This window comes from Myotis myotis, unplaced genomic scaffold (assembly GCF_014108235.1).
Source record: "Myotis myotis isolate mMyoMyo1 unplaced genomic scaffold, mMyoMyo1.p scaffold_m19_p_22, whole genome shotgun sequence".
Classification (NCBI taxonomy): domain Eukaryota; kingdom Metazoa; phylum Chordata; class Mammalia; order Chiroptera; family Vespertilionidae; genus Myotis; species Myotis myotis.
In genome coordinates this window covers 7109401-7180298 of record NW_023416327.1, presented here as the reverse complement: position 1 = coordinate 7180298, position 70898 = coordinate 7109401, and the positions used below count along the sequence as shown (strand labels likewise).

The 70898-nt window shown below is 46.4% G+C and overlaps 3 protein-coding genes and 1 long non-coding RNA gene across 12 annotated transcripts in view; 1 reads left to right on the top strand and 3 right to left on the bottom strand.

Annotated features, from left to right (window-relative positions):
* Positions 1 to 2707, bottom strand: part of LOC118679102 (interleukin 18 receptor accessory protein) — a 26724-nt gene extending 24017 nt beyond the window's left edge. The window contains exons 1-3 of the mRNA XM_036355482.1: positions 2507 to 2707; positions 1722 to 2043; positions 1437 to 1620 (exon numbers count right to left, since the gene is read on the bottom strand). Of these exons, the coding sequence (XP_036211375.1) occupies positions 1437 to 1620; positions 1722 to 2043; positions 2507 to 2576 (576 nt within the window). The 5' untranslated portion in view covers positions 2577 to 2707. The remainder of the gene's footprint in view (positions 1 to 1436; positions 1621 to 1721; positions 2044 to 2506) is intronic.
* Positions 2708 to 6242: 3535 nt separating this feature from the next.
* Positions 6243 to 7472, bottom strand: LOC118679103. Its single transcript, XR_004975122.1, has 3 exons — positions 7232 to 7472; positions 6998 to 7137; positions 6243 to 6674 (listed from the first exon to the last, which is right to left on the bottom strand). It is a non-coding gene; the product is annotated as an uncharacterized LOC118679103 (long non-coding RNA).
* Positions 7473 to 25738: 18266 nt separating this feature from the next.
* Positions 25739 to 32521, top strand: LOC118679143 (endogenous retrovirus group K member 25 Env polyprotein). Its single transcript, XM_036355539.1, has 2 exons — positions 25739 to 25947; positions 30518 to 32521. Exon 2 carries the CDS (start codon positions 30774 to 30776, stop codon positions 32460 to 32462), a length of 1689 nt encoding a protein of 562 aa, XP_036211432.1. The 5' UTR covers positions 25739 to 25947; positions 30518 to 30773; the 3' UTR covers positions 32463 to 32521.
* Positions 32522 to 36789: 4268 nt separating this feature from the next.
* On the bottom strand, positions 36790 to 67435 carry IL18R1 (interleukin 18 receptor 1). Of its 9 annotated transcripts, XM_036355425.1 has the most exons (12): positions 67137 to 67430; positions 66593 to 66738; positions 62839 to 62925; positions 61485 to 61722; positions 58184 to 58349; positions 55878 to 56028; positions 51214 to 51276; positions 48764 to 48884; positions 46344 to 46483; positions 43103 to 43261; positions 39838 to 39996; positions 36790 to 38157 (listed from the first exon to the last, which is right to left on the bottom strand). In XM_036355425.1, the coding sequence occupies exons 3-12, from the start codon at positions 62894 to 62896 to the stop codon at positions 37796 to 37798; spliced, it is 1617 nt and encodes a 538-aa protein (XP_036211318.1). In that variant the 5' UTR covers positions 62897 to 62925; positions 66593 to 66738; positions 67137 to 67430; the 3' UTR covers positions 36790 to 37795. The 9 variants fall into 9 exon arrangements, 8 of the variants coding, with proteins under 8 accessions (XP_036211318.1, XP_036211316.1, XP_036211320.1 ...); XM_036355423.1 differs by lacking the exon at positions 66593 to 66738; XM_036355427.1 differs by lacking the exons at positions 66593 to 66738; positions 67137 to 67430 and adding an exon at positions 66834 to 67037.
* Positions 67436 to 70898: the final 3463 nt, after the last annotated feature.

Below are 70898 nucleotides of genomic sequence, written 5' to 3'. Positions count from 1 at the left end.
AGAGCAGCATCGTTTAACTGCGTTTGGAACAGATGCCTTTCCCACTGACACCTCTGACACATGCAGCCAGAGCCCGGAGAAGGGAATGAGCTTCCTTAGCAACCGCCAGGCAGCCTTGGGGTTTCGCTGACGAGAGCGATGTGTGCAGAAAGTCGGCAGCCGCTCTGGCTCGTGCTCACCTACAGGTGAAAATGGCCTTTCATTGCCGGGTGTGCCCTTCCACCTGAACAGCTGGGGCAAGCCTCTCCCCGGGGCTGGGAGCAGCCCCCTGGGCAGAGCAAGGCCTCCACCCTCCGACTGCAACACTCATCAGCCAGGGGAGTGTCGTTCTTAAGAGAGCTGAAGAGGATGAACAGAACCATGGACTCCTTACTAACCTCATCTCAGAGGCTGTGAAATGAATGTGCCCCAAACTGGGCATTTTTGAAGCCAGCACGCTTTCAGTGTCACTTTAAAATACAAATGTGAAACTTTAGACACATCACTCATCATCCCCGAGTAGTTATTTCTACAAAGGACATAAAGCACCTGGCCACCTGCTGTCCCCAAGGCTCAGAAGAGCCGAGTGGAAAACACTCTCCCCCCAGCAGCACCCCCTCCCCCACGCCTCTGCTGTGGGGTCTGGAAGTGCACGGGACCACTCAGCAAGCAGGCTGCCTGCTGGGCATCAATCAGTGGCAAGTTAAAATGATGTTTTATATTAACAAACGAACATATTTTGAAGTCAAATTTAAAGTTTTACACAATTTTTGACAAAGTACTGGACTTTAAACAATTATCGTCAGTGTAGTGGCATTTAAATTCTATTCCCTGATTCCGCTGTCCAGGGGCCAACTGGCAGAGGGCTTTGGAGGTGATGCTCGGAGCATTGGCATAGATTGTGGCACTCGGTAACCCATAAGCACAAGGAAAATGCCAGGTGTTTGCTATGTGGTTTATAACTCAAACCCATTACAGAACTTACCTTGCCTGGCCATTCCCTTCTCTTAGCACTGCACTCCCGTCTCCTGGTCTCGCCTGTCACTCAGGGCCTCGCAGAGGTGCCCACTCAGGAAAGTGTTCTACGCTCCGATTGACCAGAGACCTTCTCACTTGCTGGGTGCCCCCTCCCTGAGCAATTCTCACTGCTTTCCGAAGGCGCCCCGCCGACCGCTCTGGCGGCTGCCTTGGCGGGCGCTGTAACTACCTCTTACTTCACATGGATGTACCTGACTTTGAGACAACTTCCTGGCACAATCGAAAGGGTGGCTGGAATGGCTGGAGCGGCCGTCCTGTGGCTCCCGGCGAAGACCATGTTAGAAAGTCAGTCTTTTCTGTGGGCACAAGGCCAGCCTTGGGGAAGCTCTGGACCTGAGATCCTCAAACCCACGATTCTACAGACTGATGCTGCCATTAGAAACCACATCTTGCATGAGTTTTGGAAAAGTCACTCTTACCTGGTACCAGGTCATCTCTGGACTCGGGGTGCCACCCTGGCAGCCAAGGCTGGGGCAGTGAATGGCGTCGGTGCTGCCCAGACGGAGGTAGCGCGTCCGCGGCACAGGGCGTGCACAGGAGAGGTCGGCCTGGGGCTGCACTTCCAGGACCATCTTCACGCAGCACGCCTCGTCCCTGCGGCTCCTGGGAGAATCAGGAGCGTCAGCACGGCCCCGTGGACACAGGTTTGACCCAGGACCAGCGGGCTTGGGGATATTTCGGATAAGAATGCGTGTGGGACACACCTCATCCTGGGCCTACAGATATAGGAGCCAGCATGGCTCCTCTCCGCGCTCAGAAAGCGCAGGGCCGTCTTGTCCAGGAGCAGGTGGGACTGGTTGCTGGTAATTTCCTTTAAGGCGCCTCCTTCCCGAGGCTGAAGGTACCACTGGGCATCAGACAGGCCCTCAAGGCCATGGCAGGGCGGGCGCGCAGGGCCTTGGGTGGGTGAGAGCGGGTGTCTGTGGTAGGAACGGGGTTTCCGTGCCTCTGCTAAGTCACAAAATAAGACAAACTCCTCGGCGCTCTCCGCAGAGTACATCCAAAGGAAGTTTTTGATGGAGCAACCTAGAAACCACAATAGACAAGCAACACAGAAACGCATTCAAGGATGAAACTGACTTACATTTACAAAGAATAGTTGTTATTTTCCACTTCACTATCCCCGTTTTGTGGGAAAAGGAAGTTTACATGCTAACGCGCCCCCCGCCCCCGCCCCCCAGGGCACACCAGCCACTTCAGCTTAGCAGTGGGTAATATTTGATTACTATGTAATTGTATTTTGAGCAGTTACACAGCCGAGCCAGTGTATTCCTGCTCCCGCCCAACACCCACCTTAGTAACTGGGTCCCCCATCAATGCTTGGCGTCAGCTGAAAGCTGTTCACCCCAGTAATTTCTCCTTCTACAACCTCTTACTAGTAGGAAGAATGTGCTCTGTGATAGTGTGTCATGCTACTGATATATCAAATTATCTGTCACTTTAAGCTTTGACCATAAGATTCAGTGTTGACTTGAAAAGTGAACCCTACCTGAGATGTTAAACCCTTTGGTCCTCTCTCCTGTGACAAACCAAAGGAAGATCCACCCCCAAGAGAGCATCGTCCGCCCAGGGGCCGGTCCCTCAGGAGGCACTCCGTGGCGCGGGGGTGCACTGGGACTCAGAGTCCACCCCGCAAAGCCTCTTCATCGCTGAAATAAGTGGGAGATAAGAAATTGAAACTGTAATCAAAATGCAAGTCACACAGGAAGCTTCGAAAGGGCAGGTCCTTCCTAGCAAGCGGTCACATGTCCACGTGTGCATGGCATTCAGTGGGGTGTGCAGGCTGCGTGCCACCCCTGAGGCAGGGGGAGCATGGCGAGCTCATAGCACCACGGGGCCTGGCACAGGCAGTGCGCTCTCCTGACCCCATTTCCTCACAGGGTTTCCTCCCCACGTTCGCAGCTAGTGCGCACATTTCTATGAGTAATTTGGAAAGAATTAAATGAAAATTTTCCTGAAAAGAAAATGACACGTTGAGTGAAAATGTTAGACTCCCCACACTTAGGGGAGCTGGTAGAGTGCGAAGTCCGCGCTGTGAGCACATTGCTAGTGTGTGGGAACTGTAGCGCATGCAGGATGCTGGACTTTCTGTGTCGCAAATAAGAGGAAAGCGCTGCTGCTGGAGGGCATTGCTACCAATCCTCTGACTGGAAGACGAGGATAGGTCACCGCAGAGAGTGCAGGAGCCTGGGCTGTGCTCCCAGCGCTTATCCCCTTGCTGGTAGCGTGGTCATTGGAATTTTCAAATCACCTACAAGAGATGAGAGGTCAGGGCACTGGGAGGGCCCTACCATCCAGGCCGCCACAGGATGGTTGTGAAGCAGGAATGCCCTCCTCGCAGTCCTGGAGCCTGGGGCCCGCATCGCGGCGCCAGCATGCCTGGCTCTGGTGAAGGTCTCTCAGCCTGGCCTTGCTGTGACCGCGCTTGGCGGAAGGCTCGGAGCTCTCTCTGGAGTCTCTATTACAAGAACACAAATCCCATTCATGAAGGCTCTATCCTCACTATCTAAACTCCCCCTAAGGCCCCACCTCTAGTACCATCACTAGGGTATTATCTCTGAGGGTTAGGATTTCGACATATAAATTAGGAGGTTGGGGGGAACACAGACATTCAGGTCATAGCAGTGGGTAATAGTTGATTATTATTTAATTTTATGAGTGGAAAAATAAAAGTAATTTTCCTATAGAACAGTTTTCCTGTGCCTCTGAGAGTTCTGACTGTTGTCACTAACATAGAAATAAGCTGTGCATTATTCTTGGGGTTACAGACTAAGGCACTTTAACCCCGGACCTCAGCTAACATTTCTCCGAGAACACTTCAGGTGGGTGTTGGGCGGGAGCAGGAATACACTGGCTCGGCTGTGTAACTGCTCAAAATACAATTACATAATAATCAAATATTACCCACTGCTAAGCTGAAGTGGCTGGTGTGCCCTGGGGGGCGGGGGGTTGCGTTAGCCTGTTCCAGGCAATCCGGGAGGGGACACGTGTTCTCAAGGGCCTGGCAGTGTGGAGAACAATATTAAAGAAAAAATGATTTGACACTGATTAGAACAGCAAGGAAGACTTTGTTCAATATTAGTGCAGCAGAGGGAGCAGCCAAGACTAGTGCAGCGGAGAGAGCAGCCAAGACTAGTGCAGCGGAGAGAGCAGCCAAGACTAGTGCAACGGAGAGAGCAGCCAAGACTAGTGCAACGGAGAGAGCGGCCAAGACTAGTGCAGTGGAGAGAGCTGCCAAGACTAGTGCAACGGAGAGAGCGGCCAAGACTAGTGCAGTGGAGAGAGCGGCCAAGACTAGTGCAACGGAGAGAGCAGCCAAGACTAGTGCAGTGGAGAGAGCGGCCAAGACTAGTGCAATGGAGAGAGCGGCCAAGACTAGTGCAGTGGAGAGAGCGGCCAAGACTAGTGCAGTGGAGAGAGCGGCCAAGACTAGTGCAGTGGACTAGGGCCTGGGGAGAGATTAACTCAACTCAGAGCACAACAAGGACAGGTGAGGGTTTCTAGCCCAGGAGCAGGGCAAGGCCATCAGGGGATGGAAACTTACCAAGAGGAGAGATGAAAGGCTGGGGATTCTGATTAAACTGCCCTAACAGGATTCTTTCTGAAGACAGTTTAAGGACTTAGAAACAAGGGTGGGGAACAGAAACTGGATCAGATATCAAAGGAAAAATAAAGGGGGAAGTAAAAGAAGGAAGTGGGGGATAAACTATATTAAATACTATATGGCCAAGCTGAAAGTTCCCTTAAAAAATCTCCCCACGCATCTTTGATTTTTAGGAAGCTCGCAGCATCAGTCTCTCTCTGTATCCACATCTAACCAGCTATGCAGGTCTTCTGCTCAGCTTTCCTGCACTCACTGGTCCTTCCTGCAACCACTCCCTCCACCCACAACTTTCCCAGGAGCTTTCTTTCCAGGTGTCTCCATCTTTTTTCATAAAGAAATACTTGCCTTTCCTCATCTTATAAAATTCTTCCTTTTCAACCAGTTTCCAACACACACACACACACACACACACACACACACCGTGTCTCCAACATCTTGGGATGCAGAGGAGGAGGGATAACTTTAATATTTATAAATTAGTTATCAATAAGTAATGTTTCTCTAGCAGAAACAATGAGCTTGAGGTGTCTTTGGGGATCCGGTCAGAGCAGAGGAGTCTGGGGCAACAGCATGGGGGAAAGGGGCTCAAGCCAGAGAAGTCTGGAAGCTGCCAGGGAGAAGAGATGGGCTTCCCTGAGGAGCACTGGCCTGGCAGGGTGGGTCAGGGCCAAGAAAAGTTAAACAGAATATACCCCAAAAGGAAGAAAATAAAGAACAGAGCACAGGGACCACCCTGACACTGAGTGCAGGGAGAACTTGAAGGGAAGACTAGATGCCAATGGCAGCAGCTATAGAGGAATCAGACACAAAAAGACTGCAAGTGTCCACTATGTTTGGCCACCATGGGGTCAGATGAGTGCACAGGGAGGGGAGGTGATAAGTGCTGTGCTGTGAGGAGGGAGCAGGGGACAATGTGGGGAGTGGGGACGCGCCACGCCTCCCACAGGCCACACTGTGGGGAGTGGGGGGAGAGGGTGGGTCTGCTCCTCTGCTGGTGAAAGGAGAGTTGTGACAGGAGTCTCCTGTGTGGGGAGGAGCAGGCAGATAGCAGGTGAAACAGAAGTGAGAGTGATATTCATGGACCGATTTCTGAGGGGGCAGGAAGCGAGACAGCCTGGAAATCAGAGAGCCATGGGCTGGGACAGTAGGCAGACAGGCCTATCCAGCCCAGAGCTCAGGCAGGAGGCAGAGCCCTGCTGTGAGATGCTGAAAGAGGGGAGCGCTCAGCTCCCAGGAGCTTCCTGAGGGTGGAGGGCAGGAGAGGGCTGGGCAGGGCTCGAGTCACTGTGCTGTCTGTCCCCGTGGGCTGCTCTTTCTCATAAAGACTGTGGTCAAGGAAGACAGGCTAAAGCAACTGCCTTTCAAGACATGGCCTGCCCCCTCATCTTCCTTTATTTTGCCCACAAAGCCCTGAACAAATAGTCTACCCATCGCCAGCCTCTGGCGGCATTTTTCTAAAAGCAAGCGTGAGGGTGTCACTTCCATGCTGACTTCACTGGCCCTCTGCCTGCGAGGTGAAGAATCCAGTCTCAGCACCCCTGTGAAGCCCTGCATGACCTCATTTGGCTCTCATATCTGACCTGGATTTCCTCAGAGAGACCCTCCTTGGACACCTGCATGATGACATGCCCCCGCCACCCACTGCGCCTGCCTGCCAGTCAAGCTCCTGTTACTCAGGTGACATTCCTTTGTCTCAGTGACCCAGGCTCTCTCATGTACTCTTTGGGCGAGAGCTAATGTCCTTCTGTTTTATTGACAGACAAAATTTACCATGAAATAGTGGTCCCTGCTATTAATGGGTATAATAAGGGGAATTTACGTACAAATGTAGAGTCTCAGAGACACTGTCCCGTTACCACATGCTGTGGCCTCACAGAAAGAGATGAGAGCCCATCAGGGTGACTCACATGTCCGCAGGGTCTCTTCCTCAAAGCATTTTCCTGGTTCTATATGAGCTGCATGTCTTCTGTCAGAGGTTGACCCCTCAGTGGGTCAAGGCTACAACTTCAATGATATTTGGTTGATAAGGAATTAAGAATTTCACTGACCAGAGCTTTGGGTGGGAAAAAACAAAAGAGAAGAAAATGCTGGAGATGTCAGGTATCAAATTGGACAAACATCTTGAGTCTTTATCCACAATATGCTCAAAGCCCTATGAATAGATTTATGTTAGTTAGAATCACCAGTTTTTATAAACTGAAGACTCCAGACATGTAGAGATATAAATTCTGCCAGTTAGATGGCACACATATTATTACAAAACATTTTATGAGAAGGAATTGTGTTAGCAATTCATTTTGAAACTTATTTAAACTCTTTTCGCAGCTTACATTTTCTGGTTAGGAAATCTAGTGAAAAAATGTACTATTGCCTTACCTTTATTTCCTGTTCTGAAGACAAAAAAGAGGAAGGAAGTTCACATCACTTCAATGACTGCCGGCTGTTCTTTCTGAAGAACATATGAGAATACCCATCTTCAAAGATTCTCCTGTTTCTCTTCCTACTCAGACAGGTAACTGGAGAAGATGCAACAACAGTTAACTCTTACAAGTTTGGAAATACACCTGGAGAAAAAAGACAATCTTTATTATCTTGTGAGGGACCACTGACATTGTCAAATCCATGGTCACATAGAGGAAAATCAAATAACTCCCTCTATCAGTCGAAGGAAATGCCCTGAAAATGAAGCAGCTAAGACTCTTTGACACCCCTCGACTAGATGAGGTTTGCGGTTAGGCTCGGTTGAAAACTGAGTAAGCCTATTTCCTTTACAGGAATTTCCTGTAAAGCCTATTAGCACCCAATTTCTCAATTGTGGGTTTTTGTTTGTTTGTTGTTTTTGGTCTTGTACAGCTAACCTCCCAAAGGGTAACCTTGAAGATAAACGCTAAGCTCTCCTTGTGATTAGGACATAACCTGAAATCACCAAGGTTTTTTGGGTACATGTTTATGAAGATAAAGCTTCAAAATATAACACAATTAAGAACACCACGGTCCTTTGATGTGACAACTAAAATCCTTTAAGTCAGACCTTCCAGCACCCAGAGATCATGCTGGTCAGAAGAGCTTCACCTACACAGCATGGGGGCGAGCCAAGGAAACGCCCTCCTCTCATGTTCCAGTAAAGATGAGGCCTCTTTGCAGAGCCCCCGCCATTCGGGGTCACTTCTGCACACAGCTGGAGGGGAGCCTCAAGGACAGCTGGAGACCAAGTTCTCTTTGGGATGAAGGTAACATTCCTGTTTGCCTGAGGTGACTTTGGGAGGCCAGAAGACAGCATCAGCGACTGTGGCTAGAAGCACCTCAAAGCATTTCTGAGCTCGTCATGACCCTGCAGATTCCTAGAGAACACAGGTCTTTCCAGGCTGCTCCCGAGGGAGGCCAGGGAGCAGGTGAAAGGACACTTTGTGCGGGAGGCTCAGCCTCAGTGTCCTGGGAGCAGCACGGAGACCACCTGGGGGCTGGGGAGAGATCAGGTAGGATGGGGGAAAGGGCTGACATAGGGTTCCTATGACAGGTCCCAGTAACTGTTGACTTGAACTGGACTGCAGTGCAATGGGGCATGGGCTATCTTCCTGAAGATTCAGAGACTCTGGCACAGATCTTGAAGCTGAGAGTAAAGGTATTTAGAAAGATGTTTCTGAAGTAAATTTGCTCACTGGAATGGACTTGGAATCGGGTTTGCTGGAGAAGGAGTGCACTGGTCCAGGCATTGTGGACATAGTCTCCAAAAATCTGCTCCTTGTGCCAAGATGTGCAGCCTATTTCTCCTGTCCTCGAATGTAGGCAGACTGTGACTTGCTCTAACCCACTGGTTCTCAACCTTCCTGATGCCGCGACCCTTTAATACAGTTCCTCATGTTGTGGTGACCCCCAACCATAAAATTATTTTCGTTGCTACTTCATAACTGTAATTTTGCTACTGTTATGAATCGTCATGTAAATATCTGATATGCAGCATGTATTTTCATTGTTACAAATTGAACATAATTAAAGCATAGTGATTACTCACAAAAACAATATGTAATTATATATGTGTTTTCCGATGGTCTTAGGCATCCCCTGTGAAAGGGTCATTTGATCCCCAAAGGGGTCGCAACCCACAGGCTGAGAACCGCTGCTCTAACCCATGGAATGCACAGGCCGTGACGCTGTGCCAGCTCTGGACCTAGTTTCCAAAAAGTCTTCTGCTTTCATTTTCTTTCTCTCAGAAGCCAAATATTCTGTAAGCAAGCCCAAGGTAGCTATAAAAAGCAGCTGCAAAAACAGGAAGAGAAGGAGATGGAGAAGGAGAGGGAGAGGGAGAGGGAGAGAGAGAAAAGAGAAACATTGATTGGTTGCCTCTGGTATGTGCCCCAACCAAGGATCAAACCCTCAACCTTTTAGTGTACAGGACAATGCTCCAACCAACTGAGCATACTACAAATGAGGTGCTACCTCACACCTGCCAGCAAACGACAGGTGCTAGTGAGGATGTGGCAAAAGGAAACCCTCGTGCACTGCTGGTGGGAATGCAGACTGGTGCAGCCACTGTGGAGAACAATGTGGAGTTTCCTCAAAAAATTAAATATGGAACTACCATTTGACCCAGTGATCCCACTTCTAAGAATATATCCTAAGAAACCCAAAATACCAATCAGAAAGAATGTATGTACCCCTATGTTCATGGCAGCACAATTTACAATAACTAAGATCTGGAAGCAGCCCTAGTGCCCATTAGTGGATGAGTAGATAATGAAGCTGTGGTACATTTACACCATGGAATACTATGCAGCAGTAAAAAAGAAGGATGTTTTACCCTTTGAGACAGCATGGAGGGACCTGGAGAGTATCATGCTAAGTGAAATAAGTCAGTCAGAGAAAGAAAATTATCACATGATTCACTTAGATGTAGAATCTAATGAACAAAATAGGTTCAGAAACATGGAAGCATGGAAGCGACTGATGAATCGCAGAGGGAAGAGGTGGGAAAGAGATTAACCAAAGAACTTATATGCATGCTAGTGGCCTGGTGCACGAATTCATGCACATTGAAAGGAAATTAATTAGGAGAAATATTTTAATATTGCCATTTGCCCTTGCTCTATAATAGAAGTATCAATCAAATTCACAATTGACAAGGACAGATGGAAACACACATGTGCAATTGGCACCAGTGAGAGCTTTATATGTATCATGCTTTCACGAGTCAACTTAGCCTTTTATAGATATAGAATAAACTTGCTTAATTAGACCTGCTTTCTGATTTAGCTAAACTTTTTTCAGCCCAGTGAAGCACCCCATCTTCTCTTTCAGGCAATTGTCAACAACGCAGCAGTAAATATCAACACAAAGCAGATTATTATTGTAGATCACACAGGGAGAACAAAGGGTAAAATATTTAACTGCAGCAGTGTCTGACTATATTCTGCGTAGTGAGAAAACTTGAAATCATTTTCAAGGTCCATCATTTCTTACTTCTTTTCAGGCGGGTCACGTTTCTAAGCTTTCTAAATCTTTGTTTTCTGGCTAATGAAAAGAAAATAGGATTCCACTGAGTCTCCTATCTACCTACTCCAGGACTTCTGTGAGGATCAAATGAGATGAGATGTGGGAAAACTCTTCACAGACATTTGGTTAAAGTGTGAAATGTTTCCACCTGGCTATAAAGCAAGTTGTGTTCCTGGGATGAAGAAACTCCAAGGAGGCTAGTGGCTAGGGAGAGGAAGGTGGGTGTTGCTACGTGACATCATTACCTGGATGGTTGGACACTTAGCATATTAGCCTTCTATATATATATAGATATGCATAACCCAGGGACATGGACAATAGTGCAGCAAAGGCCTGGAGCGGGGCAGGAGATCTTATGTCTCTGGACCTATTTTGTTTGTCAGTTTATCTTGTTCATTAGATTCTACATATGAGTGAATCATGTGATATTTTACTTTCAATGTGGGGGAAAAGGGGCACATCTGTAATACTTTCAACAATAAAGATAAATTTAAAAACAAGCAAACATATCCTCAGGTGAGGATTTTAAAAAAGAGACCATTCTGTGAATTCATGTCCAATCATTTTATGTGTGTCTATTATTGTATCAGAAAAGTGATAGAGGGTAAATAAAACACAGTTTCTTCCTTCAAAGAGATTATATTTGGGGGGATAGATAAATGATTTCAGATAAATAATTACAATAATAACTCCTATCTAACAAACATTTGCTAAACATCTATTATATGCAAGGTCTTTTGCTAGTAACTGTCATTGTGCATTTCCCTTCAGGCATGACTAGTTTAGTAGGACAGAGAGGGGTTGGATACTTAAAGATCCTTTCTTGTGTGGTAAATGCCAGCAAGGTATGTCCAGCAGATCATGGGGAGGGGCTTCTGTTTGGCCCTGAGACCGACTCTGGAAGATAATTCACAAATTTCCATTAATTTTTTCTCTAAACTCCAGTGTAGAGATGGTAATATCTTCAATCTCTTCCATAGACATTCATTTACTTACCTTCCCCCACCAACTGCTGTTGGACTTTCCCCACAACAGTTTCTTTTAAAATGATGGTTGTTTTCTTTAATTAAATCTTTATTGTTCAGATTATTACAGTTGTTCCTCTTTTTTCCACCCATAGCTCCCTTTCATCCAGTTCCCATCCCACCCTCCGCCCTCATCCCCACTGGATACACTGGCTCTTGGATCTCTAAGGAGGTGCTAATTTAGCCTCTTCCCGAGGCTACCCAGCAGGAGCTACAAAGAGATCTGCAGATTCCCCTTCCTTGTTTGGGGTTTGGAGGTGCCCAAATGAGGCCCAGCTGTGAAGCAATGCAAGCTGCTGTGGGGCTTTGGGCCTTCTCTTGGAAGTTCTGTGTCTGTCTGACCCAGCTGCAGTTTTTTAGGTAATTTTCAGATTGCAAAGGGCCAGGGCGTTCATATGCAAAAGCCTCTGCTGCAGCTTGGGTGGGGCAGGGTCTCAGGGAATCAACAGGGTGGAGCAAGCAGCTATGGCTGATCCTCAGCCCTGCCCTAAGGGACCCCATGTCTCAGTGTCCCAGTAATTGCTGAGGGAAAGCTGCCCTCAAGTTTCGAGTTCTGCCTGCTGCCAGACAATCCAGTCTCTCCCTGTATGAGTCTGGGTCCCCAGAGACTCACCCGGAACTGGAGTTCAGAGCAGTAGGGGGCTTGTGACTCCCTCCCAATTCAAAAAGACAGCCACGTCCTCAGTCGCTAGCCCCTGCCGCGTGCACCACAGTACCTCTGCACTTCCGCAGCTCCTCTGAGTCTCAGTGTGCTTTTCTCTTTCCTTCTAGTTGTAGAATTTCCACTCAGCCAGCCTTCCTGTGGTTCTGGATGATGTCCGTTTTGTCTTTTAGTTGTATTTTTTAATTTGTTGTGGGAGGCAGCAATTTCTGGTGTTTACCTATGTTGCCATCTTGGTTTCCTAAAATGATGGTTGTTTTCTTTCTCTCTTCGAACCATTGATTTCTCAGACATTATACCTCCCTCCTCCCTAAAAATCCCCAACTTCGAATAGCATGGCCTTATACTATAACATCACCCATGACCCGCTTCTCTGAGGCTGTTCACAAAGCCTGGGTCACCCTACTTTGTTCCCTGGAGACATTAGCACCCTACTCACTCTTACTCTCCTCAGAGCTCTTCCTGTTCTGATTCTTGCTAATGTTAGTATTCACACAAATGATCCATGGAACATCTCATTTCCCTCTTCAAAATGTCTTGTTCTCCACCTCGACCTCAGACATTTGTTCCTTTGGTCACAGCATAGACTCATTATTACTAATCATTGCCAAACCTCCATAACCTGCATTTCAAGTGTCCCTCTCCCTGATACTTACCTCTTATCAGCTTACTCCCTACAATACACTAATTTCAATTCAACTGTGACCATTATTTTGTCACAGATGCTCATATTGACCCCATCAAATTTTCAATTATTTCCCTCTATGTTTGCATTTTCTCACTTAAATTTTATTATTCATTATTATCACTCTCTTGCATATGACTTTAGTTCACTTTCCAATCTCTTTATCATACTAGCTAGAAAAATACGAACTCTATTCCCTAGTTGTACATACACAGCTCAACAGCTGACAGAACACACAGCCATGCTGATTAGCCTCACTCTCCATTAAAGGAGAGTAATGATTCTTGACAAGTGTACTATATTTCTCTAGTTCTTTCAGTCTCCCATTCTTCTAGAAAACAATTTTATAGTGTTTCCTTTTACCTAAAATCTCCTCCTTCAACCTCATTCTCAGCTGAAGACTGGAAATACTACAGCAAGCAGGAAACAACTTTTATGAGTTCTCTCCAAAGCATCTACTCACCTGTCTTTGCAAGAAATAGTAAGGGATATAGGTAAGGCAGTCATGAAGCTATCATAGAGAATATAGGTCCAGGGTGGACTTACTGGCTGAATCTGAGAAAGGACATAGGACAAAGAGACTTGATATATAATAGTTTCACCTTATGCACATGGGATACATTCTAAGACATACAGTGGATGCCTGAAACTATGGAGTACCAAACCCTATATATACGACACCTTTTCCTATGTTTATATACATACCTATTATAAATTTTAATTTGTTAATTAGGCACAGTAAGGAATTAACAATAATAATTTACAATAAGATAAAAAACATACTGTAATAAGAGTTATGTGGTCTCTCTCTGTTATAATCAAGATAGCTACTGAGAGAGAGAAAATTGACAAGTAGCCATGGATACACTGGACAAAGGAATGACTCACATGCCCAGCAGAACAAAATGGGACACCATGAAATTTCACCACACTACTCAGCACAACAGTGCACAACAGTGCACAATTTAAAATTTATGAATTAGTTTTTTGAAGATGGTGGCTGGCAGGATGGCAGTGAGGGAGAGAGTGTGGGTGGGGGAGGGAGAGAAAGGGGAGAGTGTGGACATGTGGGCTAGGTCTGTGTGTGTGAGTGAGGGACAGATAGATCACGCAGGACAATTGGGGGCTGGTCAAGTGGGCTCACCTAGCTGGACAGCCTCCGCTACTACTGCAATTAAACCTGGGGCAGCTGGCTCTGCTGCAACAGCCATGCCATCTTGAATGGGAGAGCTGCTGTGCCTGGGAGCCCAGCCTCATCACCACCCAGGGTGCTCTCAGACACCACCTGGGAACCTATAGTTACTCCAGCCAACCATCTGCTGCCTTGGCTGCATACCCACCGACACTGGGACTCCAGCCTCCATGGCTGTGGGCTCCTGTGAGTTTCAGAGCACGCTCCCCTCCCACCAGCCCACCACTCTAGCCCTGGGTGCCATGATTGCATGAGGTGTCACCAAGCCCTACACATCAACCCTGGGCTTGGTGACTATGCAAGCCACCACCAAGCCCACCGCTTTGACCTCAGGCCTGATGACTGCACAGCCTGTTGCTTCAACCCAGGGCACTGCACAACTTGATGCCTAGATCCTTCGGTGAGAGCAAAGATGGGGATACAAAGAAACAACCCCAAAGAAGAAAAAGGAGGAATCACCAGAAAAGGAACTAAATGAAACTGAGGCATGCAATGTGTCAGAAAAAGAATTCAGACTAAGGGTCATACAGTTCATAAATCAGATAGATGAGAAAATCAACAACTTATATAAGAATCAAGAGGGAATAGTTATATAGCTATAATAAAAAAACACTAAGGAAGGTTTCAACAGTACACTAGGAGAAACAGAGGACCGATTTAGTGAATTAGAAGACAGGGCAGACAAACACACCCAATCTGAACTGCAATTAGACAAAAAAAATAAAAGTCAGGAGGAGAGCCTAAGGGAGCTTTGAGACAACATGAGACGAAGCAACATATGTATAATAGAGATGCCAAAATGACAAGAAGAGGAGGAAGGATTAGTAAACCTATTTGAAGAAATAATGTCAAAAAACTTCCCTGATTTGGTGAAGAAAAAAGTCACATGAGCACAGAGAACCCCAAACAAGATTAATCCAAAAGACCCACACCAAGACATGTCATAATTACAATGGCAAACGTTAATGACAAGGAGAGAATCTTAAAGGCTGCAAAAGAGAGAGACATCAAGAGCATTACAGACAAAGAAAGCTAAGGGAGATTATCACTACCAAACCAGCAATACTAGAAATGCTAAAGGGACTGTTGTAAAAAGAAATAAAAAGAGGAGGAATACAAGCAAAAAGAAATAAAAATGACTACAAAAAGTGTCTATCAATAATAACCTTAAAGGTAAATGGACTAAAAGTTCCAATCAAAAGACATGAGTGGCTGAATGGATAAGAAAACATGACCCATATATATGCTGTATACAAGAGACCCACCTCAGAACTAGGGACTCACACAGACTGAAAGTGAAGGTATGGAAAAATATCTTTCAGGCAAATGGAAATGAAAAAAAAAAAAAGAAGCTAGGGTAACAATACTTATATCTGACAAATTAGATCTCAAAGTGAAGGCCAAAACAAGAGATAAGGAAGGCCACTTCATAATACTAAAGGGATTGATACAACAAGAGGATATTACTCTGGTAAACATATATGCACCCAATGCAGGAGAAGACGAATACATAAAAAACTTTTGGAAGATATCAAGGGAGATATTGACAGCAATACAATCATAGTAAGCGACTTTAATTCCCCACTGACCTCACTGGATACACCCTTAGACAAAAAATCAGCAAAAACAAACAAACAAACCAGCAATCCTGAATGACTCAGTAGATCAGATGGACTTAATTGACATCTTCAGAACATTTCACTCCAAAGCAACAGAATATACATTCTCCTCAAGTGCACACAGAACATTTTCAAAGGTAGAACACATATTGGGTCACAGGCAAAGTCTCTCCAAATTCAAGAAGACTGAAATGATATCAAGCATCTTCTCAGACCACAATGTCATAATATTAGATATCAACTACAGTAAAAACAATAAAAAAATTCAAACACTTGAAGGCTGAATAGAATGCTATTAAACAATGATTGGATTACAAAAGAGATCAAAGAAGAAATTTTAAAAACATCCTGAAAATGAATGACAATGAAAACACAACAATTCAAAATCTATTGGACACAGTGAAAGCAGCCCTGAGAAACAAGAAAAACTGGTCATAAATGATCTAACTCTACAACTTAAAGAATTAGAAAGAGAGCAACAAGAAAAGCCCAGAGTGAGCAGAAGGAAGGAAATAATGAAGATTAGAGTGGAAATAAATGACATAGACACCAAAAAACAACATAAAAGATCAATGAAAGCAAGAGCTGGTTCTTGAAGGGATAAACAAGATTGATGAACCTCTAACCAGGCTCACTAAAAAGCAAAGAGAAAAGTTCTAAATACACAAAATCAGAAATGAAAGTGGTGAAATAACAACTGACCCCACAGAAATACAAAGTATTGTTAAAAAATACTATAAACAACTCTATTCCAAAAAACTAGACAACCTAGGAGAAATGAACATATTCCTAGAAAAATACGACCTTCCAAAACTCAATCAGGAACAATAAAAAAAAATCTCAATAGGCCAATAACTACCGGAGAAATTGAAGCAGTCATGAAAAAGCTTCCAGCAAACAAAAGCCCAGGGCCAGATGCTTCACAGGGAAGTTTAACCAAACATTCTAAGAAGAACTACAACCTATCCTCTGCAGACTATTCCAAAAAAATTCAAGAGGAAGGACCACTTCCAAGCTCTTTCTATGAAGCTAGCATTACCATAATCAAAAAATGAGATAAAGACACTACAAAGAAAGAGAATTAGAGGCCAATATCCCTCGTGAACATAGATGCCAAAATCCTCAACAAAATTCTGCAAATCGGATCCAGCATTTTATCACAAAGCGCATACACCATGACAAAGCAGGACTTATCCCAGGGATGCAAAGATGGTATAATATCTGAAAATCAATAAATGTGATACATCACATAAACAAAATGAGAGATAAAAATCACATAGTCATATCTACTGATGCAGAAAAAGCATTTGACAAAATCCAACACCTTTTCTTGATGAAAACCCTCAGCAAAGTGGGAATAGAAGGATCATACCTCAGTATAATAAAAGCCTTATATGACAAACCTACAGTCAACATCTTACTCAATGGGCAAAAACTAAATCCATTTCCCCTAAGAACAAGAACAAGACAGGGATGCCCACTCTCACCACTCCTGTTTGACATAATACTGGGAGTACTACCATAGTGATCATACAAAAAGAAGAAATAAAAGGCTTCAAAACTGGAAAAGAAGTAAAACTGTCATTATTCTCAGATGACATGATATTGTACATAGAAAACTCCAAAAACTCCATCAAAAAACTACTAGACTTAATAAATGAATTCAGCAATGTAGCAGGATACAAAATTAACACCCAGAAACCTATGGCATTTTTGTACATCAACTAGAGGCCTGGCGCATGAAATTACTGCATGGGTATGGTTCCTAGGCCTGGCCTGCAATCAGGGCCATCTTCACTGGCTGCCCACAGCCACCTCTGGTTCCCTGTTCGCCTGATGGTCAGGGTAAGAGACCTAGAGGTGGTCAGTGTGCCTCATAGTGACTGATTGAGCAGTCGTTCTGGTTGTTCCACTGTTAGGGTCAATTTGTATATTACCCTTTTATTATATAGGATAGAGGCCTGGTGCGCAGGTGGGGGCGGTCAGCTTGCTCTGATGGGGGCCTTGGATTGGGGTGGATGTCCCTGCTGGGGAAGGCCGGCCAGGGCGAGGGACCATGGGTGGTCTGCAAGCTGGCCATGCCCCTGATCGGGGTGGAGGTCCCTGCTCAGGGGTGGGGCCAGCCTGGCCGTGGTTGTTCTGGTCTCTGCTCATTCTGGTTGTTCCACCGTTTTCATTATGGGCTTTTATTATATAGGATAGTGAACTTACAGAAAGAGAGATTTAAAAAAATCTCATTTACCATTGCAAAAAAAAATTAATATACCTAGGAATAAACTTAACTAAGAAGGTAAAAGACCTCTACTCAAAAAACTACAGGACATTGAATAAAGAGATAGAGGAGTAAACAAATGGAAGAACGTACCATGTTCATGGGTTGGTAGAATCAACACCTTTATCATGTCCATACTACCCAAAGCAATCTATAGATTCAATGCAATCCCCATTAAAATATCAATGGCATATTTCACAGACCTAGAACAAACTCTCCAAAAATTCATATGGAACCAAAAAAGACCCCAAATAGCCACAGCAATCCTGAGAAAGAACAAAAAAGTAGGAGAGATCTTAATACGAAATATCAAGCTATATTACAAAGCCACGGTTCTCAAAACTGACTGGTCCTGGCACAAGAACAGACATATAGACCAATGGAACAGAACAGAGAACCCAGAAATCGACCCAAGCCATTATGCTCAATTAATATTTGACAAAGGAGATAAGAGCATACAATGGAGTCAAGACAGTCTCTTCAATAAATGGTGTTGGGAAAATTGGACAGATACGTGCAAAAAAAAAGGAACCTAGACCACCAACTTATACCATACACAAAAATATACTCAAAATGGATAAAGGACTTAAAGGTAAAATGGGAAACTATAGAAATCTTAGAGGAATTCACAGGCAGCAAAATATCAGACAGAAGTCATAGCAATATCTTTACCGATACAGCTCCTAGGGTAATGGAAACTAAGGGAAAAATAAACAAATGAGACTACATCAAAATAAAAAGCTTCTTCACAGCAAAAGAAACCATCAACAGGAGAAACTAAGATGGCAGCATAGATAAACACCGGGAAATTGCTGCTTCCCACAACAATCGATAAATGCATCAAAAACACAAGGTGGACATCATCCAGAACTACAGGAGGGCTGGCTGAGTGTAAATTCTACAACTAGAAGGAAAGAAAAGCACACTGCGAGCGGGAGGAGCTGCGGAGGTGGAGTGCAGAGGTACGGGGGTTCTCGCGCGGAAAGGGTCTGGCACCTGAGGACGCGGCTGTCTTTTTGAATCCGGAGGGAGACACAAGCTCCCGAAGGCTCTGAAATCTGGTTCCGGGAAGTCTCTGGGGACCCAGGACTCATACGGGGAGAAACTGGACTGTCTGGCAGCGGGCGAGCTTGAGAGCGGCTTTCCTTCAGAGGTGCTTGCAGCCATTGCCGGGACACTGGGACTCGCGACTCCTTAGGGCGGGGCTGAGGCTCCGCCATAGCTGCTTTCTCCGCCCTTTGATTTCTTGAGACCCCGCCCCGCCCAGGCTGCGGCAGAGGCTTTTGCATATGAATGCCCCGGCCATTTGCAACCTGTAATTACCTAACCGCAGCCAGGCCAGATAGACCCAGAGCTTCCAAGAGAAGGCCCAAGGCCCCACAGCGGCTTGCATTGCTACACAGCTGAGCATCATCAGGGCACTTCCAAACTCCAAAAAAAAAAGAAAAAAAAAAGGAAGGGGAATCTGCAGTTCTCTTCGTAGTTCCTGCTGTGTAACCTCAGGCAGAGGCTAAATTAACACCTCCTTAGATCCAAGAGCCACTGTACCCAGTGGTCAGAGGGGAACCATCCAGATCACAACTCCTCAGATCCATAAGGGACACACTCAGGGTGCAGTCTCAGTGAGCACCAAAGCCCCACTGAAGCAAGTCTTGCCCCAGAAGGGTGTCTCCAACACAGAAGTTCTCCCACTGCAGACACAGCTGATTCTCGCTGCCAATTGCCCTGGAGGTCAATTCCTCCCAGTGATCCTACAACAACCAAGGCATAGCTACAACAAGACTGTGCACAAAGCCCATGAGGGGGTGCACCAAGAGTGTCCACCTCAGGTAACTGGGGAGGCTGAGCCACTGGGCCCTAAAGGACACCTAGCACACAAAGCCACTCTATCAACACAGGGAAGCAGCCAAAATGCGGAGACAAAGAAACAGGTCACAAATGGCAGAAATGGAGGAAAGCAAACGACTGGATATAGAGTTCAAGGCCACGTTTATAAGGTTTTTCAAGAATTTTATGGAAACCGCCAATAAATTTAATGAGTCCCTCAATAAGTATAGTGAGACCATGGAGGACATGAAAAAGGACCAACTAGAAATTAAGCATACACTGACTGAAATAAAGAATAATCTACGGAGATCCAACAGCAGACAAGAGGATCCCAAAAATCAAGTCAAAGATTTGAAATACAAAGAAACAAAAAATACCCAACTGAAAAAGAAAAAAGAAAAGAGATTCCAAAAATATGAAGATAGTGTAAGGAGCCTCTGGGACAACTTCAAGCGTACCAACATCAGAATTATAGGGGTACCAGAAGAAGAGAGAGGGCAAGATATTGAAAACCTATTTGAAGAAATAATGACAGAAAACTTCCCCCACCTGGTGAAAGAAATGGACTTCCAAGTCCAGGAAGCGCAGAGAACCCCAAACAAAAGGAATCCAAAGAGGACCACACCAAGACACATCATAATTAAAATGCCAAGAGCAAAAGACAAAGAGAGAATCTTAAAAGCAGCAAGAGAAAGACAGTCAGTTACCTACAAGGGAGTACCCGTACGACTGTCAGCTGATTTCTCAACAGAAACCATGCAGGCCAGAAGGGAGTGGCAAGAAATATTCAAAGTGATGAATAGCTTGAACCTGCAACCAAGATTACTTTATCCGGCAAAGCTATCATTCAGAATAGAAGGTCAGAGAAAGAGCTTCACGGATAAGAAAAAGCTAAAGGAGTTCATCACCACCAAACCAGCATTATATGAAATGCTGAAAGGTATTCTTTAAGAAGAGGAATAAGAAAAAGGAACTCTTACCATTTGCCACAGCATGGATGGAACTGGAGAGCGGATAAATACCACATGATCTCACTCATTTGTGGAATATAATGAACAACATAAGCTGATGAACAAGGACTGATCCAGAGACGGAGAGGCATTGATTGGACTGTCGGGCTTTGGAGGGAGGGTAAGGGAGGGTGGGGGTAAGGGGGAAAGATCAACCAAAGGACTTACATGCAGGCATATAGGCCTAACCAATGGACACGGACAAAGGGGTGGGGGGGTGAGGGCATGAGCGGGGGGGGGGGGGGGTAGAGGGTAACATGGGGACAAGGACACATATGTAATATCTTAATCAATAAAAATATATTAAAAACAAAAAAAAAACAAAAAAACAAACAAACAAACAAAAAAAAGAAACCATCAACAAAACAACAAGAAAGCCTACATGGGAGAACATATTTGCCAATGTTATCTCCGATAAGGTTTTAATCTCCAAAATTTATAGGGAACTCATACAACTTAACAGAGGAAGATAAACAATCCAATCAAAAAATGGGCAAAGGACCTAGTCCTAGATACTTTTCAAAAGTGGACATACACAAGGCCACGAGATATATGAAAACATGTTCAAAGTCACTAACCATCTGAGAGATGCAAATCAAAATGACAATGTGGTTCCATCTCACACCTGTCAGACTGGCTATCATCAACAAATCAGCAAACAAGTGCTGGTAAGGATGTGGAGAAAAGGAACACTCGTGCACTGCTGGTGGGAATGCAGACTGGTGCAGCCACTGTGGAGAACAGTTTGGAGTTTCCTCGAAAAATTAAAAATGGAACTCCCATTTGACCCAATAACCCCACTACTAGGAATATATCCCAAGAAATCAGAAACACCCATTAGAAAGGATGTATAGATCCCTATGTTCATAGCAGCACAAATTTGGAAACAACCTAAGTGCCCATCAGCAGATGAGTGGATTAAAAAACAGTGGTACATCTACAGAATGGAATACTAAGCTGCTGTAAAAAAGAAGGTACTTCTACCATTTGCAACATCATGGATGAAACTGGAGAGCATCCTGCTAAGTGAAAGAAGTCAGTCTGAGAAAGATAAATATCACATGATCTCACTCATTTGTGGAATCTAATGAACAACATAAACTGATGAACAAAAATAGATCAGAGGCAAAAGCATTGAACAGAGAGGGAAGCATCAAACCTGAGAGGGAAGGCAGGGAAGGGTGGTAGAGATCAACCAAAGGACTTGTATGCATGCATATAAATATAACCAATGGACACAGACACTGGGGGTGAGGGAGGGGCGAGGAAGGGGGAGTGGCCTGGGAGAGGTCAATGGGGAAAAAAGGAGACATATGTAATACTTTAATTAAAAAAACAAAACAAAAATAAAAAACCCTCAAAACTTATCAATTATTTATTTCTGGAATTTTCTACTTTATATTTGAACTGTGGTTGGCCCTGGGTAACTGAAACCACGGAAAGGAACACCATGGATAAGGGAAGGCTACTACAGATGACTCTCAGCCTCTTGTTTAATCGTCAGGTAGAGAATGGTTTTATTATTCAAGACAGAGGGTGTGGTAGGAAGAGTAGGCTCAGAGACACTATCTATATATATAAAATCCTAAGCGACCATCGCAACCGAACAGACAATCAAACAGGCTGCATGGGGCAACTAGGCTGGCACTGGGGTTAGTGAGGGGCGACGAAACGACTGAGCAGCAGTCTGCATGAGGTGACCAGGCTGGCAGGGGGGTTAGTAAGGGGCAACCAAGTGACTAAACAGCAGGCTGTGTGGGGCGACCAGCCCCACAGGGAGGTTAGTGAGGGGCAACCCAAGGACTGAGCAGCAGGCTGCATGGGGCGACTAGGTCTGCAGGCAGGGCAGTTGGGGGTGACCAGGCTGGCATGGGGGCTGTAAGGGGCAACCAGGCCAGTGGGGGGCAGTTGGTGGTGACCAGGCTAGCAGGGGGGGCAGTAAGAGGCGACCAGGCCAGCGGGGGGGTGGGCAGTTAGGGGCGATCAGGCAAGCAGGCAAGTGAGCAGTTAGGAGCCAATGGTCCCGGATTGTGAGAGGGATGTTCAACCATCAGTTTAGGCCAGATGATCATTGGGACTAAACCAGCAGTCGGACATCCCCCAACGAGTCCCGGATTGGAGAGGGTGCAGGCTGGGCTGAGCCTCTCTCCCCCCCGCCACCCCGTGCACAAATTTCATGCACCAGGCCTCTAGTCTATAATAATAAAAGCATAATATGCTAATTAGACCAGACGACCTTCCGGATGAAGCCAGGGCTGAAAGGGAAGCCCGGGTCCCCGGTGCCTGCCAGCAGCTGGAGGGAAGCCCAGGTCCAGGGTGTCAAAAGGAAACCTGGATTCCAGGTGCCAGAGGGAAGCCAGTGCCGGCATCTGGGGGAAAGTAGGCCTACTCTTGCACAAAGTCCATGCACCGAGCCTTTACCTCTAGAATGAGATCAGTGTAAATGGTTGAGTACTAGACACTATAAATATTTCTAGATAATCCTACCCAATCTGCAACCGAGTATATGACTCTAGACTCAATAAACAAATCTCAGCTACTCAGAGATTTATTGATAGGTTAGCTGAGGTGATGGGCAAGGGGAATATGCAGCACAAGAAGAAATGAAGAGTCCAGAAAAGTACCTGGAAATTTGAAGAAAGGAGGGGCCTGGGAAAGAGAAATAGAAACCATGAAAGCAATGGGAAATGTGAAAATAGTGCTACAAGAACCAGGAGGGAGCGATTTCACAAATCCAAGGGCGGTTTCAAGAAGAAAAGAGGGCGAACAGGTTGAACACAGCAGAGACCACAAACAGGATAGAGAAGCTTCCAGTAGATTTGCCCTTCCAGAGACTGTGCCCAGTGAACATGGGTGTGGACGATACTGCAACACCTGGAGCAGGACTGATCAGGAGGCAAAGGATAGCCTGTTTTTGTAAGAACATTGACTTTGAACAAAGTTTCGGATATAATCTGTTGACTTCCTAATAATGAAAGGTATGCCTTACCCCACCCTCTGCCACCACAAACACATTCTCCCCCTTTAGACTCCAAATATAATTAAATCATAATTTTAGTTAAAGATTTAATGTTTACCCCATTTTGACCACATAACTATTATTTATGGTTTTCTTTGCATGTCCCCACTTTTGCTTCACTTGAAGCTAATACCTATTTTTTCTCATTTGATTACATTTCTCTATACCGATCCTTTGTTGACTTCTGAGCTCTCCACCAGAAATGGAAGTCGCTGCTCAGTGCATTCAACACCTGAGGAAATCTCTCTCCCTGAAACAGTCTGCCTGGAGCTTGTTCTCCCACCATGGGTTCCTCTGACCATCCGCCTGGAGATGCTGTCACCCCACTCTCAGGGGGACCCTAAGCGGAACCTAAGCTGTTTTCTTAGAAAACGGTCTTGTTGGAGGAGCACCTCTTCCATAGACCCCAGCCCAGGAGGCAAATACCTTGAGGCCTTACACAAGGTGTGACAAAAGCAAGTATGTGAAGTATGTGAAGCACAAAGTTTATTATTGTATTACTAGAGGCCCAGTGCACAAAAATTTGTGCACTTGGGGGGGGTCCCTCAACCCGGCCTATGCCCTCTTGCAGTCTGGGACCCCTCAGAGGATGTCCACTTGCTGGCTTAGGCCCGCTCCCTGGGGGATTGAGCCCAAGCTGGCAGTCATACATCCCTCTTGCAGCCCAGCAGCCCTCAGGGGATGTCCACTTACAAGCAGGGAGCAGACCTAAGCTGCAGTCGGACATCCTTAGTGCTGCTGAGGAAGCAGGAGAGGCTCCCACCACCACCGCTGTGCTGGCAGCCATCAGCCTGGCTTGTGGCTGAGCAGAGCTCCCCCATGTGGGAGCACACTGACCACCAGGGGAAAGCTCCTGCATTGAGCATCTGCCCCCTGGTGGTCAGTGTGTGTCATAGCGACCAGACATTCCCAGTCTTTCTGCTGTTAGGGTCAATTTGTATATTACCCTTTTATTATATAGGATAGAGGCCTGGTGCATGGGTGGGGGCCAACTGGTTTTCCCTGAAGGGTGTCCTGGATCAGGGTGGGGGTCCCCACTGGGGTGCCTGGCCAGCCTGGGTGAGGGGCTGATGACTGTTTGCAGCTGGCCACACCCCCTTAAGAGTGGGGGTCCCCACTGGGGTGCCTGGCCAGCCTGGGTGAGGGGCTGATGGCTGTTTGCAGGCTGGTCAAGACCCCTCCCACTGGGGACCTTCCAGCAACAGAAGCTCCCAGCCTTTCCTTTTTTTTTATTCTGGGATTTATTTACCTTCTATAATTGAAACTTTGTAGCATTGAGAGGAGCTCAGAGCCAGCCAAGGCAGGAGGGAGGGAGGCTTGGCTTCCTCCATCGCCAGGGGCAACCTATGCCTCCTGCTTGCTCCAGCTCTGTGGCCACAGCCAGCTGAAAGCAAGTATCTGGGGTTTATTCATCTTCTATAATTGATAATTGAAACTTTGTTGCTTTGAGTGGAGCTCAGAGCAGCTGCGGCAGGTGGGAAGCTTGGCTTCCTCCACCATTGGGGCAACCAAGCCTCTTGCTTGCTCCAGCTCCGTGGCTGCCGGCTGCCATTTGGGTTGGGTTAATTTACATACAGTCACTCTGATTGGCTGGTGGGCGTGGCTTAATGCATAGCAAAGTTATAGTCAATTTGCATGTTTGTCTTTTATTAGTGTAGATTACTTATTAATTATTGTATTATTTTTCATACAAACAATTGTAAATCTACTTTTGCCCTGCCCTGTACATCTAAAAACATCTCTGTTTTTCCCTCAGTTTTGAATAATTGTTTGGTTGGATATAGAACTCTCGGGAGCACATGATTTTTACCTGCAATTTTAGGGACATTTCTTTATTCATTTTGCTGGGTAATATCTAGAAAGTATCTTAGAAACTCATGTCCTTTAATTTTGAGATAGTTCCTTTAATTACTTCTAGAATAATTCTTTTTATTTCTCCATTCTAATTTTATAAGGTGCCTGCTTATTCTCATTCGTTGGGGGCCAGATGTAAGCTGGCAAGGTCCTTGCACCTGAAGGGGCTAGCAAGGCTGGGACCCTTACCCACGGTTTTCCCAGACTTGTTTGGATGGCGGTTATCAGTAGAATGAGAGCAACATTTGTAGAATGAGAACAGCCTTTCATAGCTTACCAAGAAGTCTGTAACTATTTACTGAGATATGCTGTACTGAGAACTTGTCCTTCTGCTGTGTCTCTCCCTTAGAGATTAAGAGGAACAAAGAATACATTCCTCTTGACAGACCTCCTATTCAGTGTGTGGTGTATAAATAGGATTGTATAGCTAATAAACTCGCTTCAGTTCATCGAGAGAACTGGAGTCCTCCCGACCACGCTTTCCTGTCTTTCTTTCTTTTCTCAATTCCCACCTCCCTGCCTCAGCCCGGCTCAACCCTGTCAGGCTGGCCCTGACAGATCTGGCGCCCGAGCTAAGGGACTGAGGAACTGGGAAAAAGACAGTGAGGAATTCCGTCGGGCTTGGAGAGACGACGTGAGGATCTCCTCCGGATAAAGAGTGCACTCGTTAAGGTAAGGGAGGAGCAATTTTTTTGGTAATCGGGAGTAAAGCATGGGGAAATTAGAATCTAGAGAAAATGCCCTTTATGGGCAAATGTTAAAATTTATGCTCAATAGTAGAGGAACTAAGGTTAATGACAAGCAAGTAGAAAATTTTTTAAAATTCATTCAGGAGGTCTGCATTTCCTTATTGAATTTAATACGGGATTGTTTGGATCCCAGGCATGACCATAATCAACCGTCTCTTAAACCAGAAAAAAAGGAGAAGCCGTGTGATAGCACAAAACAGGCGTCTAAAAAAGACAGTATATTAAAAAGAAATAATGTAACTTTTAAAGACAATTTAACTCCTCAAGATGAGGAGGATTTTGAGGAAGCTGCTGCTCTTTGTCATGATGATAATACAGCTGTTGTTCAGGCAGAAGAGGAGGAAGAATGTTTTTCTGCTGGAACTGAAGAGGGCAGTGATATAGAGGATGTGTTGGAATGCTTTTTAGAAACATTAAAGCTTCTTGGCAAGAAAAAGAGAAGCCGCGGGGGCCGTTCCCGCCTCTCTCCGCTGCCTTGTGCAGCACCAGTTCCACTTTCCCCTCTTCTGATGGCCTTGCAGGAGGCACGAAAGTGTGGTGAGGAGTTGGGCATTCACGCCTTCCCTGTTATGGAACAGGTGAATCCTCACACGGGACAGCCTGAGTGTGCTTATGACCCGCTTCCTTTTAAAACCTTAAAAGAGTTAAAAACAGCCTGTGCTCAGTATGGGCCCACTTCCCCTTATACTTTAACCATCTTGGAAGCTATGGCCTCAGAGGCTCTCCCGCCTAATGACTGGAGAGCTATTGCCAAGGCTTGTTCATCAGGAGGGGATTATCTCTTGTGGAAATCAGAATATGATGAAAAGGCTAAGGAACAAGCTTCTCGTAATCGAGCGGCCCAGGTTAATATTTCTTATGAAATGCTGGTAGGTGAAGGAGTCTATGCTGATACCCACAATCAAATTCAATACCCCCAGGAAGCTTATGGACAGATTAATGGAGCTGGGATTAGAGCCTGGAAAAAGTTACCCACCTCTGGTCAGAAAACAGAGGAGCTCTCAAAAACTATTCAAGGGCCAGATGAAAAGTATCTGGATTTTGTCTCTCGGCTATTACAGGCTGTTGGCCGAGTAGTGGTGGATGGAGAGGCTGGCATGTTAATAGTTAAACAGTTGGCATATGAAAACGCCAACACTGCCTGTCAAGCTGCACTGCGGCCCCATCAAAGACAGGGGACTCTCTCAGATTATATCCGCATTTGCGTAGATATTGGTCCCTCATATATAGAAGGAGTTGCCATTGCGGCCGCATTAAAGGGAACCACCATTGAAGGAATTCTTCAGCAACAATTTAGCACAGGGAAAAGTCAAACACACAAGTGTTACACTTGTGGAGGAACAGGACACATGGCAAAACAGTGTCCTTCTAATAAAGGGGTTAATAAAGGAAATGGCAGAGGTCCCAAACAACCTGGACTATGCCCTAAATGTAAAAAAGGAAAACATTGGGCAAATGAGTGTAAATCTAAGACAGATATCCAGGGAAATTCTTTGCCTCAACACCAGTCAGGAAACTACCAAAAGGGGCCAGCCCAACCACAGCAAATAACAGGGGCATTGTCTATTTACCCTCCTGTCCCTATGCCGTCTCAAGGCCAGCAGGCTGCACAGCACTCAGCCCGCCCCAGAAAGCAAAATAGATACAAGAGCTATTCCGAGCAACCCCCGGGAGTGCCGGGCTGGACCTTGGATCCATAGAAATAAGACATTCTGTCTGCCCTGGGTGCTGCCCTTGCCTACTGAAATGAACAAAATATCATTAGATTTAAAACCTCCCACATAGAGAAGAAGCGATGAATTCCTTGCATTTCCGATACAGCTACAGCAAATGCCACCGGATCTGAAATTTAAAAATACGTCTGGGATTTCTGTGCACGTGTAAAGAGAAAACTGGCTTGGAACTGAGGCACGCATTGTCCGATTTTGGACATTTAGATAGAGTTTTGAGCTTAAATCTCTTTACAAATATACAAAATAAAACCCAAGACTGATTATTTCCTAAGAAAGATGGCAAAATTTAACCCGAAGGAAAAAAGATGCTGGCTAGATTCTAGCAGCAGGGTTGGCATTTCCATGATAAAGAACAGTTGTTAAATACTAATAAAGGATGTTAAAAGGTTAACTTCAAGGCCAAAAAGGACATTCAGTAAAATTGTCTCTGTTACAAAAATTTGCTAAAGAATATGCCTTAAAATAATAAATTAGATTTAAATCTCAAGAATTATTAAAATATATTAATTATAAAAATCTAAGTAGCTCAGGTAAAAGATGGCTATGCCCTTTAATTAAGGCTGGCTTCCCAAAGCAATTCCTAATAGAGGAAGGGCTAGCCTCCCTTCCCCTAACAGAGCAGGTAGGCCAAAAATTTCCTGCCAGTGACAACTTTTAAAAAGAGGCTTGCTTCTCAGTTTCCCATTCTTGGTATAAAGAATATAACTAATTTGCATTTTAATAGTTACCTATTTTCAGTCAATGGCACCCCAAGGCTTAGGAGTTTGCTAAATTGAATTAGATATTCTGAAATAACAAAATGCTAAAATATTAATCTAAATGTCCCTCACGAAAAATCTAGAGGACAGAATTAAATCTATTGATTATGTCTTGTATTTTTGAAGTTTATTCTTAAAAATATTACTGATTAAGAAATACTAAATATTTAACTTGCCAGCTAAGAGTTTAAAGTTCTGGTTAAATAAATTAGGAGAAATCATATAATTATAATAAAATTTCAACATTTGTCTAATTGAAAAAAGAGGATAAATTCTATAATCCCAACCAAAATTTTTAAATACAAAGATCAGTTTTAATTTAATTAATATCTCTTAATAATTATAAAAGGTATATAATCTTTAAATTATATATACACATATATATTTAATAGTTTTTTAAGTTAGATTTCAAAACTATAATCAAGGAATGACTGTAGGACATTTAATGGGCCCTAAAATGTTTTCAAAAGTTTATTCTCTTTTCTTAAAGGATTTTTTAATAAAGCCAATTTAATATACTTGAAATCACATAGAAAGCTTTATCAAATAAATATTAATAAATATATATTTTAAGTTTTTCCCTCTAAGAAAGGGCAAAACAAGTTATCTTATTTAATATTTCTTAAAATACAGCAGTAGAATTTTAAGATATAATTTAAAATAACAAAAGCTCATTAATAATTTTTAATATTTAACAACAGCATATTAATATTTATTCCAAACAAGCTTACAAACTAATTGTTTAGCAGCAATTTAATAAGAACATGAAAGGACTTTATCCCTTCCACTGTGTGGAAGGCCCCCTGGGAAGGCACTTAAGCATTCTATATTGACCTCTCTTGCCATTTTTGCCAAGGGGGTCCCTCTTCCAATTGCCTACAACTGTTGCCTAAGCTCTCTGTTCATACTAAGGTTAAAGCCTCATGGTGGCTGGTACCATAGATCTGTCTCTTGCCCAGTAGCGTGAGCTGGGCCCACTCTGGAGAACAAACCTGGGTTCCCCATAATCAATGCCGGGGCCCCGCCAGCAGGCGAGGGGATCCCAAGGCAGTTACTGGGCATAGAGGCCACAGGGGCATATGCTACTAAGGAGACAGAACTAAACCTCACATCACCCTGCTTGGCCCCAGAGGATGGCTGGTTAGTCAATAACGGGGAAGACCCCTCAGGGAGGGGTGACCTAAGACAGGCACAGTCGCAGGGGGCCTCAGGGGAGAACTTGGGGGTCAACAGAGGTAGGGCACAGATCCTCACCCCCCCAACTATGCAGGGGCTTGAACACTTGCCCCTTATGAGGGAGGTCTCCTGCCCCCATGGCTGCTACGCTTCCCATGCCCAGCTCAGATCGGGACCCAGATAACAGAAAGAGACTTAGTCCAGCCGAAATCGATACCCAGATAACAGAGACTTAGCTAACAGCAGCTACCCTATATATAAATCTAGCTTAACACCAGGAATGCTCAGGGCCTTCTCAAGGATACAAAATAATCCTTTCCATTAATATTTACAGTATAAACTAAGATTGTTATTAAAGTATTAAATTTAACAGTAAAATAGTAGTCAAGTTTTCAGATTAATTAAATTTTACTAATTAATATAAATAATTATTCAAAAAGTATTAGCCAAAATTTTCATTTCATGGACAAATTGCTTAACATACTATAAACCTAAAGCAGTCATATTTTTATACAAAAATTAAAATTTAAAGTTATCTAGACTGCATTACATAATTTCCAAAAACCTCCTAATATTAAAAAATAAAAAGGGGGGATAGTGGAATAATAACCTTTTAAGTAAATGCCTTAATTGCTTTAATATTTTTACTTGAAAATTAATTTTTTCATTTATAATGCTAATAGCAAGACACCCATGAAAAACATAGGTGGTGTCAAAATAGCCAAAGGATAATCATTTGGACAAAAATTAAAAGAATCCCAAGTCTAAATTATAGATATGATTCTTTTATTTACCTTTGGTCGAGAACACATTTGTATATTTTCAGAAAACAACTCCAAGACCATGTGGATTTTTGCAACAGAAGAGAATTATCAGGAATGCTCCAGCCATGAAGACAAGAGAAAAAACAATCCAGAGATAGAGAACGAAGTGGAACAAGAACTCACTCCGCCATTCAAGAGGCTACGAGTCGGTCCACTGGCGCCCGTGCCGCCACCGCCGCCACGGAGATCGCGGACGCCTCGGAGGACGTCTCCACCAACTGGGAACAGCTGAAGAAGCTGACACCGGAGGCCGAGGCCATGGTCGCTCGCCAAGGAGCACAACGAACTGCTGAGACTTTGTTTCTAGCCATGCTGTCAATTTTGGCTGTTCGGGTCTGTGATGCTCAGACTCCATACTGGGCATACATTCCAGATCCGCCCTTTCTCAGGGCCGTTACTTGGGATGACCCCAGCGTTCCTGTTTTTGTTAATGATACAGATATCATGGGCCAATCAAGTGCAGATTTTCTTACTCCTCAATGGGCAGGAGATTATAGATATGAGGGAAGGTCAACCAGGGTCCCCATATGTTTTACAGCCATTAAATATTGGAATAACTGTCATAATGTAGAACCTTCACCAAGGTATACCCATGGCATTAGCAGAGGTGGAGATCCTGAAGAGTATGAGGGGTGGATCCGACGAGAATGTTTCCTTAGTATATATGGCCTGCCTGACATCACCTGTACTGTCTCTCAGGGTGTCCCGCCCAAATTGCCTCCATGTGTGTATAATGAATACAGGCTATTTCTGAAATATCCACCTTGGTGGCGTTGCCGTCAGGAGTTGGCTGTGGTACATAATCCCGTTAACAATTCCTTTCAGTTACTTGATTGGTCCTATCCCAACCCGCCATCTAGCAGAAGTAGTTTTAAGGCTAGAGAGACCCCTGGAGGCTGGGTAGAAGAGATACTCACCACCAAGCAGGGAGGAATACAGTTAGAAATATTTAAGCTTATGGCCACTTTAGGTAGCATTTCTTTGCATCATGATAACCTTACAGTGATCACAGGTCTTACTGCCTGTGTAGCTCCTCCTTACCTTCTCCTTATTGGAATTGTAAATATTGTACTTAAGGACAACTTGTATACAATTTCTTGTACTCATTGCAACTTGTCTAACTGTGTGTCTAGATACAACTTTGGTTATGAAGTGGTTGTATTACATCAGCCTTCCTTTGTCATGCTCCCAGTTAACATTACTGGACCTTGGTACAGGGATACAGGTTCCCAAGTATTAAGGGAACTGAATGAATTGCTAAGCTGCCCTAAGAGGTTCATTGGAATGCTTATTGCTGGCCTCGTGGCTCTAGTCTCCCTCATTGCTACTGCCACTACTGAGGCCATAGCTTTAACCCAAGAAATACACATAGCTCATTTTGTGGATAGCTTGGTGAAGAACGTTTCAGATGCCTTAGGAGCTCAAGAGCCCATAGATAAGAAAATAGAACAAAGGCTCAATGCACTAGAAGAAGCTGTGCTCCTTATAGGAAATCAAATGCACAGCTTGAAAGTGCGTTCTACCCTTCGGTGTCATGCTGAGTTTGATTGGATTTGTGTCACCCCCAAGATATATAATGGTACTATGTGGCACTGGGATCGAGTTCGCAACCACCTGTTAGGAGTTTGGGATCAGACTAACTTTACTTTAGATATCAGTAGATTACATGGAGAGATTCAAGCTATTAATGATTCAGGTTCTGCTCTATTGCCTCCTAGCGAAGTAGCACAGAATATTTTTAATGAAATTCAAAGCCTTATGTTCTTTCATGGATTACAGTCTTTTATTTGGTCTCTATTAACTGTTGTTATCCTTGCTCTCATTATTCTCTGTTTACTTCCAGTCTGCTTCCGAACCATCGGATCCAGCATCCGATCCCTACAAATAGAACTACATAAACTTCGCCTAAAAAACAAAGAAGGGGGATCTGTTGGGGGCCAGATGTAAGCTGGGAAGGTCCTTGCACCTGAAGGGGCTAGCAAGGCTGGGACCCTTACCCACACAGTTTTCCCAGACTTCTTTGGATGGCGATTATCAGTAGAATGAGAGCAACATTTGTAGAATGAGAACAGCCTTTCATAGCTTACCAAGAAGTCTGTAACTATTTACTGAGATATGCTGTACTGAGAACTTGTCCTTCTGCTGTGTCTCTCCCTTAGAGATTAAGAGGAACAGAGAATACATTCCTCTTGACAGATCTCCTATTCAGTGTGTTGTGTATAAATAGGATTGTATAGCTAATAAACTCGCTTCAGTTCATCAAGAGAACTGGGGTCCTCCCGACCCCGCTTTCCTGTCTTTCTTTCTTTTCTCAATTCCCACCTCCCTGCCTCAGCCCGGCTCAACCCTGTCAGGCTGGCCCTGACACTCATTGTATAGATATTCTATTACTTTGATTTAGGCGAATGTTCTAATACTCCCTCACCCCACTTTTGCAAATTATTTGGCTTTTGGTTTTACATTCTGGGAGACACCTCACAACCTCCAACCCTGATAGTTGTTTTTTGTTTTTTTTTTTTCCATCTCAGCTCTTTTATCTTTTAATGCCCAAATCTATTATGCTCTAATGTGACATCATTTCTTGCTTGTCTGAGAATATTAAAGTTAGCTTTTGAATATGTTTTTCCTTTGGCTTGTTTCCATTTCCTCCAAGCTCCATTTGTTGTTCACCTTGACCTTTCATGGTCAGGAACTTTCTCAATTGAATATTTAAGGGTTGCACATACACACGTAAAAAAAAGTCGATTGATTTTTTTTGAACTTGCTTAGAAACAAATATGCAAATTTCTAAATAAAATATTAGTGAATTAAATACATAGATTTTTTTTTAATACATTAGGATGAAGAGGAATTTATTCCAAAAATGCAAGACTGGTTAGATGTTATGAAAACATTAATATTCTCTAAGGAGAAAAATTATTTGATAATATCTGTAGTTGTAGAAAAGTCATTGGACAAAAGTCAACACCAATTTGTGTTAAAAAATTATGTAATGAAAGTGGAACTACTGGAGATGTACTTAATTCAATGAGCTCCATATGCATACGTGGTGCTGACATGTAAGAGGACTGTACTCCCTGAGGAAACACTCGGGCCCCCCACTGAAGAGGGGACAAGATGAGGCTGTCTGCACTGATGATTGTGTAACCTGCTATCAGGGGTTTAATTACAGATGTGACTAAACAAGAAAAAGCAAGTACAGGCACCTCTGAGGAACCAAGGACCCTGAAAACACAATTTTTAACATGCTCACCCCATTAATTATTAAATACACACATCAAGTTGTAGCAGTTGTCTGAATGGGGTATCGCCCTGGGTGCACCCACAGAATAGTCCATATGGAGGTGAAAGCAGGTCTCCCAAGCCCCACACAGAATCGTGGGCACTGGCCCGGAGCTTCCCGCCAGCATTGGGGCCACTCCCAGGGGGCACCAGTGCGGCTGGCCCCGCTCCACCCTCGCTGCACACACACCCTACTTCCTGTTAGGCTTGTGGCTTGCTCCTGATACAGAACTTGTTGCTCGAGCAACCGATCTCTCAGAGAAGCTTCTACTCAAATGATGGCTTCCCCCACCCTGGATCTCCTCTCTGGAGCTGTGCTTCAGGCCAAAGTGGCAAATTCCTTTATCTGAGTCTTTAAAACTATGTTTCAATTCAGCCTCGGACCCATCTTGCCAGTGTCCCTGTCCCAGACAAGCATGTGGGCTGACACATGCAGGGGAGCTCGGTTCTCCTGGCCCCTTGCGGACAGTCCTGGTCAGCCCCTGCCCAACCATTCAGCATCAGCAGAGGTGAGCTCCTGGCTGTCAGTCCTGAGTCCCCTCTCCTGGCGGGTGCCACAGTAGGCATACCCAGCCAGGTGGTCACAGACCGGCAGAGGTCTCCGGTGCTGTCCTGGCATCCTCACCCAGGGAGCCTAGAAGAAAGCCGAAGGCTCTTGGTGGTCATCTTGTCTCCTCGGAGCCAGTCCTAAGCAGCCCGCTTCCTCTCTGCAGGACTCTGTCTTTGGCAGTCTGAGTTGGTGCCCCCCAGGAAAGGGCCCTCAGCCTCCAAAAACTTCCCCCCCTCCCCGCCCCTCACTGTCCAACAGGTAATTCCAAAGAGAGAGCAGAGCAGCTCTGTCCCAGCCTCACACCGGCCGGCCGGCAGGGTGCCCTGGGCAGGTCCTGCACTCACCCTGCCTCCAGTTCCTGGGTGTGGGCATGTGGGTGATAAGGACCCTCTCTGCTTAAAGAGCGTGTAACTGTAATTTCGCACATGCTTCCAGTACATACTAAGCATGCCTGTCTTTCTTTCTGCATCTCGGGAGCTGGATAGTCACTGGCTCTCGGGAACAGAAGCCACCATTTAAGGGCATCTGAGTCACCGAAGAGAATGACTTTATTCTATCAGTAAAAGTCATTCCTTGGTCCCCAGTGGACAGTGTCATACTTAAATGTAACTGCATTGCACACTAACTAGCCGCACACGTTGGGGTCACGCGGCCTTGTGAGAGGAAGGCATTCTCGTTATGCTCCAGGTGGAATGTGAAACGCAGAGGCAAGTACAAAGCAGTCCATTGGCCGAGAAAGGTGCTGCAGGGCGACCCACATCCAGTCACACAGGCGGTATCTACACAGAGAATGAGGACTGGAATCTTAATGACACAGACATTGAGACTTTTCAAACTGAAGTCACTAGGCCCATGGTTCATCAATACTGGTATATATTAAAGCACTAGTGGCCTGGTGCACAAAATTTGTGCACATTAAAAGGGAATTAATTAGAGGAAATACTTTAATATTGCTATTTGCCCTTCCTCTACAATAGAAGTGTCAGAGATGAAAAAAAATTAGTAAAATGTATATGAAAATCTTCCTGTCAGAGTCTGGGGTGTGCTATGGGACCCAGAGTCAATTCCCCGCCCAAGTGTGTGGCACCTCAAAATCACACAAGACCCAGAACCAGCCAGCCCCAGCCCCACTGGGTGAGATCCAGACCCGGCCGGTGCCACCCCATCAAGCCCCGCTGGGTGGAGGGTGTGGCCTGAGGTCCCCTGGCCCAGGCCGGGACAGGGGGTACACCTTGAGGTCCCCATCAAGCCCCACAGGCGGGGGGTATGGCCTGAGGTCTCCTGTCAAGCCTTGTGGGCAGGGGGTGTGACCTGAGGTTCCCTATCAAGCCCCACCTGGTGGGGGGTGCAGCCTCGGGTCCCCCGGCCTGGTGCCGAGGTGGGGGGCACGGCCTGAGGTCCCCGGTAAAGCCCTGCTGGGCAGGGGACATGCCCTGAGGTCCCGTGTCAAGCCCCACCAGGTGGGGGGGTGCAGCCTCAGGCCCCTGCTAATTGCTTGTTAAGGCTCATTTGGGGAACTTGGCCCCTGCTGTGGGCACAGCCATCTTGACTGGTATGGTGTGACAGTCAATTTGCATAGTCCCTCTTTATTAGATAAGATATATTGAATATATATATTTAATACACTTACTAAAAAATAATTCAATATATTTTAAGCATACATAATAAAAGAGAAAAGCACAATTATTCTATGAATTAGAGACAATGATGACAGCAATAAAATTTCTCCTGACCATTTTCACATCTAAAACATGTAATACAATTTTTTAGCTTTTAGCCAATACAGCGAGGACACGACACTGTAAGCTCTATGAAAGTCAAATCACTTGCTGACACTGGAAATCTAATGAAAATGTCACCTGAACTTTCGGTGACATGCGCTCAGCTGTGAGAGGCCCTGCCCTCGCGGCTCTGGCGCATTCGCACGGCAGCCCAGGCTCCCCACCCACCCGCGTGGTCCTTTCTCTTTACGCTGTTTGTCCCTCACTCTGTGCTTCCCCGGACAGACTTGCTGTGAGGCATCATGGAGGCCCAGCTCAGCTCTTAGGGAGACAGGTATGTCTTCCAATGTCACAACTTGCACACGTGCAGTGAAGAGCCACCTTTGGCCTCCGGTACTTTTGTACATTCCCTGTGTGCACAGCTGTTGCCCAGGGTAGCTGCCTTTCCAGTCTCTTTCCTTCCGCTCTCGGCTCCCAGTGGACCCCACAGCTAAAACGCAGCCCTAGCCCTGACTGGGTGGCTCATGGGGAGTCCATCCTGTACAGCACAGGCTGCGGGCTCTATTCCTGGTCAGGGCATGTACAGGAGGCAACCAATAGGTGTTTCTCACATCAATGTTTCTCTCTCTCCCTTCTCCCTCTCTAAAACAGTCAATAAAAACATATCCTTGAGTGACGATTAAAAAATTGATCTAAGTACTAATCAATAATAATAACAATAATAGTAATAACAACACTAACAGAATGTTGTCTGACTTTATTCATTTAGTGCCCCTGAAGTAGGTATAGTTCTCATGTATTCCAGATCAGCAAACTGAGGCACAGATCCTAGGAAAGGCTCCAGGGTTCACAGAAGTAAGCAGCAAAGCCAGGACTTGAGCTCACGCCTCCTGGCTGCACAGCTCACACCAAACCACCATGCCATGCTGCTCCCACCTTCCGGCATCTGATATGCAACCTTTTAAAAACTCAAGCAAGTAACTACCATTCTTTGTTGCCTAATGGCTAATATGATCTGGCACCCATCCTGCACATAAATATTTATGTAGAATCAACAAATGTTTGTGACCAATTTGGAAAGATCAGGAGAACTATTTTAATTAAAACCTGTGTTTATCCTGAAAGATAAAAAGTTGCTTTGGGTTGCCTTTAAGAAGTTGCTACATATAGGCCCAGTTAAGCATGCCCAGCGCAGGGCCGGGGCCGTGCTCCAACAACCGGGGCTGCAGCTGCTGCGGGGCCACAGGGAGCACGGCCGAGCCTCGCCCTGCCCCGGGGCTCCCCATGCCAGCTCCCCGCCCAGCACTGTCCCCGTGTTGAGAGGCGGTGGCTCATGTGTGAGAGTGTCGGTGTCGGCCCTGTGCCCGTCCAATGTCACCTACTGGCTCGTAGAAATGCCAGTAATAAACTTAAAATCCTTTAGTTTGATGGTTCTCATTCAAAACTCTTACAGTGCCCTTTTGAATGGCTTGCGGCGCTTGCATAATCCCCAGCCGCAAGCCCAGCTGTGGAGGAGGAGACAGGAGAGCCCCTTCTGTAGGTCCCAGGGTCTTCGGGGACCTCGGCAGCTTGCTCCCACGGCCTCCTTCGGGCAGGCAGCCGGCGAAGCTTCATGGGGAACTGGGAGCGGGATTTCCTTGGAGTGAAACGGAGGAGCCACCCCTGCCCGCAGTGGGAGCAGGCGCCTTCCTCAGCCCCCAGCACTCGCAGCTTGCCCCCTGGCTTCCCTAAGGGCAGGACCCGGCCAGCACGGGCTCGGCTTCGCATTCCCCTCTGCGTGGCTGGACCGTTTTTGCAGGCATCAGGTAAAGAAGGTTTTTCCAGAACCTTGAGTTATATGGGAGAGATTTGTCAGCCTTCCACTTCAGAACTCTGTGAGATTTCAGAAGCTGTAGTGACTGGGGCAAGAATGTGAAGTCACTGACGGGTGTAAATTCAATTAATATGATTTTAATTTTCCTCTCCACCAGCGCCTCATGGAGTCCACTCTCGAGTTCATACCTCACTTCGTTAAGCATGTAGCTTGTACTTAGAACAATGATCAGTCTTCGGCTTTGCTCTATCAGTGAATGGATTTCATCAACAACAGCTGGAAATGCAAGGCATGGATATTGATTTAAGAGAACTGAGGGGGTGAACATGAAATAAAAATCATTCTGTACAGCCTAACTGTATTAAACTCTGAAGTTCACAAATAAGTTGTTTTTTTAAGATAAACCATGTGTTCTCAATTTTATATGCCGATTAAAAGCAATTATCAATTACCAAGGCAAGAAGAATAATGAGTACTTACTTGTCACTTACTCTGTGCCACACCCTTTGCTCCCTGTTTTCTGTATATTAACTCATCTAATCAGCATAATGACCCCATAAGGAAAGTATCGTCCCCATGTACAGGCGAAGAAGCCAAAGCACAGAGTGGTTTAGTGACTTGCCCAGAGTCACACAGCCAGTAAATGGCAGAAACAGAACCTGAACGCACTTGCTCTCGTCTGGAACACCGGTTTCTAACTGTTACACTGTCTTGCTTTCGCACACCTGGAGAAGCATGCTAAAATCAGAATTTAAAAATAAAATCAAAACCTGCCATTATTTTAGACCAGCGGTGGACAACCTTTTTGGGGCCTGATAGTAAATATTTCAGGCTTTGCAGGTCATATAGCTTTTGTCACAACTCACTCTGCTGTGGTGACTTAAAAGGCACCTGCCATGGCCGTGCTGCAGGGCGGGTGGCAGGCCTGGCGCCCGGGTGGTAGATTGCCACCCTCCGCTCTAGACCGCCATCCCTTTCCAACTAGAGGCTTTTAACCGAAACTCACCACCACTGAGGACAAACATTTTTTATTTTTACAGTATTTAGGAAATAAGAAAAAAAAAATCAATTTTTCAAAATGGCTCCTAGAAAATAATGACAAAATAATAAAAGGGCTGTAAAGGCCAGAGTGATGCTCTCTGAGTTCTGAGAAAGCACTCGCGCACACAAATATCACAGGCTCCGTGCGTCTGAGCAGGTGGCATGTCATTCCTTCGGGAAGCCGCTCATCATTAAGCAGCACACAGCTCCTCCTCCTCACTGAGGAGGAGGAAGGCACGCTCGGTTCTTGTTTATTGCCTCGTCTGCAACGCCCAGTTCAGACCTGGCGCAAGGGGGGCGCCCAGAAGTGTCGAGAGATGAGTGAGGGACGGTGACCGGTGTCACATTGTTGGCGACACAGCAGTCCCCACGGCCCCCACTTCTAAATGTTTGCTCTGCAGACTTCAGAGAAAACATGGAAGTGCTTCTCAATATCTTTGATTCTCACTGTGCTTTGCTTCAAGATATGTGTGATGGCCATTTGTATTCACATATAAATTGAAAAGTTGCATTTTATAACTCAAATATGATGTGAACCACCAATGTCCTTTGATTTACTGCATTTTCCCAACGTCCCGCCGCAGCTCTCTCACCAATGTCCGCACAAAGGACAAGCCCCGCCTGTCTGTGCTCACAGGTTCTGCTGGCGAAGAGGCCTTCTCAGTGGCTGCCAGAGAACTGCCTCCCAAGGGTGCCACTCTGGGCCGCTTCTAAAGATGCTGCCCGCCCCCCCCAGGCTCCACCCCCACGCCCCCCCCCAGGCTCCACCCCCCACGCCCCCCATCGCTGGTTATTTCTGGCAAGAGGACCAGGGTAAATTGCTCGATTTTAAGCAAAACAGGGTTAGCCTAAGCTGTTCATCTTATAAAGAGAAAGCGTCTCCACTAGTTTTCTACTTGCCCTTCCCTTTCTCACCTCCTCCAGGTGCCACATCCCTCTCAAATATGCATAGCTTATACCCAAAGTGCTCCTCCAGCACCCTGGGCAAGACCTCCACAGCGAAGGCGCGCTCCTCCCCGTGCGCAGGTCCGCATCCCTTCAGGTAGGACACAAAGGCGTCGTAAGTCTTCCCATCTAGGAGGTAAGGTTTGTTCCTTTTATTCGTGCGGAAATAAAAGTTTAAGTTCAAATTTGAATGAAAGTCACTAAAAACGAACATGGAATTATTGAAAAAGAAAAGTTAAATATGGCATCCTTGTGTCCACACACATCAAATTGTAGAGATTAAATATGCGCAGGTCTTTGTATGTTAATTATGCCTCAATGAAGCTGTTAAAAAAATAAGAAAATACTTTTGATAGAAAACAAATTGAAAAAACAAAATAAGACTGTTTGGGTTAATCCCTAAAGTCCCTACATAGTCTTTGGTTTTATTATTCTTTTTTATGCATTATTCTTTATCTCTGAATTTTTAAATGTCAATAAGCAATGATTATATTCAATTATCATTTAAAAAATAGCATCCTCAAAGCTCATATGATAATCGAGCAATCAATTAGCAAGTGTTCTTACTTTTAAGCATGTGCATTAAGACTCCCGCTGTTTGACATCACCAAGGCATAGAGAGAAACGCATGTCACAGGTCAGAGAAATCACAGAGTTTAAAGGTAGCAGAGGACCAAGGAACCCAAATGCTCGTATGTCCTGGGCCCAAGATTAGAAAGTACATGTCACCTCGGCTCATTCCACCTCAGTCATCTAATCCCATAACCACCCCATGTCCACCTTCAGGACAGCCCCCGGGAAGCGGTGATGCAATTGGTTGTTACAAACTAGTCCTGGGATGTGAAGTACAGCCTGGGGAATAGAGGCAACAGCACTGTGTCCGCTGAGTGTGGTGCCAGGTGGGCACCTGAAATGCCAGGGGGTCACTTTGTAACGCATGTGATCGTCTCACCACGATGCTGTGCACGCGAAACCAATATAATCTAATATTGAATGTAAACTGTGATTGAAAAATAAAATTTAAATTAAAAAATACAGTGCTGAGTGTTTACACGGGAGAGCGGGAGGAAACGGCAGAGGCCATTGAAACAGTGTGCCGTGGAAACCGGGCTATGGCATGGTGAAATTTATATAATGCTAAAGGCCAGGAGGTGGAAAGGTTTGCACTGATACAACTGCTCCTGTTTTATTCCTAACAATGAAGCAATATTGCGTATTCAGATGACTAGAGACACATTCAAGAGGAATGTGTTACCTAAAAACTAAGACCATTCTACTAACTGCTTTACTAAAAATTTATTTACATTTCTTTCTTCTACCTTTATCCATTCTGCTAGAGACAAGTTCGCAGACAAATGCAACAACTTGAAAAGTTTACAAATAACACATTGGCAGACACAACGAAGTGTAGCACAAACAAAACAAAAAATAATCTGGTCAGAGAACGTGGAGCCATCGTGGGCATGTGTTCTGAAAGGACATGTGTTCTAAATAACATGCATGCGAGGGGTTACTCCATCCTTATCCCAGGGCAACTGGTTAGCTGATGGAGGAGTTAGATGTATGTTTGGGTCTAGGATTGGGATTGATGAATTTGCTTCTGAGTTGAGACTAAAATTATTGGCTCCTTTATTAAAATTGAATAGGACGAAACCATCTGGGCCCACATTCTTTGTGGCACCACATCACCTGTGCTCAACAGCTGGGCCCCATTCTTTCACAGCATCCAGGTTCACAAAGAAACAGTTTCTGGCAAAAGCTGCTTCAGTCCCACCTACAGCCTCTTGTCCTGCAGTTTGAGTCAGAACCCACCGTGGGTGTATCGTAAAGCAATTGCTCTTCAGAATTACGTGCATGTGAATGACAGGACATTTTCCTCAAAACTGCAAAATGATCATGCTTATCAAAGACAGGTTAAAAGTTGGTAACAATAAAGCCATTTGTCATATAAGTACGTGGTCCTGGCTCGTCTTGTCAGCTTGTCATGAAATACAGCTGTTACTGGTGTTAGGATAAGAGCTAGTGCTCCCATCAGAACAGTCATCATGCCAGTGAGTGAAACAGGCACCAAGATGCAAGAAATGAATGAGTACACCTTTGCCAACGTGTATTTTTCTCATAATCAGAATGTAACTAATTGCAATAAATTGGAAAGGTAAATCAGTCGAATTTACATAGTGATATACATGTGACATAGCTTTCAAACTCATTTTTAGGCACCTCTTTTCTTGGTTTAGCAAATTACTAATCTATATTATAATTTATTTTTCAACCCAAGGAATGAAAGTTTTGGTGGCTGTAATAACCGAGAAATAACGTGAAGTGCCCAAGCTAAGTAATTTGAAAGCTGATAATTTTGTTCTGCATAAATGAAACCAACATGTGAATGGATATTTGGGACTACAAAGAGTCAGAACATGCTTCTTAGACAAACTCTGTGTGGCAAGTGACCATGTTTTAACTCAAGTTTAGTTTTTGTTGTTGTTGATTGGTTTCTTTCATTTCCAACTATTCATAAACCAGTAACTGAACACAGTCTTGGATGGTGCAGCAATATTAAACTGCTGTGTGTAAAAGTCTTAATTTTTGCACTCATTTCTTCATTTTTACTTTTTCATGACTTCTCTCTGTCCATGGACCACACTCTTAGCAGAGCTGCTGTGGAGACATCTCTGTCTCCAGGCACTGCCACCCAGCTAAGAAGTGTGAGTTCTCCGTGCTCAGCAACATGAATTTAAAAAAGTATCTGTGCAGCTCTGCTAGGAGTGTGGTCCATGGACAGAGAGAAGTCATGAAAAAGTAAAAATGAAGAAATGAGTGCAAAAATTAAGACTTTTACATATAAATATAGCCAATGGACACAGACACCATTATCCAATTCAAATCAACGTAAATGATCTTTATTGAGTGACTGCTCTGCATAAGGTGCCTAGATGGTGTGCAAACAATGACGCTGAGTCCCTAGAGCAAGCATCTCAAAGGGCTCTTAGGAGGACACGCATACGCACATACAGGAAACAGTTAGAGGGCAATCTTGGGCAACATCTAAGTACAAAAGAAGGTGGCACAGACAATTTGCATAATAATGATACATTCAGAGCAATTTTCCCTCTGGAAACCCCTGCCACACATTAAGTCACCAGCGTAATGTAAATAAGATGAAGTTAATGTTTCTTTATCAGGTTTCCTAATAAAACCATAGGATAAGAAACCCCAGCATCCCGGTATTGGTTACCTGTTAATGTTTCATCTCTTCCTGTGAAATGTCTATAGAATAGAGCCAAGTCAATTCTATAAATAACGCCCGCAATCACTAGGCACAGGATTCCCCCTGAGATCACGAGAGCTGTGACCATCCCCCTCGTGAAGACATGGCCTGGGATGTCGCCACGACCTGGAAAGGAGAGAACGGGAGTGATCAGTCACGGGCGTGGTGACGCTGCTCCCCACCGTCACTCCGGGATGTCAGCGTTCACCATGAATACTAACCAGCTGCCTGCCCAGCGCGGCCCACCGAGCTGCTCCACATCCCTGCCTTTCGTTTGGAGCGGTGATTTTTCTGCTCCCATTTTTAACAAATTAAAATGTGTGCAAGGTATTCAGAGACCTGAACTGAAAGCATGTAATGTCGTCTATCCCTGTCGGTGGAAGGCGGGCCTCTCGGGGTCTAAGATGCTGGGTGGAACACACAAATCTCTGGCCGCGGCTGTGAACACAGATGGAGGCGAGAGTTCTGGGAGAGCAAACACTAGCTAGACGATCTGGGCTGTCACCGGTTTTGTGTCCTAGGAAGTGTCACCGGTGCCCTTAACACTTAGTTCCTTAAGCTGCAATCGAAGCTAAGGACACCACTCACGGGGCTGCCCCTGAGGGGCAGGTGCGGTGAGACCTTGCACCTCAGGAGCTGAGACCACATGCATCTGGCACACAGCCCTGCGGATGTTAGTGCACTTTCTATAAAAACCCCCTTTGGGGAAAAGTACATTTCTTAGATTGATTCAGCTCATGCTCAATATGAAAAATGCGAAATAGTACAAAAGAGTAAAAACTATAAAACAATTTTTAACAACCATCCCGCAATGTGGTGATGGGCATGCTAACATGCTAGTATATTTTGTTTTAGATTTTTATTTTCCCTAAAAATATTGACTTAATTGGGGTCACAGGGTAATCACTCTTTCTTGTATTACACTATATTATGAGCAGTTCGCAAGGTCTTTACAGTTATAATTCATAATATGCCAGTATTTAGATTGATTGCAGTGCTTATAAATATACCGATGCGCCAATGAACAGATGCACAAACCTTTATGCTTGTGCTTGATGATTCTGCTAGAGCAGGTTCTGAACGCTGAGGATTTCCAGATCGAAGAGCAGAAATGCATAAAGCTCTTGACATCTTGGCACAAATGTTAGGGATGATCTTTCCAGTAAAATTGACTACTAGGATGTAAGTAAGCGGCCACATTTGCTAACTAAGTGAACTCCGAATAAAGCCAGTCCCTGAGGATCCTGGTCTGTGAAAGGCCTGCCTGTCTGTGACTGTGCCACGTGCACATGCGCGCACACACGTTCACACGGGCGCACTCCCTCGGGGTGACAGTGCAGGGGAGGCCCTGTGCTGGCTGACATCTGCAAGCAGAGCAGCAGGAGAATGGCCGGGCGGAACCCTCTGTGGCAGGGACAGGACATCCAGCACTGATAAGGGGGGAGGAGCTGGTGACGATCATCACAAACCCAGGCATGCGATGAGCACGCAGAAGCAATGCCGGAAACCCTCCCTGCACATGCCCGTGGGCCACGGCATGTGTGCCCCGTGAGGCGGACGGGCATCGTGACGATCCTACAGAAGGCAAGGGCCCGAGCTCAGCTATTAGTCTCACAGCCCGTGGGGTCTCACAGCCCATCAGGGTCTCACAGCCCACCGGGGTCTCACAGCCCATCAGGGTCTCACAGCCTGTGGGGTCTCACAGCATGTGGGGTCTCACAGGCCATCAGGGTCTCACAGCCCGTGGGGGTCTCACAGCCCGTGTGGTCTCACAGCCCGTGGGGTCTCACAGCCCGTGGGGTCTCACAGCCCATTAGGGTCTCACAGCCTGTGGGGTCTCACAGCCCATGGGGTCTCACAGCCCGTGGGGTCTCACAGCCCATCAGGGTCTCACAGCCCATCAGGGTCTCACAGCCCGTGGGGTCTCACAGCCCGTGGGGTCTCACAGCCCCCCGGGGTCTCACAGCCCATCGGGGTCTCACAGCCCGTGGGGTCTCACAGCCCGTGGGGTCTCACAGCCCATCAGGGTCTCACAGCCCTTGGGGTCTCACAGCCTGTGGGGTCTCACAGCCCGTGGGGTCTCACAGCCCATCAGGGTCTCACAGCCCGTGGGGTCTCACAGCCCGTGGGGTCTCACAGCCCGTGGGGTCTCACAGCCCATCAGGGTCTCACAGCCCGTGGGGTCTCACAGCCCGTGGGGTCTCACAGCCCGTGGGGTCTAGCTTTGCTGTCTACTTGTGTAACGTGTTGTACACAGGGTGAGCGGTGGTCAGAGCCTAGCACAGCCTGTGTGAATGAGCATGAAGAGCGTCAGCCATCCTTGTGAATACGTGGGTGGACTGAGGGCCTTGAAGAGGTGCTCCAGGTGAGTCGCGGATGGGAACCAGGACCCCACACGTGGGGGGGAGGGGGGGCTTTAGGTCTTAGCTTCTGTGCCCCTCACTCCTTCAGTTTCTCACCAAAGCAAGACACAGCATACACCTCTCTCTCTCTCTCTCTCTCTCTCTCTCTCTCTCTCTCTCTCTCCCCCCCCCCCCCCGCCTCACTCTCTCTCAGATCCCAGCCTTTCCCTGCATATGGGGTGGTGGCCAGCCTGGGAGCGAGTGTGAGTGAGTAGTCACTGGAGCACAGCTGTCCACTGGGCACAGCTGTTGCTGGGAAGCTGCAGCAGGAGGCTCTGGGTGGGCTACTAGTGGAAGACGGAGGCAGCTCTGGAAAAACTCGAAGGGTCCTCTGACCAGGGCCGTCCATTGTCCACTTGCCAAGTTCAGGGTCTGGCCCGAGGCAGGGAGGCCTCCGCTGGCTGTTATGGAGGAATGAATACTCCCAGGGCCCTGCCCACCCAGCTGCAGAAGGCTGCACCCCCTCCAGTGCCGCTGGCTGCAACCCATGCTGAGCTGCGCTTCCCTCCCCCCCGTCCCCCTCGCCCCGTGTCCTGCGGGGACTGGACTCTCTCCTCATGGCCCACCTGCCTCCCTGCTCCGGGCCCCTGGCTTCTACATAGGATTGGCACTGAGGGCAAAAGCATAACTTGTGTGCGTCCTGCTCTGCTTGGCATTGGGTCCGGAGTTCCGGCGCGGCTGACCCCACTGTGCACATCTCGCGGGCCCCGCTCTCTGCATACTCAGTGAGAAAGGGGTGGTCTTTGAGGAGTCCCTCAGCAAAAGTTCAAAATTCCCAGACTTCCAAAACCAATATTTTCTCAAACCTTTTGTCAATAAGATGAAGCGTTTGGTGTCTGGGCCTTTGTCGCTGGACACAGTGCAATTATATGAAAAGTTTAGATTTTTCTTATTAATATTCTCAATTCTCAATATTCTTGAAGCGTGCCATTTGCCTTCTGAAGTCCTGTAAGGGAGGAAAGGAAGTTAGCAGAAGCTTCCTTCACTGCAGGGCATTACTGACGAGGGTGGGGCGCAGGCACCAAGCTCCCAGGCAGCAGCCCTGCTGACCCAGCGCATTCCCTGGGGGTAGGGGGGTTGGGGGGGTGGGGGATGTGTGTGGGAGGAGTATGTGTGTGGGGGTGGGGGGTGGGGTGGAGCGCCTGCCCCCAGGGGCCTCCGGCTCTTCAGGAAGCCAGGGTCCAAAAGAGCCAGCTCCACAGCCATCTGGGGATGGTGAGCAGCTACCTGAATTAAAACGCGTGGCAGGGGATGGTGCTAAATTAAAAATACAGGAAGATATTCCTTCTCTTAAATCTGTTTCCTATTTCTCCTCTCCTAACTGCTCAGTGTTCCTTGTACAGTGAGGCCACTAATAGCTGTGGCCAGACTGCAAGGTGCCAGCACAGACCACTCACGTCAGCATTGACCGTGCAATGCTGAAGGTCCCTTGTATTTTGTTCAGCATTTAACACAACACTATTCCCAGGCACCACCCTGGGAAGATGAGGACAAAGTAGGCTGCTCAGCAAATGTCCTCTCTCTCTTCCTAGGGACTCACGTCCGCACTGGGTGCAGGGGAAGCGCCCCCATACCCCCCACCCCACGTGGCTGGAGCAGGCGGGCAGGCAGCAGCACTCCCAGCCACTCCCAGTGTGGCCACCCAGCCGTCCCTCACAGCAGGTGTCCCCGCCACCTGGGTCTGGACCCGCTGTGGCCCCAGCATGTGGAGCGGAGTCACCAGCACAGAATGCCCACTCTGACACACTGAACAACCTGAAGTGGGGTCTGCAGGCCACGGAGAGGCCAAAACCATGACCTACGAAGCTCGTACACTGACAGTGAAAGAGACCTCCTCACTTCTTGGCTGGAGTCAGCTTCACTTTTAATAGCCTGCCAAGTGCCTGCTGCTCTCCAAGGATTACCGATGGGCACTGGGGATGGGCCCTGGGGGAACCCGGCTCCGTGGCCCAGGCTGAGGAGCGCAGTTGCCGGAGCAGCAGCCACTGAGCCAGCGCTCCCGGCGCGCAGCCTGCGAACCCCAGACAGGCTGTGGCTCCGGCAGCTGAGCTGTGGGCATCGTAGGGTCACTGCTGGCCAGCACCGAGGGCATCTGTGCACCAGGAATGACCACAGTGACCCAGTCTCTCATAAACGCGGGAATGACCACACACTCAGCTTGCTTTGTTTTCCGAAGTCTGGCCGTTCCTTAAGGAAGGAATATAGGTGATTCAGGGATCAATACATGTCACTTGGAACGTTTTGCACCCACAGTGCCTCCTAATATTTATATCTCATCACTGTCCTGTCTGCTTCTTCTTCCCGTTCTTACTGTGTTTCCAATTTCTGTGAATGGACTCTGACAAGAAAATAATTAGTATGTTCAATGTGGATCCAGGTGATGGTGGTTTACATTCGTGTTTGCTGAGACAATCTCTGGAACCTTCCCTACTTGGTGCCACCCTCACTGCTCTGTTCACTGCTTTAAGGAGGCGACCCCTGCAAGGGGCGTTCTGGTAGAAGCGACAACCGTCCCCAAAGGGCCGGAACCGGCGGCTATGTTGGCGTATCTCTTGCCCGTAAAGTAATTCCCAGCACACACATCACTGCGTGTGCATGGCCATCGCCTTCTTTGTGATGCTCGGGATTTCTCAAGTTTCTCATAATGGATAATTTTCAACCATCAGACAAAAGGAAGGCCTGCGTGTAAGGACAGGCTGGAGGCCGGCCTGCGGGCCTGGACGCAGAGCCGCTGTGCATGCAGACCTGCTGCTCGCATGGGGGCACGGGGACACGCAGGGCACACCCGCTGTTCACACCCACTGTTCACAGGGCCCACGTTAACTTACACATGTCGCAGGCTCCGGACTGGCCTTTACTCGGGCACATTCGTAAAAATAAAGCACCTAACAGAATTTTCAAAATCTGAACACCTGTGGGCTCGGTTGCCACGCCTTTATAAGAGGCGCAGGTGCAGCCTCTACCCCGTCAGAGCCTGGCGGACTAGGGCTGCCTTTGCGAGGCGATGCTAAAAGGCCTCCTTGACTTTCTCTCTTCAGTTTAGGTCTCAGCAATGAGTTTTTGAACAATCCACCAGCACAGAGTGTGGGAATTATAATACATAAATTATAACTTATGCCAGACGTTCCAGTGGCTCTTCAGGAGTCTGGAGTCTTTAAATCAGGCCTACACGATACAGGAACACTGACATATACGATGCTGTCTATCGCACATCACGTCTGCATACCTGATCTTTATTTCCTCCCCTTCATGCTCATTTGGGTCCTGCCCATCTTTTCTATGGAAGCTCCAATAGATGTAATCCTTTTCATTCAGCCAAGCAGAGCAGTTGAGCTGCACATCTGTTCCTAGGAGAAGTTGACAAAGTTCTGACGTTATTTTATTTTTTTTGTTTTTCATATGTTCTTTATTGATTTGAGAGAGAGGAAGGAAGAGAGAGAGAGAGATCAATGTGAGAGAGCAATATTTATCAGTTGCCTCCCATAAGCACCCTGCCCGGGGCTGGGGATCGAACCTGCAACCGGTAATGGAACCCGTGACCCTTCCATGTGTGGGCTCGTGCTCTGGCCACTGAGCAACACTGGACAGGGTCCAAGTTCTGATTTTAGAGACTCGGATTTCCCAGTTTTAACTTAGGATAATCAATATATGCTAATAGATATATAATGCTAATATAGTGCTACTTCCAGAAAGAAAACAGACATGCTTTGTTTTAAATATGAAAAAGTATACAAAGCATAGACATTAGGTATCAGTTATAACTCATCACCAAAATATGAATTGGCTTCTCTTCAAAGTTATGTTAAATAAATGATTAAAACATAAGTGGCCCTATGTTTCCCACCCCTGCCATAAGATAACCTCAACACATGCACAGCACAGCCCTGGCCGGATGGCTCCATTGGTTGGAGCATCATCCCATGCACTGAAAGGTTGTGTGTTCGATTCCTGGTTGGGGCATGTACAGAAGGCAACTGATCAATGTTTCTCTTTCATATCAATGTTCCCCTCTCTCCCTCTCTTCTTCCCCCTCTCTCTAAAAGTCAATAAGCATATCCTCGGGCAAGGATTAAAAAATTATATACATAAAGCCAAAATTAACATAACTAAAGGATATATAGAAAAATTGGCTCTCATAGAGACATTAACATCTCTCTCAGCAATAGTTAAAGAAAGCACACAAAAGATTAATAAGAATATAAATGACTTCCAACTTCACTTACTTGACATTAACAGAATGGTAAAACCAAAACTTGCAGATGCACATTTATTTCAAATGCACTTGAACATTCATCAAAATACACTATATTCTGCCCAGCTGGTGCGGCTCAGTGATTGAATGTCAAGCTATAAACCAGGAGGTCACAGTTCAATTCTGGTCGGGGCACATGCCTGGGTTTGTGGGCTCAATCCCCAGTAGAGGGTATGCTGGAGGCAGCCATCAATGATTCTCTCTCATCACTGATTTTTTTTTTCTCTCTCTCTCCCTCTCCCGTTCTCTCTGAAATCAATTTTAAAAATATTTAAAAATACACTATATTCTGGTCCTTAAGTAGGTTACTACTAGTTTCAAAAGATTGAAATAATATGGTATATAATCTTGGATCATAATAGAACTAAATTGGACATCAATTACAGAAAAATAAGTACAAAATTGTCCAAATATTTGGACAGTAAAAAACACAAATAATCCATAGATGAAAGAAGAAATCGTAAGAGAAAGCTTTTAAAATGTTTTGAAGGAACAGCAATGAAAATCTGGTATGGAACAAGCAGTTAAAGGCATGATAAGGGAATTTAGAGCTGAAATTGCACACAGTGCAAGAGAAAGTAACCTGAAATAACTCCCTAACTCTCCATGCGGACAAACGAAAAAAGAGGTGCAAATAAAGCTTAAAATAAGGAGAAAAATAATAGACAAGTTCAAAAAAGTAGTAAAAAAAAGAAAGCAGGAAAACCACAAATATAAATGGCCAAGTATCCAAGCAACATAGACTGTGTGTGTGGTAAACAGCCAGGACCAGCTGCGGCCAGAGACGTGGGCTGCAGAAGAAGCCAGCAGCCCGGAACCGCCTGCGCCACTGTCCACTGGCTTCCCCGGGACAAACACTTAACCTTTCAGAGCTTCAGTCCTTTCTTCCTGAAATGGAAAGACTCTCAGAGTTGCTGGAGAACTTAACTCATTAAGGTATTTCAATCACCTCACAGAAAACTTGGTTTACATTGTAAATATCTTCCTTCCTTCCTTTCTTTTCTTTTGGAGGGAGATGTTGATTCCTCCAAGCCTTCTCTAGACAATTTCTGATGTGCAGTCAATTCAGGGTTCAAATTCATTAATCAAATATGCTAATCATACGAGTCTGAATAATGTCTCTGAGCATTCTTACGGAGTTTTCATACTTAAAAACGACCATAGAGACTATTAGAAAAAAGCCACAAACATGGTGGCTAAAGCCCTCATTTGCAAACCACAGGCTTTCCCAGGCTGTTCATTTTAATCAGCTAATAATGGCAACACTCAAGCCATGACAGGCTTTGCTGCTTTCGTAATGTTCTTCCATAGATACGCAATGTGTTATGCACATAGCATCGATCAGTAACACATCAGGTTTAGCCTTGGAAGACTCCACTTGCCCCATTCATAAATGCAGAGTAGATAAGTACGTGAAAATATACCTAATTCCACTTCAACATGTTCAATCTTTGGTCCAAGGATAGCTGGAATTATAGTACTGCGATCTAAAAGTGAAAAAAAGAAAAGTGTTAGTGCTGCTGCCGCGCTCTCTACCGCCAACGATGGTTATCACCTGCGTCTTCCACGCAGCGCAGACTCTCAGTCATCGACCGCGGACTTCCATTTCAGTCATGTTCGCATGACATGATGGGCAGTGACCGCGGCCTGTCTCTTCACTTCCTTAGACTCCAGAGCTCACTGGGCTGGAGGCAGCACACAGGCTTTAGCTTTCCCTCAAGTCAGGTCCTGGCCTCTGCCGCTGCGCTCAGTGCAGAAGGAAGCAGCTCATTGGGGAGATGGAGCTGCAGGCAGAGAGGCCAGGCCACTGCTCCGCCTCCCCCTCCCCCTGCCCAGGGGCCTCCTCCATTTGGGGCCAGGTCCACTGGGAGAGAGGGGGCAGCAGGCACTCCCTCAGCCTCGTGCGTGCCCCGTGCCTCGCCCAGGGCCCCAGCCCTGTTAGGGTGCCTCCCCCAGGCTCAGCTCTACTTCTCCCCCTCAGTGACCTCTGCCCCCACCCCCCAGGTGCTCCCGTCTAGCTATCCTCAGGAAGGACACCGGCAGCCTGATAAGCATGCCTGGGACAACCTGAAGCCGCCAGTCACTGCAGAGCCCTGAGAGCCACTGTCACATGCTGACCGGCTACAGGGTCAAGTCCTTGCTGCTCCTGTGACAGCACTGCCTGCCTCGCCAGGCTGGACCCTGGTGCCCATCTGGTGTTTGGGGGCATTTACACCAAGTCAGGGCAGCGTTCCCGGGCCTCCAGGCGCCCAATGCTGTGGAGGCTCCCGCAGCATGGCCCTCACAGGGCAGGGCAGGGCGGAGGTGGAGAAGGGGTGGAGCAGTATGTGGGCAGGAACTGGAGAGTGAAACTAGGGCAGGAAAACCCCAGCAGGTCTGGCTCCTCTGAGATTCGGGCTCGCTGGGCAGGTCTGGAATCTCCGTGGGCACAGGGAGCCGAATGGCTCCAAAGAACTGCCGCCCGGGCTGGGAGTGTGAGGAGCAGGAGTCCACGCAAGGACACAGGGCGGGCAGCTCTGGGCTGTGGGAAAACGCTACGGATTCTCTTCCTCTGGACCAGTCTCTAACACATGAAGTGAGTGACTGGGAACCAGAGCAGCACTGGGTTAGTGGGACTGGTGTCAAGTGAAGAGAGAGGCCCTCTTTAAGGTGCAGAAGGAAGAAAGCAGCCTGGGACTTGCCCTGGAAGCTTAGTCTGACTGTAATCAAAATGGCAAGGTTGCCAGCAGGAGGGCACATCACCGCTCAACCAGGCAGCGGACAAAAACAGATGCCGGGTGGGAGTCGAGAGAACTGATTCAAGACAACTGTGCTCAGCACGTGGTCGCTGAGAGATCTACAGAGTAACCGGGTGCAGTGCAATCACGGCATCACATAGACCAGGTCGGAGCTCAGCCTCCCAGTGTCCTCAGTGGAGGTCAAGACACCTCCCAGCTGTTCAGCTCTAAGCTCTGCTTTTTAGAAGAATGATGGCACACCTCACCGATCCAAAGGAAAATGGCCAGGATGGATAAGAGTCTAGACTTGTGAAATGAGGCTCAATAATTCACCCAGCAGACACGTACTGAGCACCTACTGTGCACCAAGTACCAGGCGTCAGTGTGGGAGATGCAAGATGAGGAAGAGAACTCAGTTCGATCCCTTCTTTCCAAGACCTTCTCAGGGACAGACATGTGACCCCAACTCTGGCAGCAACCTGAAATATGAACAAGAGGCCACAGGGACACAGAGGCGGGGAGGCATTGAGCCCTGAGAGACACAGCGGCAGCCCCCAAGAGACACAATCAATGCCAAGGGTAGTTCAGGCAGGAGAGCAGCATGTGCAGTGGTGGGTGGGGAGTGGGACGCCGGAGGTGGTAATGACAACAGCGCTTTCCCTGTGCTTGGCACCATTCTCACTGCCTCACTCCCATCCATCCGTCCTCAGAGCAGCCCAGAGGGAGGAACCCGCACCACCCTGTTGACTATGAGGCATCTGAGGCACAAACTACTAATTTCATTCACCAAGGCCACAGCTCACAGGGCTGCAGGGAGGAGTCCGTGAGATGACTCCATTAAAGCATCCGGTACAGTGTCTGGCCGGCAGTAAGTGCTGTTTGACCATGAATATCCTTAATCCTCCCAGGGCAGAATAAGAGGGGAGCTGGTGGGTGAGACACGGGATGTGTGGGTGAGAGTGTTGGTGGTGGAAATGTCAAAGTACCAGAGATGTATATGAGATTAAAGAATATATATGGGAAAGCAAAACTGAAGGATTTAGGGGACACATAGAGAATTTAAGATACCCGAGTTTCAGAGTTTAGTTATGGGATTCCCAGTTACAGGGTGTGGCAGGCAGAATAATGCCCCTCCAAAGGGCTGTTCACACCCTACTCCCCAGATCCTGTGAATATTAGACCTCACACGGCAAAGTGACCTGCAATGTGACTAAATTGAGGAATTTCACCTGAGGACAGTGTCCTGGGTCCTCCAGGTGAGTCCGGTGTTATTACAGGGGCCTCATAACAAAGAAGTGTGTCAGGAAAGGAAGTGTGATAGTTGGGAGCAAAGGTTAGGGGGAGATTTGAAGATGGTCCATTTTTGGCTTTGAAGATGGAGGAGGCAGGAGGTGAGGGCACAGGTGGGCGATGGAGGAGGTAAGGGCACAGGTGGGAGATGGAGGAGGCAGGAGGTGAGGGCACAGGTGGGAGATGGAGGAGGCAGGAGGTGAGGCACAGGTGGGCGATGGAGGAGGCAGGAGGTGAGGGCACAGGTGGGAGATGGAGGAGGCAGGAGGTGAGGCACAGGTGGGAGATGGAGGAGGCAGGAGGTGAGGGCACAGGTGGGAGATGCAGAGGTGAGGGCACAGGTGGGAGATGGAGGAGGCAGGAGGTGAGGGCACAGGTGGGAGATGGAGGAGGTGAGGGCACAGGTGGGAGATGGAGGAGGCAGGAGGTGAGGCACAGGTGGGCGATGGAGGAGGCAGGAGGTGAGGGCACAGGTGGGAGATGCAGAGGTGAGGGCACAGGTAGGAGATGGAGGAGGTGAGGACACAGGTGGGAGATGGAGGAGGTGAGGGCACAGGTGGGAGATGGAGGAGGCAGAAGGTGAGGGCACAGGTGCTTTTATAAACTGGAAAACGCAAGGAAACCTACTTCTCCCAGGACCTCCAGCAGGAACGCAGTCCTGCTCAGACCTTGATTTTATCCCAGTCAAACCATGTCAGACTCCTGACCTTCAGAACCATTAGGTAAGTAATTTCTGTTGTTAGAGGACAGTGAGCGTGTGGCAGTTTAGCGGTAAGCAATGTAGGGAGTCCCGCTATGTCAGTGGATAGTTAACAGGACGAGGAAAATGTGGCCGGAGCCCCGCAGCTCCGGGTGGAGTGAGCCCTGGCTGCTGAGCAGGCGTCACAGGAGTCTTCAGACGCGGGAAGAGCGTCGGGGAAACACGTTAGGGGCCAGAGCATCTGTGTCACTGAGGAGAGGCTTCGGGAGGCATGTTGGACTCAGGGGGGAAAATGACTCTCAACAACCAAAGAGTAAAACCTGGGCCTCTGTGACCTGGAGATGTCCATGTCATTCCCCAGATACAACTGGATGAGCCGACCTGGGCCACGGGGAGGATAGCTCCCCTGGGAAAGGTTCAGTGACGTTACCTCTGAGCCCTCCATCCCTCAAAACCCAGGCCTTAGTTTTTCCACTATATACAATCCGGGTCCGTGGTAAAGCAGAAGTGCCCCTCCCGCCCCAGGCCTGGCTCCTGGCGTCCTCTCCTCAAGCTCCTGGCCCACACGCCTCCTGCCGCTCGTCGCCAGCACCTGGACAGGACACAGTCCCCTTCGCCTGTCCACTCTGCACTCCCTCCACCTCCCAGGTGACTCCAGGCCCATGAGCAGGTGACCCTGAGCAATGCAGGTCTGAACTGCATGGAAAAGTCACTTATATGCAGACCTTTTCACTGAATACAGCAAATGTATTTCCTCTTCCTTAAGATTTCCTTAATAACATTTTCCTCTAGCTTAATTAAGTGTAAGAACACAGAACATAATGCACATAACAAACAAAATATGTGTGATAAGTAAGGCTTCTCACCAAGACCTGTTAGTAGTTGAGTTTTGGGAAAACCAAAGGTTCTACCCAGGTTTTTGACTGTCGGGCGGATCGGCACCCTTCACCCCTGCGCGTAGCTCTGTGTGGCTCATCACCTCTCCTGACAGCAATCGGTTTCTTGAGGAGAGTATGTTACTCACTTCATTTCCTATTTCCCTGCCCCCGCCCCCTCCCAGTACTCAGATGTTACTAAATCCAGCATCCTCAATAAATATTTGTTAAGGGAAAACATATGCTTAACAATAAAAGACCCCACAATTTATTCAAATAATAAGGGAGCTGACTCAGGGAGGGTTGCCTTTATGAACTTTAACTACCACCCCCAGAATCTCAGACACAGTGAGCAAAGCCCTGGGGCTGGGGGCCTTCTATTTGAATGAGTGGTGTGGCCCCAACGCCCACTAGGTTGCTTCTGGATTCCTGTACTGCTTTAGAAGAAAAAATATTTTATTTTGCTAAGATACACTTGTTTCTCCCCAATCTAAAATTTCTCTTACCTTCAACTATTGTTATATTGTAGGTGCTGGTGACATTAAATAGTTTTCCATTGTGATGAAGGAAAAACATGCAGGTGTAATATCCCTGGTCTTTAAACTCTGCATTCTTCTTTAAAGATGGGTTTTTATTGTTCTCTATCTTTTCACAGTTCTGTTTTTAAAAAGCAAGTTAAAATATTTTAGGTAAAAGCAACGTTATATTATAAGAATTCAAAATTTTACCTAATTCTATTTCATGACAGGGGGAGGGGCATGGGAGCGAGTGACTCTGAGGACTGAGCACCTAGCAGGGACCCCTTTGATGTCCTGTGCCAGGAGACAGTGGCCTGATTAGAAATGCATGGAGAATATTCAAGTCCAAGGACGGACACACACACACACACACACACACACACACACACACACACACGCACACACCTCTGCATCGCACACTTCCATCTGTGGCAGAGGGATTAACAACAAGAACGCCGCCTTTGCAGTCCTCTTCCTCATAGGTAGGTTACGAAGCGATCTCAGAACCAGATGGGAAAACAGGAACTAAACTGCTAATTCCGACTGTGTGCCCGTCCCCGCACGCTCCTCTCTCAAAGCGGCCAAGCTGGTGGCACCTGGCAGAGGGCTCAGTGTGGGCTTGGGCGGCACCCCCATGGCCTCACTGCAGGGATTGCTTCTATAGACACCGAATGTTTAAACTCAGGCTGATTTACCCCAGCCATGTTGAACAATCAGACTCCTCATTTTTCCAATCAGTTGTTTACTGATTCAGCGTCCTCGCTCCCCTCCCTCAAGTAGGTCAGGATCTGTAAACAGGCTGTGAACTGAGCCTGAGGTCAGCGTCCAGCTAAGAGCACCCTCCAGCTCCACCCTCTAAGTGCACTGTCTGCGTGTGGGGCTTGCTTAGGCCCGCACGCCGAGCCTCACGTGTCATGGGCTGCAAACATCTGCACGTTTGACAGGAAATGGCTCCGACATTTAGAAAACACTTTGCATAAGAGCTGCCCTTGAAAAACACAAGTAAACAGTGTTCACGCAAAAGGAACAAACAGACGTTCCTAGGAAATCGGTTTCATCTTTCCCAAGGTCCTCTGTTCAGACCACCTCTCTCAGCTCTGCTACGCAACCGCGGCCTTCAGGCTTGTGCTTCTACAGAAATGATATAATTTGCGTTGTGTGTGTGCATGCATGTTATTTATGTATGTGTGCATGTTGTATTTGCATACATGTGAGTGTACAAATGCATGTGTATATGTAATATACATGTGAGTGTATACAAATCTTTGTATATAATAATCTCTATAGTATTGTCTAAAAGAGCTCTTATAACTTAACAGGTAAAAGGTACACTAACTGAAGAAAATAGAAAGAAAGTAGACAATCCACAAAAGAAATAATACAAAGATGCAATTACTACACAAATTTAATTTGTTATTAAGAAGAGTGGGGGGCTACTCAGAGCTGCAGAAGGCTGGCATGTCAGGGTTTAAAAGTCCCTGAGCAGCCCATCAGGGTGGTGGTCTGGCCCCTGGCGCGGAGTTTGATGTGTGTCAAAAGGCACACACCTGCTCTTAGCCTCTGATCCAAAAACTCCACGGTTTTTGGTCAGAGGATAAAGTTATATAGACACTCGGAGACTTATAGGAATAATATTTGTTTTAGTCTTAGTAATAATAGTGCAAAGTAGAAACTAGCAAATGTCCATAACAGGGGATTAGTCAGGTACAAGGACATGCATATGGAATCTCATGTTGGAAGAATGTTTAAAGATATGGAAGAATAATCATAATATATTTTTTAGTGAATAAAGAAAAAATACAAGCCATTAAAAATACCACTTTTAAAAGAAGATGTTTACACAGGAAAATATGTCTCTGGCTTATGGGATTATGAGTTATTTCTGCTACTTTCCTATTCATTTCTCTACTTTTCAATTTTATAAAATGAAATTATATAATCAGAAAAATGTGTATATAATAGAATTTAAAATTTTAAGTATATGTGGCAGAGGAAAATAAAAATCTTTAAACTAATATTTCTAAAATATAATTTATTGAAAAAGAAGACAAACTAGTAAAGGTCAAGAGAGAGGAAGCCTTGTCATTTACTGAACCTTAGTCTCAGGCAGGAGCGGTGCCCCTGCCTCATGTGTAGGCGCTCATCACAGCAGCCCTGGGGCCCCCTCACCCTGGGGCCTGTGGTCACACAGCTCACATGTCCTGAGAACAGCGTGCTCCACAGCCACCAGACCCTCCTTTTGGAGTTTTGTCTTTCCTACCAAGCCTGAAGTTAGAACATGTTGAATGCGTTACCTTATACAGTGCCGTTCTGTGGACCAGGTCTTGATAGTAACTATGGCTACAGTCCACCTGCAAAGCCTTTCCAACTTCCACAGTTTTACTAGTTACTTGTCTTTCAGTAAAACAGCTGTGTTTACTTCTTCTGATGACATTCATTTTCCAATCATGAGTATCATTTCTATGAAATAAAGGTTTAAAGATATTTTATAATTAGTACAGGGACTTTGCAAATACCATCATTGAGTAATCAATGCAACAACATTTTTTTCCCTATTTTTGTATAAAGAGACTCATTTACTGTTGCCCAAACTCTTCTCTGCCTCTTTCAGGTTCAGCGTAGCAGGAAATTTAACTGTCATGGGATGGGGGTAGACGGTGGGGAAAAGATAAACCTGAGCAGGCCCTAAAGCACACACACGTGTGCACACACATGCACATGCACACACACGTGCACACACACAGACGCACACACACAAAGCCCACTGCAGACCAGAAATGTTTAAAACATCAAAGATTTTGGCGATAAACAAGTTCAGAAATTCTTAACCCAAGGCAGGAGGGCGGCGCTGGCCTCACGGGGCCGGAGCGTGCTTTCTGAACGTCTGCATTTCTCGGGCCGCTTAGCCAATGCTTTTCTCTTACTGTCAGTTGCCCTTGCGTGTCCTATTAGCACTTTTTTGCCTCACTGGGCAGAGTTTATTTGAATAGATATTGTTGTTCCTTCTGATTAGAAATTACAAATCTAAAAGAAAGAAATTTTGCAATGTTTTTAAAAGACAAAGGTTTGCAATGTAATGTTTGCTTAAACTGCGCAAGCAGTATGTACAGTCCTATACCAGACCCAGCAGGTGCCCTGTGTGTGTGAACACAGACAGTCTGCCTGAGGAGGCGCTCCCAGCTCCCCTGGCGTCTCCATGAACGGAACCACTGGCACCCCTGGGTCCAGCGGCTGCACTGACTGCTGCCTTAGGTGAGTGAGAAAGCTAACCTTCAGGGGAAGGTCAACAACTCCCGTGCCACAGGCCTGGGAGGCCATCGCCAGGATGCACCCCCATCTATTTTGGTCCTAACGGCTGGGAGGGCGCGGGGCAGGCCTTCCTCATCCTCGGGGTACAGGAGGGTCAGCGGCCATGACGCAGTGTGGAGCAGCTGCGCCTTTCCCCAGGCATGGCCGCGTGCTCCCTGCTGGGCTGGCCCTGGGCAGGCCTGTTTAAAGGATCTCTCTGGGAAGCTGATGACGCCTCCCCACGCTCTCCAGTCAGGCGGTTTCCTGCTCTGCAGCCTTGGTCGCTATCACTCAGCAAGCACCACCCCCTAACCGCTGCCCCGCGCCCAGGTGCCCAGTGCTGAAACAAGGGGCGCCCTGCGCCTCAAGGAGCTCCCAGGGGGGCGTGTAGCTGAGCCCTGTCAGGGCTGGTCATCCTGGTGCGAGAACCACCCCTGGCGACACAGAAGCCCTGGGAGAGACCAGCCCACCGCTGCTCGGCCTGCGCCTGATCTGCAGGCGCTGTTCCCTCCGCCTTCACGCCTTTACCTCTAAGATCAAGGACGCCCCTGCATCCCTCCCTTCTCAGTGGATTTCCTCCTTAAAACTTGATGTGACCCAGTGATTGTCGCTGTAGGAGTGGAGTATCCATCTCCAGAGGAATGTGATCACTAGCCATCGTCTCCTGAAAATTCCAGGGCTGCAGTTCTAAGGGGACAATCCAGGAGTAAGGTCTGCTCGGACAAGTCCCACAGGAGACCCAAGGCCTCACTCACTACAAGGCGCCCACTGCCCGTGTGCACACACATCAGTTGTACCACCTTCAGAAAGTCTGTATCTTCAAGGTTCCCACTGGCTTTCAAAGCCATTGTCAAGCCTGCTCTTTCCACCATCGCTTAGTCTCATCTCACTCACCAGCCTCCACGCCCCTCAGAGTTTGGCACCACAGCCCGTGAGCGCCTGGGCTCCGGTCGCCTGGCCTCCTGGTCCCGCACCCCTCTCTGCCATCCGACCTCTGATGATCCCACTTCCCTCCCTAATGCAGGCTGTGTTCCACCTTCCGTGTTGGGGACAGGTCATGCCCTCTGTCCCTGTCTGTCTGCGAGTGGCGCTGGGGAGGCCGGCCTCTCCGCGCGCTCTCTCTGCCCTGTTCATTTCCATGCTGCCTTCATTCCCCAGGTTCAGGAGCAGTGCTTCTCGCCCTGATGGCCAGCGTTCACTCTGGTTACTGTGAAAAGACCAGCTGTGACTCATGTCTGGAATCATCTCTCCTAAAAGGTCACATACAATTCACTGGTTAAAAAACAAGAGTTCTTGAACTTCTTTCTGACTCTGGTGCCTGCCTGTAAGTAAAAACAAACCCAATGACCTCATTTCCAGAAAACCGCAGGCGTGGCGCTAGGTTGCACTGGGACATCTCACTCTGCCTTCACCACGCGCTTGCGATCAGGACTCACTCCAGGTGCTGGTGACAGTGGCACCCTCCCCACCCCGGGCTGAGCTGTTTCCTCTAGGCCGGTCTCAGAGCTCTATAAGGTACATGCACACATAGATACCTCAGTACACACATAAGATCGCCACCGCAACTGATACCCACGCACCGCCATGTCCTCACCAGTGCCCAGCGCAGAGCATGCCTTCTCCAGGCCCTCCCCTCCCACCTCACCAAACAAAGGATCAAGAGAGCGAGCTCAGCAGTTGGCACGCTCATCCGGTTCCCTCCTTTCCTAGACACGTTCTGACTCAGGGCGTCCGCACTTGGTGCCAGGAGAAGGCTGTGCCAGGCCCTTCGGTGAGCCCCTACCCCGGCCCTCGGCAGAGCTGTGCCATCAGCTGCCATGCACACCTCCTCCACGCACTGCTGCCGCCGGCCCTCAGCAAACACCTGAGAACTAGACCAGGGTGCATCTACGCCCGTCACCCTGCAGCCTGCGCACACTGCCAGGAGCGGGCACTGCCCCTGTTCCCTCTCACAACATCCGCGCCCAGCCACGCGTTCCCGAACCAGCAGCTCTAGCCAGCAGCCCGGCTGAATCTGAGAACAAATGCCACCCAGCCTTCACTTGCTGTTGGCAAGAATACCCTAAAAGGGAACCATTCTAAGGGAATCTTTCATCGTCTTCATTTCATTAAGACCACTAGGAACATAAACACAGGGGCAACATTTAGTTTACTTTTTCAATAATGGAGCATTTATTTCTTATTGTAGGAAGAGTAGGGGAGACTAAATGCTTGGCTTGCCTGACCTTTCAGATTACAGTGCATTTGATTTGCTGAACCAAGTCCTGGAGCGCCGCGCACACACTCACAGAGAGAAAGGATACTCACCCCCTCTGGAAAACGTAAGATCCACTGTCATCCAGCTCAACTGGCCAAAACTCCAGGACATAATCGTGCAAAGTAATTCTGGGTGAACTGCTCGAGCGTAGCTCAACCTTTCCATCTGACTCACTGGCTTTGAACCATTTTGTGGTGCTTGGTTCATGCACAGGAGAAAGTGGGCAATATTTCAGAAAGAAAGGTTCTCCTTCAACGGCATTAATATGAGGACGTGAAGTACAGGTTTCTTCAAAAAATTAGCAAAATAAAAGGAAAAAATCAAACACATGACGACATAGCTAATTTCCCAACACAGAGGCATTTCCAGAACATAAGTGAGGGCAGAGCTTCCAACGGGTCCTCCCAAAGAGGAGGGCAGCGCCTGGCCCCCACCCCAGGAGGCAGGCACATGCAGAGCAATCTTGTAAAACAAGGTGTTGCGCAGGACAGCTTCCTCACACGGAAGCCACAGAAGACACAGGGTTGCCACACCTTCCCGAAAACATCTTAGTGAGGAGCCTCCATGGAGAAGACGCCAGAAACCAGGCTTCAGAGGGGCTTCTGCATGCAGCCAGTCCACTCAGCCAGCCACTGCCCGGTAGGCGCGGAGGTGGGTACAGATGCTGCATCCCACGTCCTGAGAGGTGGCCAGTTTGATTCCTGGTCAGGCACATGCCCAGGTTGCAGGCTCAATTCCCAGTAGGGGGCGTGAAGGAGGCAGCCCATAGAAGTTTCCTTCTCATGTGGATGGTTCTCTCTCCCTCTCCTTTCCTCTCTTTCTAAAAATCAATTTAAAATCTTTTTTTAAAGTCAATAAGCAGTCACTGCTAATAAAATAAAATTGGTATTCAACACCTGCCATAACGCTTCCTTGAGTTCCCTGGGCTAAGACGTGTCTTTCATATATACTAGTAGTTGCTCTGACTCGAATATTTTCCTTAACATTTGTAAGGTATTCCCATGAACATCCTGTGTTCTCTAATTATGATATGGATCTTTGCCTTCATTTTGGGAAGGAGATAACTTGTGTAAAATGTTCTAAAAGTCAGTAAGAAAGTCGTCTGTGACATTCAGTTTCAAAAAACACGAAGCAGATTTTCATCCAGACAAATGGAATTTATTTCAGGATGCAAGGTTCCACACCTGCTCTCTCTACATAAACTCGGGGCCACATTTTCCTCTTTCCAATAAACCCATATAGTTCTTTATTTGATCCCACTCCTGTGGCTTTTTAGTTTCTGTGCCAGAGACACCAAAACATTAGGCAACTATCTAAATTTAAAATCACTGGCTAATTTTAATAAATTCAGCATCTTCTATAGCTGCCTCCTAAAACCAGCAGCAAAACTTTGCTATGACTTACCTGAGGTGCCCCTAAGCATAAGCACCAAAAGCGTCAAGGGCAGTTGTCCCAGATGCATGTTTCAGGGTTCTGCTTCAAAACGTTTTCCTGGAAAACAGAGTAAGTCAGGTTCAGTTAGAACTTTCACATAAAAACGTACCTGTCTTACGAAGAAGGTTTTAAAACACCTTCTGGCACACAAAATTTTAAAAATGGATCCAGAAAATTTTCATAGACCTTCATCTAGTCACCAAGTCTTCTTGGAACTTTCAGGAAGTAGAATTAATGAAATTTTAGTGCAATGAAGTTTGGCATCCTGAAGAAAGCCCTGGTAATACAATTTTCTAATACAGAAAGCCTCGTGTGTTTTGGGCTTGGTCTGCTAAATCCTGCCCCCAAAAACAAAGTTGAGAACAACTGTATTTATGGAAAATCTGCTATTCTATGAACGCAGTCTGTGATTACTGAAATACGTTTGACATCCTGCCCCTGTAGGAATGTGTGTGTGTGTGTGTGTGTGTGTGTGTGTGTGTGTGTGCGTGTGTTCCAGTTGTTTTTTTCTCTCATCTATCTTCTTGCTTCAGAACACAAGTTGCAGAAGTTAGGAACTAAGTCTACTTTACGTAACTGTCTCCCTGAAGTCCAGCACAATGCTTAGCACATAGTAAGCACTCATCAATAGTCATTAATGAGAAATAGGTGTATGGATGTGTGAGCCTGTTTCTGCACTCATATGCCCATATGTGTTTATTTTAGGAAAATGGAGAGACAAAGTGGGAACTGCATACATTCCAGACAGAAACAGACTCAAAGAACTCAAATCTGAATTGACTTTTGCTCTTACTCTAACCCAAGTTTTGTCCTACTAATTACAAATTTAGAGGTAGAATAGGTAGGAAGGGTGCGTTGGGGCTCCTATACCAGGTCTGAGTTTTTCATAAACAATCCCATGTTTCTTTTATTTTAAAAAATGTATTTTTTATTGATTTCAGAGAGAAAGGGGGAAGGAAAGAGAGATAGAAACATCAATGATGGGAATCATTGATTTGCTGTCTCCTCCACACCCCCTACTGGGATCAAGCCCACAACCCCGGCATGTGCCCTGACTGGGAATCGAACCGTGACCTCCTGGTTCATAGGTTGATGCTCAACCACTGAGCCACACCAGCCAGCAATCCCATGTTTCTTTTATACCAGACACCTTGCTTTATTCATTGAGGAAGCGCAGCATCCTGGAAAGGGCTTGGTCTCTGGGCTTATGACAAACAGTGCAACCTTGGGCAAGTTACTTAAAAGTCTGAGTCTGTTTGCTCATTCCAAAATGGAGATGGTAAGAATGCCTGTCTCCAAAATTACTGAGCAATCAAAGAGCTAATGTTTACGAAGACTTCCTGGGTTGGGTGCATGAAGCCTCTCAGCCCAAAGTAATTCTCTCACCAGCTACAACTCGCCTCGCACACTAAACAACACAAAACTAAAACACACACCACCACCACCACCACCACCACCACCCGCTAATGCCCAAATCCTGGATAAAATGTAATGGCTAAGCTGCCAAACCATTTACATCAATCTTTATGAATAAATCACCAAGCATTTGATGTCATTTCCAAGAGGTAATAATCAATAATGTAAAGACAAAAGGGATAAGGATGTATGGAAAGTACCAACTGTTCATAATGAAATTAGAATATTTCTATGGCTTGAAATAAGCCCCTCCCCACACACACGCACATGTTTTGGCATTATCTATTCTCTTATCTAGGGTAGAATGAAAAGTGCTGTTTCCTCTGGTTAAGGTTGACACTGACTGTGAAGAGCACTGCTGTTTTCTTGGTTTGTGGTTTTTTAAATTTTCAAGGTCTACTAAGAGATGAAGTTATTATGAGATAACTCATCATTCTGATGACTTCACTCAGTTTCGATTTGAAACATGTTAAGATTCCAGTATATAAATTAGTTGGTATTTGCCCTGCTCTATGTCTGTGTATATATAAAATTACTAATGTACTCATTGCAGATTTAAAAGATTAAGATATTAAATTATAAAATTTAACTTCTAAAAGAAAAGTTATTCTGAAAAATATCATAGATAAAAGTTATAAAATATATGTAAGAGGATATAAGTATTAAATTTCTTGCATGTGGAAATTCTGGAGATTTTTTTAGTGCTATGTTTGATATTGATATTATTTATTGCCTTTACATAATTTTAAAATTTCTTCCTTCTTTTCTTTCTTTTTAAAAATGTTTCTAATTTCTAAAGTAATATATGCCAATAAAAGGACATGTATAAAATGAAGATTGAAAAGCAGAAAATAATATCAACATGTCTAATACTGTATTTAGCATGTTTTCTTGTACTTTATATATTTTCAAATAATTAAGATGACCTTTAAATAATTTCCTATCTTGCATTTTCCTGCGTGGCAGAAATCTTTGTCAACACCGTTTTAATTGTCACACCATAGTCTTTCATATGGATGAGTTATGCTTTACAGCATGTGTTTTATGACAAAATGGCCCATAGCCATGTTCCCATGTAAGGCAGCTGGACCAGGTTCTGAAGCATGGCCTGTGCTGCCAGACGGGCTGGATTTACGCCCTCGCTCTCCTCATTTGTAGCTGAATGGTGCCGAACAAGTTACCCTCTCAGTTCTTCATTTATCTAGCCATGGAAGGGAACAGCAATACCACTGCCTAGGGCTGGTGAGAAGGTTACATAAATTGCTATTACAAAATATCTGGTGAATAATAAATATCACTTACAGGTTAGCTATTATTATGTATCTATAGTTCTTACTTTCTTGGTGTCACTGTATGGCAGTACAAAGAATACATTTTAAACATGGTAAATGCATACAGCATTCCAGAAATGCAGTAATAATTCATTATTTGCCTACCACACCCAAGTAAGCACTGAACATTCTCATCTTCAATTAGGTACTCAAATTAGTACAAAGTATCTCATGTTTTTTATATGCATTTCTATTGGTATAAAGAAAGCAAAATATTAGTCATGCCTTTTGTAGCTAGTTTTCTATGTTTATGAGCTGTCTTTTTATGCCTTTTGTCCATTTTTAGATGTTTAGTGTTTTCTACAACCTGTTGTTCGGTTTACCTTTTAATGCCGCTTTCGATGCTTTAATATCTGGGAGCGTTTATAGTTGTGCAGCCCACCTGTCCTGCCTTTGCTTTGTGATTTTTCCATTGCTACCTAACCACTTAGAGCATTCCTTTCCCGTCAGGGGTCAAATATGTATGTGCCTGTATTTTCTTTATTTGGTATGCAGATGGGGTCACTTCACTTATTTTTCCCAAGTAGCTACTCAGGACTTCTGTCTGGGCTTCGCAGTCCCGTCGTCCCTTCCAGCGGCCGCCGGGCTGCGCAGCCTCCCCACACCCATGCGCAGCCAGCTGGGCACTCTGCTCCCTGGGCCTCCCTCCCCCTCCCCCCTCGCCTGTTTTTTTATTTATAGCACTGTTCACTAACTGACATATCATCATTTTATGTCTGCTCGCTTATTTGTTTGCTGAATTAATGAAGGCATTGAATTAATGAAGGCAGAATATAGCTTTGGGGAGTCTACCCATAGCTGAGCATCTGACCCATGGTTGCAGCTGCCTGTGAAGTGCTTCTTAACCCTGACACCTTGAAACGTGTGTTTTACGTGAGATCTAGCGCCCTCACTCTCACTCAGAGTGAGAAAAAAATATGCCTGGGCTCCACATGCATGTCCATTACTACCCTGTGCTCCCCGCCTCCACCACTTACCATTCATGCGTGTGTGAGTGTGTGCGTACACACATACACATATACTTATATCCGAGTCTTCACATGTCATGTATAGAGTTACATATACTATGATGCATATTATGTAACAGCATTGTTCTCGAGGTTAAAGCATTCCCACTTTTTTTCTGAAAAGTGAAAACAGCTAAAGTAGGTGAGAGTTTCCGTTCATTAAGCGCTCATTTGTGTCCGCCCCGTGAAAACATGCAGGTGGTTCTCTTACCCGCTCTCCCACAGGCCGAATGCAGGAGGCGCTGCCCAAGGCACAGAGCGGGGCGCGGCTTACCCCAGGGCATCAGCTACAGACCCAGGTCCGCGTCCGGATTCCCCCTTCCCTTCCATCTCCGGTCCGGGAGGAGACCTCCCGCAGGCTGCACCCCGGTTATCAGAAAGGCCAGGGCTGGCAGCCGCCGCAGAGGGACACGCTTCCCCTGATCCCTTCTTAAACGGAATTTTGTTTTCAGAAAACCTGCCCAGCAGGGACGGAGGGCGCTGGAGAGGGCACAGCCGCGGGCGCGGTCCTTACCTCCAGGAGCTGGAGGCGGCGGGGCAGCGTCCCCCTCCACCCGGGCAGGGGCAGGGCTCAGGCGGCAGGTGGGAGCGCGGCTGCCCCAGCTCCAGAAGCAAGGAGCAGGGCAGAGGAGCCCCGAGTGTGGGGAAAGGGGAGAGGCAACTGGAGAGTCCAACAGAGAGAAGGGACAGAAAATTGGAAGAAAGAAAAGCCGCCGCTGAGTGGGCGGGCGGAGGCCCGGGCGGGGTGGGGGCGCTGGCGGGCGGCGGCGCTGCTCCGGGTCGGCGCTGGCCGGTGCCGGCGGGGATCTCCTGGGCGGCGACAGGTGGCGGGTCCCTGGAGCTCTGGGCCGTGGGTGGAGCCGAGTGGCTGTGGGGCTGGGAGACGCCGAGGCAGCTGTTGCGCACCCTCCGGCCGCAGGGCTGTGAGCACCTAGATGAGGGAGCCACCTGTGCCCAGCCCCGGGGTGCGGGCATCTGCACCTGCACCGATGGAGGGGCAGGGAGCGGGCTGGGGCAGGGTCCTGAGGTGAGCCAAAGGTCAGAGGAGGTCCCTGTCCAGAGCCCACGTTCCCTGCTTAGCCTGGCGGGGGGCGGGGGGCGGGGGGCGGGGGGCGGGGGGCTTGCAGTTGGGAAGCCATGGAGAGGCCCGCGTGTGGAACTGAGGTGAAACTGCTTAGAGGTCAGGCTGAAGGAGAGCTGCATGGTGGCACTGAGGGGCATGTTTCAGACTGGTCTGCGGTTGAATCTCTCAAGCAAAAATGAAGAATGAAACCCTGGCTTACAGGGAAAGGATTTAATGAGACTGATTTTCATTTTTTTTTTTATACAGTTACTAGAGGCCCGTTATACGAATTCGTGCTCGGGTGGGGTCCCTCAGCCTGGCCCAGACCCCATAGGACCCAACTGGGGCTGTCGGGAGTGAGGGACTGTGGGAAGTTAGCCGGCTGTGGGAGGTTGTCTATGGGAGCCCACCGACCACCAGGGGGCAGCTCCTGCATTAAGCGTCTGCCCCCTGGTGGTCAGTGCGCATCATAGTGTTTGGTCGATCGGTCATAATGATCACTTAGGCTTTTATATATATATATATATAGATTAGAGGCCTGGTATACAAAATTCATGCACTGGGGAGAGGGGTCCACTTAGCCCAATCTGCGCCCTCTCCCAGTCCAGGAGCCCTTGGGGTATGTCCGACTGATGGCTTAGGGGAGCGGGCCTAAGTCATCAGTTGGACATTCTCAGTTGCCACAAGTTGGGAGAGGCTCCCACCATGGCAGCTATGCTAGTCAGCTGTGAGCCTGGCTTCTGGCTGAGCGGCATTCCCGGCTGTGGGAGCTCATTGACCACCAGGGGGCAGCTCCTGCATTGAACGGGATCTGGTCAAAACCGGCTGTCCGACATCCCCCAAAGGGTCCTAGATTGTGAGAGGGCACAGGCCAGGCCAAGGGACCCCCCGGTGCATGATCGGGGCTGGGGAGGGACGCAGGAGGTTGGCCAGCCGGGAGGGCTCCAGGGCATGTCTGGCCTGACTCACTCAGTACTAATCTGACAGACCCCAGTAGCAAGCTAACTTACTGGTCCAAGCGTCTGCCCCCCCTGGTGGTCAGTGCACATCATAGCGAGCTGTTGAGCAGCCTTAGCATATCATTAACATATTACGCTTTGATTGGTTGAACGGATGACCGGACACTTAGCTTATTAGGATAATATATAGGATAATATCATATGATAAATATAACATATAGTGCCAATACAATATTATATATAATAAATATAATAAAAGGAAAATCATATGATTAACTTGATAAATACAATTTAAAGAGTCTGACAAAAGTCAACACCCTTTCTTGATTACTAATGCTCAGAAAACTGCAACCAGGAGGGAACATCTGTAAGAAACCTAGAGGCAGTTTTATAGTTAATAGGGAAACGCTTTGCTTTTGCTAAGATGAGGAACAATATAAAGACAGCTCTCAACTAGGACAATCGATTTGTATCAAATAAAATAATGAAAATAGGAGGTCTAAAGAAGGAAGGAAAAAACTACTCTTTTTGACAGAGAGCATATTTTTATTAAATCACCCTTTGAAATCTACAAAAATCTACTGGAAATAATAAATGAGTTTAACAAGATCATGGGATACAATGTCAACACACAAAAATCAATTGTAATTCTACACAGTCCTAATGGAAATTTGGAAAATAAAATTTGTTAGAAATATGATTTGCAATAGCATAAAATCAAATACCAAAGTATAAATTCTTTGAAAAATGTACAAGATATCTACTACAAAATCTACAAAACACTGTTAAATAAACAAAGGGATATACTATGTTTATGGATTGGAAGACTCATTGATTGATATCTATTCTCCACAAACTATAGAGTTTATAGTCTATATATTTTTAGACTCAATAGGTTATAGAGTTCATGTATTTCATGCAATCCCAATCCAAGTTTCATTAGGGATTTTCAAATAATTTGAGAAACTATTTCTAAAATTAATGTAAAAACACAAACAATCTAGAATAGTCAGAACAATCTTAAGAAAAGAAAACAAAGTGACTTGAAGTTTTACAATAAAGCAATAGAAATCTTTCCGTGTGAGGATTCCTATTTCCATTTATATGTTCTTTTGCATGAGCATATAAATGGAAAATAATAGACTAGAATAATAAATCCACACATATGTAGTCCCTTGATTTTTTTTACCAAAACACTATTTCAATTCAATGGAGAAAGAAAAGTCTTTGACATATGTTGTTGGAACCACTGGATATCTCTCTAGAGGGAGAGAGAGAGAGAAAAGAACCTTGACCCTTATCTCATTCTATATACAAATATTAATTCACCAGGGATAATAGACCTAAACAGAAAAGTTGGAATCAGAAATATTTCATAGCCCTGACCAGTGTTGTTCAGTGGATAGAGCCATGGCCTGCACACTGAAGGGTTTCAGGTTCAATTCCCAGTCAAGGGTGTGTACCTGGGTTGGGGGTTTATTCTCTTACATTGATATTTCCCTCTCTTTCTCTCCCTCTCCCTCCCTCCCTTCTTCTCAGAAGCAATGGAAGGAATAACTTCAGGTGAGGATTAATCAAAAAAATATATATTTCATAAAAATACATTGGAGAGCCCTAACCGGTTTGGCTCAGTGGATAGTGCGTCGGCCTGTGGACTGAACGGTCCCAGGTTCGATTCTGGTCAAGGGCATGTACCTTAGTTACAGGCACATCCCCAGTAGGGAGTGTACAGGAGACAGCTGGTCGATGTTTCTCTCTCATCAATGTTTCTAACTCTCTATCCCTCCCCCTTCCTCTCTGTAAAAAAATCAATCCAATATATTTTAAAAAAACATACATAGGAGAAAGGGAAAAAAATACATAGGAGAAGGAGAACCAAGATGGCGGCATAGGCAAATGCCTGTACTTGCTGCCTCCCACAACCACATCAAAATTACAACTAAAATACAGAGCAACCATCACCCAGAACCACTGGAAATCTGGCTGAGTGGAAGTACCGCAACTAGAGAATTGAAGAAGAAAGCACACTGAGACTGGAAGGAGGTGCGGAGGTGTGGAACGGGCTGGTCCAGCAACTGTGTGAGCCACTTCTTTAATCAGGAGGGAGATCGCCTCTGCAGAGGCTGCCAGGAGGAGCAAGGATCCCAGCCCCACACCAGACGCCTATCCCAGGGTCCCAGGGCTGGGAAAAGAAGTCCCTATGGGCAGTAAGAACTACGGGCTGTAAAAACAAGTGCAGATTGGGGCTCAGTGA

What these genes read in the sequence shown, in the direction of transcription:
- LOC118679143 (XM_036355539.1), top strand. Translation starts at nt 30,774, where the DNA reads ATGGTCGCTCGCCAAGGAGCACAACGAACTGCTGAGACTTTGTTTCTA.
- IL18R1 (XM_036355425.1), bottom strand. Translation starts at nt 62,896, where the DNA reads ATGCATCTGGGACAACTGCCCTTGACGCTTTTGGTGCTTATGCTTAGG. An exon ending in TCTTACGTTTTCCAGAGGGG is followed by an intron (nt 58,350 to 61,484) that starts GTGAGTATCCTT and finishes TTTATTTCATAG; the next exon opens with AAATGATACTCATGATTGGA. An exon ending in AAGAGATGAAACATTAACAG is followed by an intron (nt 39,997 to 43,102) that starts GTAACCAATACC and finishes CTTACCTCCTAG; the next exon opens with ATGGGAAGACTTACGACGCC.